The sequence below is a fragment of the Diaphorina citri genome, unplaced genomic scaffold (assembly GCF_000475195.1).
Source record: "Diaphorina citri unplaced genomic scaffold, Diaci psyllid genome assembly version 1.1 scaffold27, whole genome shotgun sequence".
Classification (NCBI taxonomy): Eukaryota; Metazoa; Arthropoda; class Insecta; order Hemiptera; family Psyllidae; genus Diaphorina; species Diaphorina citri.
Genome location: NW_007377465.1, coordinates 48737 through 119545, shown reverse-complemented (window position 1 = coordinate 119545; position 70809 = coordinate 48737). Strand labels below are relative to the sequence as shown.

The following is a 70809-nucleotide window of genomic DNA, read 5'->3' as shown; positions in this document are numbered from 1 at the left end:
GTATGTATATCTATGTAAAAATTATTTACCTTTTCTTTGGTCAGTAATAGAGGCCAAATTTATCAGAAACCATTGGAGTATAATAGTAAGCACTACATACACATACATATTATGTACTTGACACCCAATCTATGAAAAGGACTCTGGTCCTCCCTATAAAACCACAACGAATTGCCAGTTATTCGAGCAGGCTCTAGGAATAAATGAATGACAAGGATATTTAGTACATCAAAGGTCCCGCATTTAGTTTGGTAAATGGTCGCATTTACTACACTAGTCCTAAACGAAAGCATAGCGATAAATATCTTTTGGTAGTTTTCATTTAAATTTTAAAAGATGAACATCGAAAATATGTAAGTAATTTAGTAAAATATCGGAATTCACCCATAAATAGGTAGTTAAGTATGTATATCTATGTAAAAATTATTTACCTTTTCTTTGGTCAGTAATAGAGGCCAAACTTATCAGAAACCATTGGAGTATAATAGTAAGCACTACATACACATACATATTATGTACTTGACACCCACTCTATGAAAAGGACTCTGGTCCTCCCTATAAAACCACAACGAATTGCCAGTTATTCGAGCAGGCTCTAGGAATAAATGAATGACAAGGGGGATAAAAAATGGGAATTGGTCCATATCCATATTAGAAGTTAGAAATTTATAAAAAGGGAAATATGGACAAAAAGTCTATTAATATTGATTTAAAAAAGTATAACCGAATTTCAGGTGTTTCATCTGGCCTGTATAAACCCGCGTATGCCCCCCCTACGGAATACAACGTAAACACCCGAAATTCGCCCCTGACTTTGACGCGTTTTCATCTTATGTATTTGTATATTGATTTAAAAAAGTATAACCGAATTTCAGGTGTTTCATTTGGCCTGTTTAAACCCGCGTATGCCCCCCCTACGGAATACAACGTAAACACCCGAAATTCGCCCCTGACTTTGACGCGTTTTCATCTTATGTATTTGAATATTGATTTAAAAAAGTATAACCGAATTTCAGGTGTTTCATTTGGCCTGTTTGAACCCGCGTATGCCCCCCTACGGAATACAACGTAAACACCCGAAATTCGCCCCTGACTTTGACGCGTTTTCATCTTATGTATTTGACACTTGATATTCTGCTTTTCTTCACTCTAGGTGAATAATGCGTCTATGCAAGCGAATGATAAGGACTTGTGAGTCAAAGAGTAAACTGAATGAGTAATAAGGACTCAAGACAGTCCAATACTCCCATATAAGCAACGAAAAATGGGTGGGTTTATTCGTTTGGAGCTCGCAGTTTGAAAAAATAATAACAAAACAGCCCACCAGTTTTTGTTTTTATTCTTAGACCTTAACATTAACACTGAGGCCTATATAAGCTCGCAGTTTGAAAAAATAATAACAAAACAGCCCACCAGTTTTTGTTTTTATTCTTAGACCTTAACATTAACACTGAGCACTGAGGCCTATATGGCGCCTTCTCCTGATGTGAAGGAACTTGTGTTTGAAATGAATTTGATAATGAATTGAATAGTGCAATAGTGTGGTCACAGTAGTCATAGTCAGTGGTCTATTGCTGCTCAGTTATGTGTAGCTCAGAATCATCTGCTCATTGCAATAATACCATAGACACTGGTGTGTTTGTGGTGACGCAAAAGTCCAAAACCACAGTTGGCTTTTATAAGTTTTATAGATACCCAAGCCCCATTTCTAAAAGTGCACTCTTGTTTGGATTTCTACATTGGAATCATCGTTGTCATTACCCATAAATAAAAAAAGAAACTTTTGAAGGGAAGAAAAATAAAAAGCTCTCAAAATAATTAGCTACCTACATACTCGTAGTTAGGTATGTTCATAATTGGCTTAATATTAGTAAAACTACTTGGTTTTAAGTTGTAACTTGTTAGGGTAAGTGTACTATTTATTCGCCCACTTAAAAAACGTACCATTTATTGGCCCACCTGCCCACATTTATTTTTCTAATTTTTGTTTTTATGTGGAATGTTATAATCTCTTCTGTTCGTAACTCTCTCAAATTAGCTGATAACAAAACCAATCTCTCTGATAAGCTTCGGATATAGCATACATATCGTATTCATATCATATTTTTTTGTACTGCAATATTGGTCATTGAAACAAGATATTTTATTCCTCCAATGTTGTTTCCAGATTTACCAATAAGTCCGGAATGGTTAAAGGAAACCAATGATAAAACGAGAAGAACTGGCTTAATATTAGTAAAACTACTTGGTTTTAAGTTGTAACTTGTTATATATATCACTGTTATCAGTCGTATAACATTTGTTATATATAAAATTTCTTTGTTCACCCCAAGAATTATTTCAAAAAATGTCCTTCGATTTCAAAAAATCGCATGAAACCCATTTGAAATTTGGACATAAAAAGTTTGCCAACTGAAATATGTGTTGGAACTAAAAGAAAAAAAATCCAGCATAGGTAAGGTTTAAACTTTAAACCATTCATTAATGCACTATTGACTATTATTGCACTTAAACCCGAGATAGGCAGGCAATTAAAACCGAATGCAATTGTAAGTCTAGCTGAGGTCTGGTCAAAAGCATTCACTTTATTTATTAGCCATAACCATAGACACATAATCCGACTTAAGACCTGGGACAATAAAAAGTTTGAAATTCCTCGGACCATGAGTCACCAGAAATGTGTGAAATAAATGAAGAAATATGTACGGGTGCAACAACCTATATTGTCGTGATTCGGCTACTTGCAATTTTGGTTCTAGGGGCAATTCTGCTCAAGTGAATAAATTAAATTAACTTTGAGTTACTTTTGTACTTTGGACTAATAGTTTTAAAATGGAAAACTTTGAATACTCATGTAATAAGTACATATGTTTGTATCTACGTAAGTAATTAGCCTTTAAGTAAGTTGGTATGTACCTACATTGCTAAAATACTCCTAATATTGCACTAAAAGGGCCCGGAAAAAGCCAGCAGGACGTGATTGTCAAGGTAACTTAGGCTAAAAACAGAGTAAAGCGAAGAACATAGCGCAGGTAAGTGACGATAGAGGGAAGCGGCAACCTTAAACCACATAGAACTGAGAGCAAAAAGCTCTATGCTTTCCGCCCCACTCTATCTTTAGCCTTATTCGGGCACTAACCAAGCGCAAAGTTGCTGAACTTCAGGGATATATATATATGTATTGGGAACTGGTGCATTCAAAGTGCTTATTATTTTTAAACTCCAGAAACCTATGCAGACTTGTGAAGCATACGGCCCCATCTCTGACTAGCTCAAAGCACAAGCCACAAGTCAGAGTGCCATGACCCTACAGTGTTAATTTGCATACTATTGATTGAGATAAAGGCGAACAATACCTGAATCAAATTGGTCTAGGATAAATAAATAGGACGCTCTCCGTATTTATAAATATTTATTTTCTCCTATGTACTTGCAGTACAAGCGCACCAGGAAATTTATCAGTGTCGGACAAACAATTGCCTCAAGGTGCTACCAAAACACTCGTTGAAAAGAGTGCTCTTTGTAAAGATGTCACTGAGCATTTGGATGAGGTACGATGTTAATTTGGAGTCGAGACTATGGATTTCACAAAATTCAACAAGAAAGTGGGTGGGCACTGACAAACAGAGTATTACCCTTTCTTCAAATCACACGACGACACTGGGATCAGGCCAATAAAAAACAATACAATCTAGATAGCATATAGAACGCTTGGCAAAATGGTGCACTATTCACACGGTCTGAATTATTTCTCTTCTTTCTAGCCTCCAGTCTGCCCATTTTTGGACTCAAAACACATCGGCAGTTACCTGCTTGTAGCCCCATTGTGCGCCAACACTGTAAAAAAGATTTAAGAGCTTTTAAAACACAATAATTCAGAAGTTCAACACTCGTATGCTTGTTACTTGTTACCATCTGACATGAATAGGTATGTATGTTGTAACTTACCATAAACACTCTTTGAAGAGTTGAGTTTGGGTACTCTATACTTGTTTGTGTTGGGATTAGTAGATAACTTTACTGTTTATGGATATTACATCTGTGTTCAGTGGTAAGCTATTTGTAGCGATGCCAAAAAGTTCAACCATTACGTCGGACATAGGACTTTCATGACCTGCACTAGTAAACTTGTGGAGATAAAAATGAATGGAAATGAAACTCTCAACTTATGACCTACTCTTATCTAGGTATTTGTATTTTCACTCCGTAGAGATTAAAAATGAAAAACTTTTTTGATGAGGAATATAGAGCTTAACAATAAATAGAAATGCAGAAATGAATCACATTGTTTAACTTGAATAGAACAGTTTATGCTAATGCAATGTTTTTCTCCAGAGAGACAAATGCACTCTGACCATGCTGTCTGAGTTGTGATACAAGGGAGCGCTATGCTCTTCTCCCTCATCTTCCTAGCGAGGATATTATTAGGTTATTCACTTCCAAAATGTGATCTTGTGTATCTGTATGCTCCCTTGTTTTAATTCTACTGCTGCAAAAAATTTCAAGTTGTCCATTTTAGCCTAATAATCCTTGTATTTTCACTCCGTAGAGATTAAAAATGAAAAACTTTTTTGATGAGGAATATAGAGCTTAACAATAAATAGAAATGCAGAAAGAGTACGAGAAAAGCTTTATGAAAGTATGGATCTACAATTCTACATAGATAACTCTGGTAATGGATTCTCATGGGCTTTTGAGGGCAATTATACAAAGTGCATAGTTTTTGTACAGGATATGGGAAAATAATTTTGTATCCGTAATTCTGTACTTTAGTTGTTGCTGTTGTTGTTTGTATTATGTACCCATTTGTTTATACACAGCTTTTGCGTCTACCTAGCTAGGCACTTATGATCGTAATAGAAAATTAAGCACACCTATCAAATTATCAAAACTGAAAACAATCAGCCAACATCTCCGGATAAAGATAGTATCTGAAGCCAAGTCATTACCAGACAAGGCAAGGTACTTATGTGTCACACATAGCCTTGAGCCATAGGGTTCCGGAGGACTGGGACGGTTGTAAGGGGAGGTTGGAGACCGTCTGGGGAAACTCAGCTTGATTCAGAAAGAGAACATAATTAAGCGTTCATTTATCTTAACCTGCATTTTTATTCAAATTCAGGTTGGCATCACACATAGCCATGAGCCATAGGGCGTCACACATAGCCATGAGCCATAGGGCATCACACTTCAGGTTGGGTTTGATATTTTAGAAGGTGCCTACTGCTGCTCGATATTACACATGCATCAGATTACTATATGAAGTACCTACATATCGAATAACAGTGTGTAATCAATGTAGAATTGATATTTCAATACTGCAAGATAACAAGCATCATACATATGTGAGGAAACTGAAAGAAATACCTACACCTTACTTGCATTTACATAAGCCTAATCTACTACCAAGCCTGTATTGTGGAAGTATTCAGCCATTTATAGATTAGGGGAAAACAGAAAACCTACACCTAAACCGCACAGTAGGTATCGGGTAAATCAGGTTTGCTCATGTCTCTCTCAACAGTCTCAGCTTTCCCTTATTGGTTACGATTCCTAAATTAGGAGAATTTTCAGCAATTTGGAAACTTTTTCCAGGACAGTTTAAATATACTCAAATACTGAATTCAACTGCTGAAACAGTATTATTAATACTAATTTGAAAAGTTTAATCATTCTTATCTCATCAGTACAATGATAGAATTTATGTTTGAACTCCATTCATTGTCATGTTCAGAGTTCACTAATTTGAAAAGTTTAATCATTCTTATCTCATCAGTACAATGATAGAATTTATGTTTGAACTCCATTCATTGTCATGTTCAGAGTTAAGTTGCTCGCTTTCGTCCCCGCCCTCATATCATGTCCAAGTCCATGTGCAATTGTGCATCTCCAATCTCACAACTCACATGTCTCATCCAATATGAAACTTATCTGTGGAGACAATGGGAAATAAATTTCACACTCACATGTCCATGTCATCATTTTGTCATATCTTATGTGCTGAATAAGTCATTAAAACTCCACATAGGACGGTTCACACATTGTAATCAGACACCGTACGTCATTGTGTTATGACAACAATGGGAAATAAATTTCACACTCACATGTCCATGTCATCATTTTGTGATATCTTATGTGCTGAATAAGTCATTAAAACTCCACATAGGACGGTTCACACATTGTAATCAGACACCGTACGTCATTGTGTTATGACAGGACACAATATATCTCACAATACACGAGAGGTGTCAAGAGGAAAACCAAGTATCAAATCTCTGTCGATAGGAGCAGGTCCCTTGTAGCCCCAGTAGGTAGCATCTTAAAGGTGTGTCCAAACACAGTCGACTGGTCGTCGATCGACGAAAATCTGTCGAGGCAGTGTGGACGTGTCGTGTCAGTCGACACGGATCGATGGCCGGTTAACTATGTATGGACACACCTTAAGGTTTGGCTTTGGAATTAAGATTTCGCTGTCTACTCTATTACGTCTGAAAGGTTGATACATAATGAAGATACAAATATGAAATTGGTGAAAAACCTGTGACCACTAATGTGGACAAAAGTTAATCGGAAGGAGGACATGGAAGAATGGAATTTTGACATTTCTGAATTTTTCATCAAGTCGATCTCAAGATAGAAAAAAAAACAGGTATGTACCCTAGAATTGAAGGCCAAAGACTATTTTTCACCTTCACAAAGCCAATGTCGCGCCAAATGCTCAAGCGACGGCACTACTTTTATTCTTCCTTCAGCTTGGACCAGTATAAAAAAATGTCGAGCTTATCAGAAATCAAAACAACCATCAAGTCGATCTCAAGATAGAAAAAAAAACAGGTATGTACCCCTAGAATTGAAGCCCAAAGGCTATTTTTCACCTTCACAAAGCCAATGTCGCGCTAAATGCTCAAGCGACGGCACTACTTTTATTCTTCCTTCAGCTTGGACCAGTATAAAAAAATGTCGAGCTTATCAGAAATCAAAACAACAAAAACACAGCAGTTAGTCGACTGGTATTGCTACTGTTATGAACCATACCAGTAGAAATATACACGTGTGAGAATATATTGTTGAAGCTCAGTGGAGGAGGAAAATGGAAACTCTGAGCAAAATTTAAGCAGAGGCGGAGGGTAATAAAAGATGATGATGACGGATGGGAGACTTAAAAACTGACCAAATATCCAAGTGAGGAAGTATACTAAAGAACTTTAAGGACTTGAGCAGTAATAACAACACTAGAACTTAAGCTCATATAATCGATTTGATTTTTCAAACAAAAGACACCCAGCAGCAATCTAGACTTTAGCACTTAAAAACTGACCAAATATCCAAGTGAGGAAGTATACTAAAGAACTTTAAGGACTTAAGCAGTAATAACAATACTAGATCTTAAGCTCACATAATCGATTTGATTTTTCAAACAAAAGACACCCAGCAGCAATCTAGACTTTAGCCTTCTGGAAGGTCAAAAAGAGACATTATTTCAATAAATATCCAAGTGAGGAAGTATACTAAAGAACTTTAAGGACTTAAGCAGTAATAACAACACTAGAACTTAAGCTCATATAATCGATTTGATTTTTCAAACAAAAGACACCCAGCAGCAATCTAGACTTTAGCGGAAAATGGAAACTCTGAGCAAAATTTAAGCAGAGGCGAAGGGTAATAAAAGATGATGATGACGGATGGGAGACTTGAAAACTGACCAAATATCCAAGTGAGGAAGCATACTAAAGAACTTTAAGGACTTAAGCAGTAATAACAACACTAGATCTTAAGCTCATATAATCGATTTGATTTTTCAAACAAAAGACAACCAGCAGAAATCTAGACTTTAGCCTTCTGGAAGGTCAAAAAGAGACATTATTTCAACCAATGCCAACCAAGATATAAACTCCACTTGTTTCTAATCCGAGATAGGCAGGCAATTAAAACCGAATGCAATTGTAAGTCTAGCTGAGGTCTGGTCAAAAGCATTCACTTTATTTATTAGCCATAACCATAGACACATAATCCGACTTAAGACCTGGGACAATAAAAAGTTTGAAATTCCTCGGACCATGAGTCACCAGAAATGTGTGAAATAATGAAGAAATATGTGCGGGTGCAACAACCTATATTGTCGTGATTCGGCTACTTGCAATCTTGGTTCTAGGGGCAATTCTGCTCAAGCGAATAAATTAAATTAACTTGGAGTTACTTTTGTACTTTGGACTAATAGTTTTAAAATGGAAAACTTTGAATACTCATGTAATAAGAACATATGTTTGTATCTACGTAACCTTTGGCGAAAGGCAAAGACCTGAGAACCGCCAACTTTTCTTTAGCTTATGAATGAATTTTATTTATACTGGTCAAACCTAAAAGAACGCCTATCCCTAAAAACAAGAGGCTCGCTGTTGAATATGTTTTATTTATACTGGTCAAACCTAAAACAACGCCTATCCCTAAAAACAAGAGGCTCGCTGTTGAATACTCTATGAACAAATATTCCCAGAAAAGAGGAAGTGTTCTTTCACGTGGAAGTGGAATGCTAATCAGGCAGAAATAAAAGACGGTATGGAATGAAATAATAATAAAACAATGTCTACGTTTTTTTCTTACAAATATTCCCAGAAAAGAGGAAGTGTTCTTTTACGTGGAAGTGAAATGCTAATCAGGCAGAAATAAAAGACGGTATGGAATGAAATAATATGAAGAAATATGTACGGGTGCAACAACCTATATTGTCGTGATTCGGCTACTTGCAATTTTGGTTCTAGGGGCAATTCTGCTCAAGTGAATAAATTAAATTAACTTTGAGTTACTTTTGTACTTTGGACTAATAGTTTTAAAATGGAAAACTTTGAATACTCATGTAATAAGTACATATGTTTGTATCTACGTAAGTAATTAGCCTTTAAGTAAGTTGGTATGTACCTACATTGCTAAAATACTCCTAATATTGCACTAAAAGGGCCCGGAAAAAGCCAGCAGGACGTGATTGTCAAGGTAACTTAGGCTAAAAACAGAGTAAAGCGAAGAACATAGCGCAGGTAAGTGACGATAGAGGGAAGCGGCAACCTTAAACCACATTTCTACTAAAAGGGCTCGGAAAAAGCCAGCAGGACGTGATTGCCAAGGTAACTTAGGCTAAAAACAGAGTAAAGCGAAGAACATAGCGCAGGTAAGTGACGATAGAGGGAAGCGGCGACCTTAAACCACATAGAACTGAGAGCAAAAAGCTCTATGCTTTCCGCCCCACTCTATATTTAGCCTTATTCGGGCACTAACCAAGCGCAAAGTTGCTTAACTTCAGGGATATATATATGTATTGGGAACTGGTGCATTCAAAGTGCTTATTATTTTTAAACTCCAGAAACCTATGCAGACTTGTGAAGCATACGGCTAAACCACATAGAACTGAGAGCAAAAAGCTCTATGCTTTCCGCCCCACTCTATCTTTAGCCTTATTCGGGCACTAACCAAGCGCAAAGTTGCTTAACTTCAGGGATATATATATATATGTATTGGGAACTGGTGCATTCAAAGTGCTTATTATTTTTAAACTCCAGAAACCTATGCAGACTTGTGAAGCATACGCTGCATACGGCCCCATCTCTGACTAGCTCAAAACACAAGCCACAAGTCAGAGTGCCATGACCCTACAGTGTTAATTTGCATACTATTGATTGAGATAAAGGCGAACAATACCTGAATCAAATTCCCGAGTACCAAACCAAAACCATCCGAATCCGTCACTGATTGTCATGAATATGGAATGTTATAATCTCTTCTGTTCGTAACTCTCTCAAATTAGCTGATAACAAAACCAATCTCTCTGATAAGCTTCGGATATAGCATACATATCGTATTCATATCATATTTTTTTGTACTGCAATATTGGTCATTGAAACAAGATATTTTATTCCTCCAATGTTGTTTCCAGATTTACCAATAAGTCCGGAATGGTTAAAGGAAACCAATGATAAAACGAGAAGAACTGGCTTAATATTAGTAAAACTACTTGGTTGTAAGTTGTAACTTATTAAGTATATCACTGTTATCAGTCGTATAACATTTGTTATATATAAAATTTCTTTGTTCACCCCAAGAATTATTTCAAAAAATGTCCTTCGATTTCAAAAAATCGCATGAAACCCATTTGAAATTTGGACATAAAACGTTTGCCAACTGAAATATGTGTTGGAACTAAAAGAAAAAAAATCCAGCATAGGTAAGGTTTAAACTTTAAACCATTCATTAATGCACTGGTAATCTCACACCTCAATACCTCATACAGACTAGAACGAGACAGTGGCCAAGGGTAGGATGGGGAGCGGGGACATAATATTAAGTATCTCACACCTCAATACCTCATACAGACTAGAACGAGACAGTGGCCAAGGGTAGGATGGGGAGCGGGGACATAATATTAAGTGGAGTAGACAAACCATGTGGACCAGAACACCACTGGGAAAAGTAAATAAAGGAATGTAAATGATTCACTTATTTGTGCCCAAATCTCTAAATACTGCAATTCGTAGACATGTGATAAAAAGGAAGAGAGACTTCAAACAATCTGAAGATTGAATCGTCGCGTCGCGCGAACAAGTGCTTGTTCTTCTAGGGATTTATTTCAAATTTCAGAGGTAAATATCTCTTTAAACAATCTGAAGATTGAATCGTCGCGTCGCGCGAACAAGTGCTTGTTCTTCTAGGGATTTATTTCAAATTTCAGAGGTAAATATCTCACGCTACCAAGAAAAGATATGTCTTTGAAAGTGCTGAATGGAAAACGTGTAGAACGATTTCCAATACATACTACCAAATTCCCGAGTAAAATTCACTTATTTGTGCCCAAATCTCTAAATACTGCAATTCGTAGACATGTGATAAAAAGGAAGAGAGACGTCAAACAATCTGAAGATTGAACCGTCGCGTCGCGCCAACAAGTGCTTGTTATTCTTCTAGGGATTTATTTCAAATTTCAGAGGTAAATATCTAACGCTACCAAGAAAAGATATGTCTTTGAAAGTGCTGAATGGAAAACGTGTAGAACGATTTCCAATACATACTACCAAATTCCCGAGTACCAAACCAAAACCATCCGAATCCGTCACTGATTGTCATGAATATGGAATGTTATAATCTCTTCTGTTCGTAACTCTCTCAAATTAGCTGATAACAAAACCAATCTCTCTGATAAGCTTCGGATATAGCATACATATCGTATTCATATCATATTTTTTTGTACTGCAATATTGGTCATTGAAACAAGATATTTTATTCCTCCAATGTTGTTTCCAGATTTACCAATAAGTCCGGAATGGTTAAAGGAAACCAATGATAAAACGAGAAGAACTGGCTTAATATTAGTAAAACTACTTGGTTTTAAGTTGTAACTTGTTATATCACTGTTATCAGTCGTATAACATTTGTTATATATAAAATTTCTTTGTTCACCCCAAGAATTATTTCAAAAAATGTCCTTCGATGTTTCTAATCCGCCGGATCAAGTTAATCCGTCACTAGTCAAGCATTGCCAGACAAGAGACGCCTTGAGTAATCAATTCAATTAGCCATGTAGCAAACACTCTATCAGCCAATCATATTCATAAATCCTCAATACAAATCCATCCACTTGGAACTAGGAAATCATACATGTAGAAACATAGAAACCAACATGGTCTTGAAAGATGATAAGGATTATCTGCGTAGAACCAAAGCAAACTGAGGCGACATCGAATATATATTTTCTCGACTATGACTAATTTCTTGAATTATTCTTCGAATGAACTGAGTGCATCGTTTGTCCAAATCAGGCTATCAGAAAGCAAGATAACGAAATAAAGAGAATCGAATTGACTTGAGACTGCATTAAACCGATTGAACAATGAACTGATTGAAGAGTTATTTTAGGGTATCGAATGATTCCATTGAAAGCATTCAGTGTGGTTATTGATTTTTTTTCTTTTTACATTTTCCTAAGTTTAACCCTGATAGCGGTCAAACCATACATTTCGTGAAACTGGTCCCAAGAACACTTTTGATCTACATAATTTATCGAACTTCTCAGCAGAGTTTGAACGGCCTGAGGCGAAGTTCTGAGCACCGCAAACTCCTTTTATTTGAGCTCTTTCCAAAGTTAAGTCCTCAACGCGGACATTTTGGTAGTGCCCGAACCCTAGGGACACTTTTGGTCTACACTATTTTTCGAGCCTTGAGCGACCTTTGGCGAGCTACTTACATAATTTACCGAACTTCTCAGCAGAGTTTGAACGGCCTGAGGCGAAGTTCTGAGCACCGCAAACTTCTTTTGTTTGAGCTCTTTCCAAAGTTAAATCCTCAACGCGGACATTTTGGTAGTGCCCGAACCCTAGGGACACTTTTGGTCTACACTATTTTTCGAGCCTTGAGCGACCTTTGGCGACTTGTACAGGATATAGGAAAATAATTTTGTATCCGTGATTCTGTACTTTAGTTGTTGCTGTTGTTGTTTGTATTATGTACCCATTTGTTTATTACACAGCTTTTGCGTCTACCTAGCTAGGCACTTATGATCGTAATAGAAAATTAAGCACACCTATCAAAACTGAAAACAATCAGCCAACATCTCCGGATAAAGATAGTATCTGAAGCGATGTACCCATTTGTTTATTACACTTATGATCGTAATAGAAAATTAAGCACACCTATCAAAACTGAAAACAATCAGCCAACATCTCCGGATAAAGATAGTATCTGAAGCCAAGTCATTACCAGACAAGGCAAGGTACTTATGGGCCCCAAACAACCGACTCAGAAAATAATCCCAAATCTAAACGAGTGACAAAAGATATCAATTTAGGTAAAATAAACATCTCTACCATTTACAGAACGGAGAGCGTTTTGTATATTTTATTTTTATTAGGTAACCGACTCAGAAAATAATCCCAAATCTAAAGAGTGACAAAAGATATCAATTTAGGTAAAATAAACATCTCTACCATTTACAGAACGGAGAGCGTTTTGTATATTTTATTTTTATTAGGGGATTTAGTAAATTAAAATAAACTCTATTCCAAATGACACTATAGATTTGTACATATAGTGTTATAAAAAGTTCCCAGTTTTACAATATTTTTTTAAACAAGATCCCCGAAGCTTATGTGAGATGAAGTATTTTTTAGTTGGTAAATTTGGATGACGGAAATCCAGATCAATGGAAGCGCTCCACTGCAACTAATCTCGGCATGAATCCACTAATCCCTGAACATTGTACTTCATTAGTGGATCAATATGACCAAGATATGACCAGGATGTACCTGGTTTTCCAGGGTCTTCTGGGGGTTTCTGATGCTTCCTTACTAGCCTTATCTTACAACAGCTAGGATCAATATTAAGACTTCTTCCACACCCAGTATCCCCCATCTGCATTAATTCAATCCAAAAGACGAGGCACTTTATGAACATTAGTGGATCAATATTAAGACTTCTTCCACACCCAGTATCCCCCATCTGCATTAATTCAATCCAAAAGACGAGGCACTTTATGAAATGAAATTTATAACTTATAAAAACATTTTCAAAAAAGCATCAAATCCCAAAATAGCTGTTTTTTATATAAACAAAACTCAGCTTGATTCAGAAAGAGAACATAATTAAGCGTTCATTTATCTTAACCTGCATTTTTATTCAAATTCAGGTTGGGAATGCTAATCAGGCAGAAATAAAAGACGGTATGGAATGAAATAATAATAAAACAATGTCTACGTTTTTTTTCTTACAAAAACTTCATTTCCGCTTCTTTGCCTACTAAAAAAAATAATAATAAAAACCTATACTGAGGTACCTCTAGTACCACCCAATTGACAAATAAAATACCCATCATATCAATAATACGCACTGGTTCCGTCTATTTCAATTACCTATCTGCTCATTTTGTTTACACACAGATGCCCGGCGTTCATCAACCTCACAATTTTATTATTCTTTACACGTTAAGACTCAAGTACCCATTAGCAAATTACTATTAGATGATAAGAACCTGTGTTCAGAAGATATACCTAAATTTACAACAAAACTGAAAAAAAAAAAAAAAAAAAAAAAAAAAAAAAAAAAAAAAAACCCCTTACCAAAAAAAAAAAAAAAACGTCGCTTACCAATAAATTCGTCCCAGTTTAGGGACGAAGATTCCTCGGACTCACTATCCTCCTGCATCCTGACACTGTTCAATGCTTACATGCAAATTTCAATCAACGAATGCACTGCATAAAATAAACACACACCCACAAAAACAATAATCCTGATTAATACGAGCGTTTAAAATTTACTGCGAAACAAAATCTGAAAAAGTTAAAAAAACATTTTTAAAAAATTACATCGGAAAATATCTACATTTACGAAATAATTTCGGAAAACGAACGAATGTCACGAGCTGCAGTTACTAACGAAAAAACACACATGAATCAAATTTTCTCAAGAAACACAAATTATTCAACAATGTTAGCTTTTACTCGAACTATCAACACTGATAAGGATATAAACTGATAAATTCAATCTAGGGCGACTTCTTTAGCCCGTGGTTCTATCTCTCGCGCGGAGAAAACTATATGGGCGCGAGCGCTCGACAAAACACCCATTACCTCTGCCAAGAAAACCTATGATGTTGCAGGTAAATTACTTTGCTTTGTTAGCTCTACCTCTGTCAGTGGTTATTCACTTCCGAAATGTGATCTTGTGTATCTGTATGCTCCCTTGTTTTAATTCTACTGCTGCAAAAAATTTCAAGTTGTCCATTTTAGCCTAATAATCCTAGACAGTCCTTTTAATTTAAGTAAAGTACCTACTTTTGTAACAAATTTTCACTTGGACAGCTTGATATCAATGAACTCCTTGTCTACAATAGACAGTTATTAAGAAGTAAGGAAGAAATACCATTTAGAATTCGACCACAAGATAAAGGGTTAGGTTGTAGAGAATCCTTTTGGCTTTAATCTCACTTGGTGGTTACTTTCCAAAAAAGAGAGTAAAGGGGTCTTATTTTATTAGGGATCTAAGTTTTTCCAAGTAGGTATGTACCTAAAGATGTAGGTTATCATGTTCATGTAATATGATATATGATGTAATTCTCCTTACCTCTCATAAGCATAGGCCTTTATCTAACTCAGTCTAAAAGTCAACAATAACTTGGTTGGAGATAAATTAGTCAACAATAAGATACCAAGATATGACCAGGATGTACCTGGTTTTCCAGGGTCTTCTGGGGGTTTCTGATGCTTCCTTACTAGCCTTATCTTACAACAGCTGGTACCAAGATATGACCAGGATGTACCTGGTTTTCCAGGGTCTTCTGGGGGTTTCTGATGCTTCCTTACTAGCCTTATCTTACAACCCAAGATATGACCAGGATGTACCTGGTTTTCCAGGGTCTTCTGGGGGTTTCTGATGCTTCCTTACTAGCCTTATCTTACAACAGCTAGATAATGATTATGAAAACACACCTGTCAACAAACTTCGACTACAGAAATGCATAATTATAGAGATGAGCAGAGAGCAATAAATCAATTACATATCAAGTCTAGAAATGAACAATATGCAGCTATGTAATTAAATATCTACCTGTTGATTCATCTTACCTTTCTAATTGTAGGTGTTGATTTCTCCTGGGATATGGAAGACGCCCACAATCATTCTGCAATCTGCATTGGTAGGGAGGAAGCTATGTCATGGGTACTGTATGGAAAAACATGGTCTACTGTTCAATTCCTGAAAAGAATGGTGAAGATTCCAAGGTGCAAGTGAAACAGGGTGTCCCGCGAACGACTGTACAACGCTTGAGGGTTGATGCAGGACCTAAAGGGCTACCAGAAACAATAACTTGTGATGTAATTTTCAGACATGAATGAGCTTTGGTGGTTCTTATCACCACCTGACTTAAGTTAATCTAACTGGGATGTAATTTTCAGACATGAATGAGCTTTGGTGGTTCTTATCACCACCTGACTTAAGCTGTTAATCTAACTGCTAGTCTTTCAAACATTCTCAGTTTCCTTAAAAGTACCTGCATTAGGACTAGGAAAATAGGGTAGAAAATAGTAGTCATGGGTACTGTATGGAAAAACATGGTCTACTGTTCAATTCCTGAAAAGGATGGTGAAGATTCCAAGGTGCAAGTGAAATAAATGTGGTGTAACTCTAGTATAAAAAAAGTCACAATAACTTGTGATGTAATTTTCAGACATGAATGAGCTTTGGTGGTTCTTATCACCACCTGACTTAAGTTAATCTAACTGCTAGTCTTTCAAACATTATCAGTTTCCTTAAAAGTAGCTGCATTACGACTAGGAAAATAGGGTAGAAAATAGTGAAAATTTACATGCATGTGATTTTTTCAGTAGATTTCGGAGGTCCATTGAGTTAAAGTCATGTCACAATAACTTGTGATGTAATTTTCAGACATGAATGAGCTTTGGTGGTTCTTATCACCACCTGACTGTTAATCTAACTGCTAGTCTTTCAAACATTCTCAGTTTCCTTAAAAGTACCTGCATTAGGACTAGGAAAATAGGGTAGAAAATAGTGAAAATTTACATGCATGTGATTTTTTCAGTAGATTTCGGAGGTCCATTGAGTTAAAGTCATTGTTCCTCTTTGGCACACACCTATCTACCAAGTCTATGAACAGACAGGATACTTGGGGAGATAGGGTGGTGAACCAAATGAATAGCTCTATAGAGAAGCAACTGATGATGAGAAACATACTCTCGTGACGAGGGGGGTTCCTATCCTTCCGACTGTACAAGTGATATGTGATAGTAGCCACATCTCACACACATTGTCAAAAATGTCTTCCCACTCCCAATCTTCACATAGACTTACCTACCTCTCTATCACAGGTTCATCGTTCAACAATCTTCGCTTCTGGCCTTCTGCTTTCGTTCTGTTCTGCAAATCTGCTTAATCTGCACTACAATGCTACAATCTACAATGAACCTGGCTAACTTTCAAGTTCACTTTTCAAGTTTTCACTTTCGCTTTCGAAGTTTTTGCTTTTTGCGTATTTTGAATTTGACAGTTGCCAGTTGCGGTTGCGGGACTTGATGCTTGATGGTGATGATCAAAAGGATTGCGGGTAGCCCGTAGCCTCACCCCCACGTTCTTCGGCACTGGATTTCGTATCAATAAATTGCCAACCCAACAAAATGAACTTGGAAAAATCATTTGGGGGAAAAATGAAAAATACTCAACTCAAAAGCTTCAAAATAAAAAAAAAATATTCATGGCGAACATTCATGATAAATTTTCTATTTTTGAAGAGGAATTCCCAATGAATTAATAAAATTTCAACTGAAAGTGGGCTACCCTAGTTTTTTTTTCTTGCTTTCTTTTTTCAACAGTTGGTACCTTTTAAATATGGATGTTTAAGTTATAGGTTATGTTTACACACTCAAATTTTTTATCAAAATTATCAGGAAAAATGGAAGACGAACTGGAAGATAAGATTTTTTATCAAACGTTTGTAGCACACATGAAAATCCTGTCGAAATTTACTCTCGGAGTCCCGATTAATACCGGACAAATCAATTACTTATGGCGAATAATTCGGTAAGTCAACCAAAATATCATAATATCCTTCACAAGTTCATGAACTGTATCTCAAAGCTATTTTTAGAACTCCGTTCTGTTAATATTCTACCCAAATTTGAGCTCAAAATATTTGATTATTCTTGCCTACATCTAAATTTATGACACATCTCCCCATAACTATTCATTGGAAAAGTCCCCAAGTCTTCCCGTATGTAAAATTTGATTATTATTGCCTACATCTAAATTTATGACACATCTCCCCATAACTATTCATTGGAAAAGTCCCCAAGTCTTCCCGTATGTAAAAAAGCTTTACTACGGATGTGGCAACAGTATCACTTTTGATGGTTCATTCTTGGATGATGTTCTTTATGCATCTGCAGGAGCCCAAAATTCATGTCAACATTAAATTAGAGACCTGCTAGTACCTGGTCATAAAGTCTTAATATAAGCTTTACTACGGATGTGGCAACAGTATCACTTTTGATGGTTCATTCTTGGATGTTCTTTATGCATCTGCAGGAGCCCAAAATTCATGTCAACATTAAATTAGAGACCTGCTAGTACCTGGTCATAAAGTCTTAATATATTTGGCTAAAATGGAACACTTGTATAAGTACGTTTTCCCTACATTGACCATAGTTTTCATTAGGTGCATTGACACTAAAGTTGACCTGTTGACCGTACCTAATATATGCCCTCTAGAATTTAATGAATTCAGGATATGATTGAAAATAATGTTTTCCCTACATTGACCATAGTTTTCATAAGGTGCATTGACACTAAAGTTGACCTGTTGACCGTACCTAATATATGCCCTCTAGAATTTAATGAATTCAGGATATGATTGAAAATAATTTTGTGTGTTTCAGGTATTACATTTTAAAACCAGAATTCATTGTTCTGGGTATCCTACTTGTATTTCTGTTTATCTATTTGGAAGCAGTAGAATAACTAATATATGCCCTCTAGAATTTAATGAATTCAGGATATGATTGAAAATAATTTTGTGTTTCAGGTATTACATTTTAAAACCAGAATTCATTGTTCTGGGTATCCTACTTGTATTTCTGTTTATCTATTTGGAAGCAGTAGATATATGGAGCCGTTCAATGCTAGGTAAAATTCAACTATCAATATTCAGACAAAGCTCAAGTGCAGATAAATGGCAGCAAGTTTTACCTCTTGATGATGTAACAAGATTTAGTTGGGAGTCCCAAAAAGGAAATGTGGCAGCATATGCTTTACAAGGAAGACGCAGCAAAATGGAAGATAGATTTGTATAACAAGATTTAGTTGGGAGTCCCAAAAAGGAAATGTGGCAGCATATGCTTTACAAGGAAGACGCAGCAAAATGGAAGATAGATTTGTCATCAATGAAAATATTGATGATACTGGAGTATCACTTATTGCTGTTTTTGATGGCCATGGAGGAGAGGTTTGTATTTTCTTCATTCTTGTTTATAAATCCCCTTTAGAATTACATAAATCAACACATACAGAACCAGTTGGGCTATTGGTGATACAACAATGCCACAATGGCAGGAGAGAAGAAATAAGCAACAAAATTTCTGGTTGTGTATGTATTAAGTGACTGAACCCTAAATAGAGCTGAAAAAAACTTGATAAATTAGTTCTGCATATGTGACCTATGCATATTCCTGAAACTGATTTTGATTCATTTTTTCCAGTTTGCTGCAAACTTTGCCAGAGATAACCTGATGACCAGCCTCAATGATAAAGTTATAGAGCTGAAAAAAATAATTGCCCTAGTTCTGCATATGTGACCTATGCATATTCCTGAAACTGATTTTTATTTATTTTTTCCAGTTTGCTGCAAACTTTGCCAGAGATAACCTGATGACCAGCCTCAATGATAAAGTTATAGAGCTGAAAAAAATAATTGCCCAAGGCCTGCACAAGTTGTATCCAATGTACACACCCAACAAACCCCCACCTTCTCCCCGTCCTAGTCAGAAATCTCCAAAGCCCTCATTGAGAAAAAATGCAACCACTGATGAGTGTTCTGGAACCAAGAATTCAAGTAGTTCTCAGATAACAGATCCTGAACTACTCAGCAGGATTAACTCCCTGTCCAGACCCATCACTAGAGAGGTTCACAATACTAGCAACACAAGCTCTGTCGTAGAAACAGTAGAGATCTCCTCATACATAGAAGTCAATGGAAAAATCAACTATATCAAACTAGTTACTGATGAAGTGTTGCTAGTAGACCAGCGTATTGTGGAGAACGCCAAGAAAACCTATGATGTTGCAGGTAAATTACTCTGCTTTGTTAGCTCTACCTCTGTCAGTGTCAATTAAACAGAAAAAAAGAGAATACAGATATAAAATGATCTTACAGTGAGATTAATGGAAGAGATATTTTGTAACCCTCTTCTGTAACATATTACCTATATCAAAGTTGTAAGAATGTATAGAGGAAAATCTAAATCTTCATTCCTGCCAAGGACAAAACTAGATCTCTGTCAGTGTCAATTAAACAGAAAAAAAAGAGAATACAGATATAAAATGATCTTACAGTGAGATTAATGGAAGAGATATTTTGTAACCATCTTCTGTAACATATTACCTATATCAAAGTTGTAAGAATGTATAGAGGAAAATCTAAATCTTCATTCCTGCCAAGGACAAAACTAGATTTCTGTCAGTGTCAATTAAACAGAAAAAAAATAGAATACAGATATAAAATGATCTTACAGGGAGATTAATGGAAGAGATATTTTGTAACCCTCTTCTGTAACATATTACCTATATCAAAGTTGTAAGAATGTATGGAGGAAAATCTAAATCTTCATTCCTGCCAAGGACAAAACTAGATAATTACTTGGGTGTCTGTCAGTAAAAGCTACACCTGGGGAAATCAAAATTATATTGAATAGCTCTTTTATGTTGCCATAAAAGATTGTTTGTATGCTAAGACATGAATTTCCATTTTCCAGGTACCACTGCTCTCATTGCCATTCTAGAGGGTACTCGTCTGATAGTGGCTAATGTGGGGGATTCCCGTGGGGTCATGTGTGATAGTAAAGGCAATGCTATCCCCCTCTCCTTTGATCATAAACCCCAGCAGGTAAGAGATAATATAGTATCCTTATAGGTCAGCACAAAAAATAGGTGATGTATTTGAAAAGGTTCAGGAATGAACAAGTAGTCATTTTCCACCAGCTAGTTTATTAGTTTTTTTTTACGTCCTAGTCAAGGCATGGAATTTTATCTCAATCATGTCATTTTGATGGCTAAGTGATTTTTTTTTTTTTTTTTTTTAAAGATGCGTGGGGGGGAGGGGGTCAAAGAAGCCGGGGGGTTCAAAATTTTGATGGCTAAGTGATTTTTTTTTTTTTTGTACAGATGCGTGAGAGGAAGAGGATCAAAGAAGCAGGTGGTTTCATAGCATTCAATGGTGTGTGGCGTGTAGCGGGGATCTTAGCCACATCTCGAGCTCTGGGCGATTACCCTCTGAAAGACAAGAAGCTAGTCATCGCGGATCCAGATATCTTAACATTTGACCTGAGTGATCATAAACCTCAGTTCCTCATCTTAGCGTCCGATGGCTTGTGGGATATATTTTCCAATGAGGAGGCTGTTAACTTCATCAAACAAAGACTGGGAGAAGAATTGTTTGGAGCGAAAAGCTTAACGTTACAAGCGTACTACAAAGGATCTCTCGATAATATTACCGTCATTGTGATCAATTTAATGAATTATGATTGGGCGAAAGCTGCCCAAGAAGACCGAAAGAAAAAGTAAAGTATACCAAAATCCTTAATCATGGGGGTATCAAGGTGAATCATATTTTTTGTGTTTGTAGTCACTATTATTTTACCTGGTGAAAAACGTACGGATGTGCGTACCGTAGTGTGTTATTATTTTATCTGTGTTTCCTAGTAAAAGCTAGTCAATGATGTCGAGGTAACTAATTATCCCTATATAAAATTATTTGATTTACAATGTTCCTAAAACCAATGGAATGTTTGTCCTCTTTCTTATCCCCTTCAAATTATTTTTGTTATGAACTTTTGTTACTACCTGCCTTGATAGTGAAGTTATGCAGTACCTAGTTAGGGTATTGTGTGGAAAACATAAGGGCTTGAAGCCACCAATTTCATCTTTAATTATACGTGACAAATTTACCACAATAATGGAACTCCTATTTGGAGGTAGAGAATGCCTTAGGCACTAACCTCACCTGGTCCTTACCTTCTACTCAAAACTATTTTATTTCGGGCGATTGATATATTTTTTGTGTTTGTAGTCACTATTATTTTACCTGGTGAAAAACGTACGGATGTGCGTACCGTAGCGTGTTATTATTTTATCTGTGTTTCCTAGTAAAAGCTAGTCAATGATGTCGAGGTAACTAATTATCCCTATATAAAATTATTTGATTTACAATCTTCCTAAAACCAATGGAATGTTTGTCCTCTTCCTTATCCCCTTCAAATTATTTTTGTGATGAACTTTTGTTACTACCTGCCTTGATAGTGAAGTTATGCAGTACCTAGTTAGGGTATTGTGTGGAAAACATAAGGGCTTGAAGCCAGTTCCTAAAACCAATGGAATGTTTGTCCTCTTTCTTATCCCCTTCAAATTATTTTTGTTATGAACTTTTGTTACTACCTGCCTTGATAGTGAAGTTATGCAGTACCTAGTTAGGGTATTGTGTGGAAAACATAAGGGCTTGAAGCCACCAATTTCATCTTTAATGATACGTGACAAATTTACCACAATAATGGAACTCCTATTTGGAGGTAGAGAATGCCTTAGGCATTAACCTCACCTGGTCCTTACCTTCTACTCAAAACTATTTTATTTCGGGCGATTGAACAAAAATCGTTTTTGTACGGAATTCTAAATTTTACTCTGGGATCCCCTTTAGATATAATTATTTTTGGTTCTCTTCTGTTTGGTTCACAAGAAAAGCAATACTTGAAAGTATTCTCTTAATGTAAAAATTGTATATTTCTAAGTTAAATTTAATAGATGACATGTGTACATTTCAGGTATGTACCTAAAATTTGCTACATATTTTTTTGTATAATTCAAAATCTATTTTTTCACTGAAAATTTTCACTTTACCATTTTTGTCCCGATTCCTTACGACACTTTTTCTCTCGTTACTTTTAATTTTTATTTTAATGTAATGTGTTGCATTTGTATAATTCAAAATCTATTTTTTCACTTTACCATTTTTGTCCCGATTCCTTACGACACTTTTTCTCTCGTTACTTTTAATTTTTATTTTAATGTAATGTGTTGCATTTTAATTTGCAGTAACTATTTTACTGATGTGATTTAATACCAAAGAGAAAATGCAATAAACTCCAAGCTATCTCTCAGTCAAAGCCTACAAATTTCGTTGTAAAAAAAAAAAGTGTAAATGGACAATATTTTTGTTTTAGTGTTGAGCATATTGCTTGAGTAAAAGTTGATTTATTTATTTTATTTTATTTTTTTTTTTTCGTTTTTAGTTTGTCCCGCTAAAATTGTTTCCGTTCTGTGTATTTCATTCCTGATTTATTTGTAGAAAAAAAATACAACTACCTACCGGAAAGAGATGAATGTTTGGTAAAATTTCCAGCTTTCATAGTTCCTTAAAAAGGCACCTTTAAGATGTGTATTTCAAATGGTGATCTCAGTCAAAGCCTACAAATTTCGTTGTAAAAAAAGTGTAAATGGACACTATTTTTGTTTTAGTGTTGAGCATATTGCTTGAGTAAAAGTTGATTACATTACTTTATTTATTTATTATTATTATTTTTTTTTTTTTTCGTTTTTAGTCTGTCCCGCTAAAATTATTTCCGTTCTGTGTATTTCATTCCTGATTTATTTGTAGAAAAAAGATACAACTACCGGAAAGAGATGAATGTTTGGTAAAATTTCCAGCTTTCATAGTTCCTTAAAAAGGCACCTTTAAGATGTGTATTTCAAATGGTGTTTTATAGCTCTAAAAGGGAAAAAATCGAAACTAAGCACAGATCGGAAATGGGAATGTTTGTGTTGTAAAGTGGTAAGTTACCATTGTTATGTTAGAATGCTCAGGAATTTTCTAAAAAATAAGTCTAAATTTTGTCATAATACATAGTAGGACAGACAATAGGTATCTAAATTTTGTTCCATGAAAAATCAAGCTATCGAAACTAAGCACAGATCGGAAATGGGAATGTTTGTGTTGTAAAGTGGTAAGTTACCATTGTTATGTTAGAATGCTCAGGAATTTTCTAAAAAATAAGTCTAAATTTTGTCATAATACATAGTAGGACAGACAATAGGTATCTAAATTTTGTTCCATGAAAAATCAAGCTAAATTGGGCGACATAACCAGTAGGCATACGAGATGTAATCAAAATCAACAGCATGTAATAATTGTACTAGTACTAAGCAGGAAGGTAACAACTAAAATATGGCATTTGTTGAAAAACAAAACTTGCAAATAATAAGGTTTCCTATGTACACAAATGCTGGCCTGTCTTGAAAAGTTAGATCTAGTGTAATAGAAAGTAAAAATAAGTACGAATAAGTAACTGTAACAAAATCAGAATGGCAAGAAACATATAACAGTTTAACTAAGTTGGTTTGAAATAAAAAGTTCGTCTTGATATATTGAGATTCAAAATGTTGGTCTGTCTTGAAACCAATAAGTGTCCGTGTATAATACGGGACTAAACGTATGAGATTATAATGATAAGATTGATAAGCCATGAATATTGGAAGACAAACATTTTTACAAATATACCAAAGTATGTTTTGTGTCTTATTATTGAGCCTTTTTTCCTGCATGAATTGTTATTGACATTACATAGGAAATTTTTGTAGTGTTTTATCCACAAGTCGTTTTATATACCTACAAACTGTTATTTTTCTATAAAACCAACAAGATTGCCTTCTTGTATATTTGTAAAAATGTTTGTCTTCCAATATTCATGGCTTATCAATCTTATCATTATATTCTCATACGTTTAGTCCCGTACTATACACGGACACTTATTGGTTTCAAGACAGACCAACATTTTGAATCTCAATATATCAAGACGAACTTTTTATTTCAAACCAACTTAGTAATGTCAATAACAATTCATGCAGGAAAAAAGGCTCAATAATAAGACACAAAACATACTTTGTAATTAATATGGACACTTATTGGTTTCAAGACAGACCAACATTTTGAATCTCAGTATATCAAGACGAACTTTTTATTTCAAACCAACTTAGTTACACTGTTATATGTTTCTTGCCATTCTGATTTTGTTACAGTTACTTATTATAATTAATAAAGATACTGTCGACAAATAAAAACAAAACCCTGTAGTCCATACACAATTACACATACTCGTACATCACACATAATCTTTCAATTTTACGTATAACGCTTGAGTTACACTTGATCCTATTCCCGAAAGTCGCGCAAATAGTCTCTATGCATGTGGTTACATAAGGCTGAACCTGTCGACAAATAAAAACAAAACCCTGTAGTCCATACACAATTACACATACTCGTACATCACACATAATCTTTCGATTTTACGTATAACGCTTGAGTTACACTTGATCCTATTCCCGAAAGTCGCGCAAATAGTCTCTATGCATGTGGTTACATAAGGCTGAAAATCGTACCTAGTCATTGTAACCGAAGCGTAAAAACTAAAAATATGACACACGTATCATATTAATATAATATATATTGTTCCGAAAATTCCATTAGAATCAATCATATTTTACACTAGTCGATTTTGTGTATCTTCTACCTACACAAACGTTACCATTTGATTGAGTCTTTACCTTGCCAGTTGATTTTCCACAACAAAGCCTGAAGAAAATCCGACAAATCTCCAATCTCCTTCAAGAAAGTTGTGTCGTAATGTTCATTGTCCACTCTGCGCTTGTTGCATTTGCGCTTGCATCTTAGCAATCATCTCCTGCATACGTTGCAACTCGGCTTCTTTCTCTTGAAGGATGCGATCCTTCTCCAGATTGTTGGCCATTATAGTATCCTTATAGGTCAGCACAAAAAATAGGTGATGTATTTGAAAAGGTTCAGGAATGAACAAGTCATTTTCCACCAGCTAGTTTATTAGTTTTTTTTTTAACGTCCTAGTCAAGGCATGGAATTTTATCTCAATCATGTCATTTTGATGGCTAAGTGATTTTTTTTTTTTTTTTTTACAGACCTTCTCCAGGTTGTTGGCCGTGGGTTTGCTGTCTTCGGTAAGGGACACGGTGCGCTTTGGTACAGGCACTCCCTTGACTAATCTTTCTGAACGATAGTTCTCGTAGTGAATCTTGAAAAAATGAATGGAACTTGATAATAGAGTGATTGAAAAAATGAAAATACGCAAAAAGATTCTGCCCTAGAAACTAGAAGGCCCTCATTTTCTATGCCAATGAACGTCGTGCTAGTATCTGGACTGATAGTTTGTAACATTCCGTTCTGCTGGTTATATATCAGGGTGCATTCAGATTTCTTAAATTCAAAAAAAAAGGCGAGGTGACAAAGTCCAATAGCAACTAACCTCTTGCCTAATTTCCTGTAGGTATTGCACATGCGTAAATTGTGTAGATTAGAATAGAATATACCTTGTTTATCTTGCTGGGTCTTATATAATTTGACATACATATTATGGGGAGTACATAGGTATTACAGATAAAAAAACGCCCTTTTTTAATTTGAGCAATGGTCTTTTAATAAATTTGTAATTTATTTTTTTAAAATATTGTACCAAATACATAAGACCTTGTTTAGACTGCGGGAGTAAAGGGACTTTTCAGTCTCATTCTGTCAGTATAAGCAGGGTATATTCTAATCTATTGAAATAAAACTTACCTCTTGAGTTACTTCCTGTAGGTCTTGCATATGGGTGACGAGCATGGTACGTAGTTTGGTAAAGTCGCAATGTTCTGGGTTTTCCACCTCTACCACACCCCAAGGGTATTGTCGACCTCGCACCTTGTTACCTCCGACTTCTAGAACCGTGTTGGCACCGCACACCGCAAACGGGACAGCTTCCTTCAGCTGACGTACCTGGAGAGGAAGTAAATCGTGTACTTGTTATCCCCTGGGGCCACAAAGTGAGTTTAAACTCCGTTTAAGTTAACTCTCGGATTAAGCAATCAATCTCTTTTTTTCTTCTTCTTCTTTTTCAAAAAAGCAACTTACTTTATTTTTCAATAAGAGAACATGAACAATGATAGGTTGATTGGTTGCTTAAAAACAACATCCCGTTATAACTGAATACATTCCATTTCTCATGAATTAGTTACACAATGAAAGAAGCAAATGTAAAAATATAAACTTAACTTAAGGGGGGTAAAATATATGAGTATATAAATTAAAATAAAATACCGGGAGATTATTGGCATGATGGAGGAATGTTCAAAAAGAAAACTAAATTTCGTTGACCAAAAGAAAAATTAAATTATATGAAACTTAACTTAAGGGGGGTAAAATATATGAGTATATAAATTAAAATAAAATACCGGGAGATTATTGGCATGATGGAGGAATGTTCAAAAAGAAAACTAAATTTCGTTGACCAAAAGAAAAATTAAATTATATGAAGTAAAAAAGTACAGTAAAAATAATGAACTAGAGATTACTAAAATTACTGTTGCCCTCAAAAGAGATTGTTGCCCGCTATTGTGGAGAGCCTTTACTTCGTCAAGTTGTCCAAACGTGATATAAATTGGGCAACATAACCAGTAGGCATACGAGATGTAATCAAAATCAACAGCATGTAGTACTAAGCAGGAAGGTAACAACTAAAATATGGCATTTGTTGAAAAACAAAACTTACAAATAATAAGGTTTCCTATGTACACAAATGCTGGTCTGTCTTGAAAAGTTAGATCTAGTGTAATAGAAAGTAAAAGTAAGTACGAATAAGTAACTGTAACAAAATCAGAATGGCAAGAAACATATAACAGTGTAACTAAGTTGGTTTGAAATAAAAAGTTCGTCTTGATATATTGAGATTCAACGGTTAGGTCTTTTTGGGAATTTGGGGGATAAGACCTTTAGAAACAAGGAAAATATGTATTAAAAAAACTATCGAAAACTATCGATAGTTATCGATAGTTTTTTTGAAAACTATCGATAACTATCGATGGCGCCGACTAAATAACTAATCCATGTCATCGATCTAATAAATTGTAGGTATATCTCTAAGAGATCTTTCATGTCAACAAATAGGTTAATTAATAAATATTCTGAAGTACCTCAGTATCTAATTTTTTGATTTGACTCGAGCTCGAACCAGCAACATCCAGATCCGAAGTCCTCTGTTAGGTTGTTATCCGTAACAGGGCTACCTACATTAGCCAGTCCTAGCTGACAGTATACATAACCAAAGTATTTCAGTAATAGTAATAATAAATAATTTGGTGCTTTTTGGATTTTTCGGATTTTTGCTTTTGTTTACAAATTTCGTGAATAAGGTGAGTACACACGACTTTCCTTTAGACACGAAAGAAGATCATAAATTAAAGGCCATTTCGAAATCGCACAACTTGCAAAAGGCTGAATTAGTAGATAAATAAATTATTATTTTTATCTTATAAATTAAATTTTTAAACTCAGAAAGACTTTTTTATGGGAGATTTTTTGGAATTTATCAAATAATTTGAAAGCCAAATTCTGATGTCTGTGTGCCGTGTGTACTTAGCTTAAAAATTCGTTCACACGATCGTTCACTACCGAAATTATTTCCCTGGAGCGCGAAATTTCAAATTTCAAGTTTCAAGATTTTCAAGTTCGAAATGAAATCCTGTGGAAAAAGTTGGGAAAAAGTGAAAATTTTAGCAATAAAAGTCAATAATCAAGGAATTTACGATTTACCTCTCTTCTATTGGAACATTTGGAACAGTTAAATAAGTCGCATAAATCAACTAGTAATTTTCAAGTTCGAAATGAAATCCTGTGGAAAAAGTTGGGAAAAAGTGAAAATTTTAGCAATAAAAGTCAATAATCAAGGATTGTCCATCATACCATACTCTGTATTCCTGTGTCTAAATAACTAAAATCCATGTCATCGATCTAATAAATTGTAGGTATATCTCTAAGAGATCTTTCATGTCAACAAATAGGTTAATTAATGAATATTCTGAAGTACCTCAGTACCTAATTTTTTGACTTGACTCGAGCTCGAACCAGCAACATCCAGATCCGAAGTCCTCTGTTAGGTTATATGTACATATGTACGAGTATGTACTATGTATTTATCCGTAACAGGGCTACCTACATTAGCCAGTCCTAGCTGACAGTATACATAACCAAAGTATTCGTATGTACGAGTATGTACTATGTATTTATCCGTAACAGGGCTACCTACATTAGCCAGTCCTAGCTGACAGTATACATAACCAAAGTATTGTACGAGTATGTACTATGTATTTATCCGTAACAGGGCTACCTACATTAGCCAGTCCTAGCTGACAGTATACATAACCAAAGTATCACAAGTTACGCACGGGCAATACCTACCTACAGGAAATTACGTAAGAGGTAAGTTGTACACAAGTTAGGTGCTATTGGACTTTGTCACCTCGCCTTTTTTCTGGAATTTAACAAAGCTGAACTCGCACCCTGACATAGCCAGCAGAACGGAATGTTGCAAACAATCATTCCAGATATTAATCGTGCACTAAAATGAGGGCCTTCTAGCATAGAAAATGAGGGCCTTCTAGCTTTGGGGTCAAGTGGATTGGAACACATCACATGCCTTCAGGCACACTCCATGTTATGGATCTAGGTTTTCCATGCCCTTGGGATCAGTTTAATTTGAAGGCCAGAATTATTTTGCGTAATTGTTGGCCGTGGGTTTGCTGTCTTCGGTAAGGGACACGGTGCGCTTCGGTACAGGCACTCCCTTGACTAATCTTTCTGAACGATAGTTCTCGTAGTGAATCTTGAAAAAATGAATGGAATTTGATAATAGAGTGATTGAAAATAAAAATACGCAAAATAATTCTGGCCTTCAAATTAAACTGATCCCAAGGGCATGGAAAACCTAGATCCATAACATGGAGTGTGCCTGAAGGCATTGTGATGTGTTCCAATCCACTTGACCCCAAAGCTAGAAGGCCCTCATTTTCTATGCTAGAAGGCCCTCATTTTAGTGCACGATTAATATCTGGAATGATTGTTTGCAACATTCCGTTCTGCTGGCTATATCAGGGTGCACTCAGCTTTGTTAAATTCCAGAAAAAAGGCGAGGTGACAAAGTCCAAAGCACCTAACTTGTGTACAACTTACCTCTTACGTAATTTCCTGTAGGTAGGTATTGCCCGTACGTAACTTGTGTAGAATAGAATAGAATAGAATATACCTTGTTTATCCTGCTGGGATAGGATTGAAAAGTCCTTTTCCCCCGCAGTCTAACCAAGGTCTTATATAATTTGACATATTACGGGGAGTACATATTACAGATAAGTAAAAACAACTTGATTACATTTAAAAATAAAACTTACCTCTTGTGTGACTTCCTGTAGGTCTTGCATATGGGTGACGAGCATGGTGCGTAGTTTGGTAAAGTCGCAATGCTCTGGGTTTTCCACCTCTACCACACCCCAAGGGTATTGTCGACCTCGCACCTTGTTACCTCCGACTTCTAGAACCGTGTTGGCACCGCACACCGCAAACGGGACAGCTTCCTTCAGCTGACGTACCTGGAGAGGAAGTAAATCGTGTACTTGTTATCCCCTGGGGCCACAAAGTGAGTTTAAACTCTGTTTAAGTTAACTCTCGGATTAAGCAATCAATCTCTTTTTTTCTTCTTCTTCTTCTTCTTCTTCTTTTTCAAAAAAGCAACTTACTTTATTTTTCAATAAGAGAACATGAACAATGATAGGTTGATTGGTTGCTTAAAAAAAAAAAAAATAGTAAGAAAGATGCAGGGAAATGTTAGAAACATAAAGAGACACAGGAAGAGGAGAGAGACAAAAGAGGGAGAGATAGTAAGAAAGATGCAGGGAAATGTTAGAAACATAAAGAGACACAGGAAGAGGAGAGAGACAAAAGAGGGAGAGAATCCTACCTGTTCCTTATAGTCTTCGTCTTCATCACTATCACAGTCAGGCAGGGGATAGATGGTTATACCGTTCTGCTTGATCTCATCCATTACCTGGAAATATAAATGAATTAATATTAATACACATACACAATGTAATTAATATGTAACCATAGTTTGACCTTTTGTCACGGGCCGGGTTCCCAAAAAGTTCGCGCTTTTCACTGCACCTTTACAAAGTTCAGTTTAAGTATGTAGCTCAAAAATTGTCCGCAGGACGAATTGCGAGAAATGTACGGTTCGGCCGCTTTGCAGGCCATAATTTTAAAAAGAGTTTGCACTTCTCAGGATTTTTGATTTCGGCCAAAGCCACACAGGATGTGGTGTTTGCTAGTTCAACACTACACAAGTCTCACTGTCAAAAAGCCTCACAATCATCCTAATTTACCAAAGTATGTTTTTTGTTAGCCTTACTTTCTTCTTGAGTCGTTGTATTTCCTTTCTGGTCAAACAGTCAGCCTTAGCTATAACTGGTACAATGTTCACTTTGTTGTGAAGTTGCTTCATAAATTCAATGTCCAAAGGTTTCAGTCTGTAACATACAGAAAATAATTATGTTAGGATTGGACTGCCAAAAATTTTGCAGTCTTCTGTCCTTCTCAGGCAGATTTGACCCACCTGTAATGGAAACTAATTTAAAATATACTTCGTCCCAGACAGGGGTAATTTTTGTGAGAAGAGGTTATTTATTAATAATTGTGTATCACTCGATTTCAACAAAAAAATACAGAGAAGTTCCTGATAGACTAATGGACACTCTTTACCCCCCCCCCCCCCCCCATACACATACTTACACAATGTAATTAATATGTAACCATAGTTTGACCTTTTGTCACGGGCCGGGTTCCCAAAAAGTTCGCGCTTTTCACTGCACCTTTAGTCCCAGGTCGCTCAAATTTTGCAAAGAGATTCGATAAATAATTTATGTTTGTAGATCAAAAGTGTCCGCAGGCCGAGTTTCGAGAAATACACGGTTCGGCCGCTATTGAAAGCCCTAATTTTAAAAAGTAGTTTAAAAAAATGCACTTCTCAAGATTTTTTATTTTGGCCAAAGTCGCTCAGGATGTAGTGTTTGCTAATTCAACACTGTAAGCCTCATTGTCAAAAAGTAATCATCCTAATCTACCAATGTATGTTTTTTGTTAGCCTTACTTTCTTCTTGAGTCGTTGTATTTCCTTTCTGGTCAAACAGTCAGCCTTAGCTATAACTGGTACAATGTTCACTTTGTTGTGAAGTTGCTTCATAAATTCAATGTCCAAAGGTTTCAGTCTGAAACATACAGAAAATAATTATGTTAGAATTGGACTACCACAAATTTTTAAGTCTTCTGTTTAGAACAGCAGGTTTGATCCATCTGTTAAAGAAATTAATGTAAAATATACTTTGTCCTAAACAGTTGTGTGAAGAGGTTATTTATCAAGAATTGTGTATCATTCAATTTCAACTAAATTTTACAAAGAGGTTCTTGATAGACTAATGGACACTCTTTACCTCTCTCCCTACCCCCACCCTATATATTTTATTTATAGTCAAAGATGTAAAATATACTTTGTCCTAAACAGTTGTGTGAAGAGGTTATTTATCAAGAATTGTGTATCATTCAATTTCAACAAAATTTTACAAAGAGGTTCTTGATAGACTAATGGACACTCTTTACCTCTCTCCCTACCCCCACCCTATATATTTTATTTATAGTCAAAAAGTGTTATGAATTTAGTTGAACTTACCCATGTCCAAATGGTGAAATGAAGTAGAAACAACAATGAATTCGATTGTCCACAATATTCCGTCTGTTGAGTCCACTTTCATCTCTCAGAAACCTTTCAAACTGGTCATCAATATACTGAATGATCTCATCAAAACTGGAGAAAAAAAGAACAAAAGATAATATTAAAAGACAGAATTAGAGGGAACTCTTTTTTTTTTCTTTTCTTTTCTTTTCTTTCAGAGATTTGATAGAGAGAACTATAATAATGGAAGTCAAATCATCCCAAAATCAAAGAAGGAAGACATCTTTCAAACTGGTCATCAATGTACTGAATGATCTCATCAAAACTGGAGAAAAAAAAAGAACAAAAGATAATATTAAAACATTAAAAGACAGAATTAGAGGGAACTCTTTTTTCCCATTTTTTAGTCCGTCCTTCCTTTATTATTACAATAGTAATAAAAAGGTATAAGGGACGGACTATTGTATTCGCCTCGGTGTCGTCTAGAGATTTGATAGAGAAAACTATAATAATGGAAGTCAAATCATCCCAAAATCAAAGGGAGAAGGAAGACAGGATAGGAGAAAGGAATGTCTTCCAATAACAAACCTTATCTGTTTAGGATAAAGTTTGTCCCAGGTGGGAATTGAACCTGCAACCTAGCACTTACAAGGCAGGTGTGCTACTATCCAAGCTAACTAGGCTGGCTAGGAAGCTAGGAAGTGATATCTAATGGTAATAAGTGTAGGTAATTGAACCTGCAATCTAGCACTTACAAGGCAGGTGTGCTACTATCCAAGCTAACTAGGCTGGCTAGGAAGCTAGGAAGTGATATATAATGGTAATAAGTGTAAAAAAAAAAATAAAAAAAAAAAAATAAGCTCAATTACCTATTAGTATTGTTGATGGCATCCCCAAAGCCTGGAGTGTCCACTACAGTCAATCTCAGCTTCACACCTGTAATAAGTGTAAAAAATAAGCTCAATTACCTATTAGTATTGTTGATGGCATCCCCAAAGCCTGGAGTGTCCACTACAGTCAATCTCAGCTTCACACCTTTCTCTTCAATTTCCACAGTTGAAGCATCTAACTTAACAGTTTGTTTTGTTTTACCTGAAATATATCACAATGAAAATAGTGGTACATACTAGGGTATAGACTTAGGGAGTAAAAATGGCTTGGGAAATTAAATACTTAAAGGAAGGGATTAAAATCAAGTGATTGAATTTTCAATTTGTACAATGGATTTATTTTTTTTATTTTTCCCCCAAGTGTTTCAACAATGGACTTTCTAAAACCTTGAAAAAGGATACCAATATAATGGGATTTACCTATGGCAACTTAAAGGAAGGGATTAAAATCAAGTGATTGAATTTTCAATTTGTACAATGGATTTATTTTTTTATTTTTCCCCCAAGTGTTTCAACAATGGACTTTCTAAAACCTTGAAAAAGGATACCAATATAATGGGATTTACCTATGGCAAGTATAGACTTAGGGAGTAAAAATGGCTTGAGAAATTAAATACTTAAAGGAAGGGATTAAAATCAATTGATTGAATTTTCAATTTGTACAATGGATTTATTTTTTTATTTTTCCCCCAAGTGTTTCAACAATGGACTTCCTAAATGCTTGAAAAAGGATATAAATACAATGGGATTTACCTATGGCATCTGGAACCACTCTCTCAGGATAAAGGTCTGTCATAAACAGACTGTTGACTAGTGTAGACTTCCCCAGGCCTGATTCTCCCACTACCATCAGAGTGAACTCAAAACCTTTCTTCACAGATTTCCTGTGCACTTGATTTGGGAGATTTGCAAACCCAACGTAACTAGAGGAATCATTTTTTGAAAACTGAAAAGAAAATAGGAAAACACAATATCTTTAATATTACCTATCTAAGTAAATAAAGACTGATTATCCCACCCAAATAGGTAATCAAGTTGCAGTTACCTCAGAACAATAATAAAATTAATGTTCTGTACCTATGGCATCTGGAACCACTCTTTCAGGATAAAGGTCCGTCATAAACAGACTGTTGACTAGTGTAGACTTCCCCAGGCCAGATTCTCCCACTACCATCAGAGTGAACTCAAAACCTTTCTTCACGGATTTCCTGTGCACTTGATTTGGGAGATTTGCAAACCCAACGTAACTAGAGGAATCATTTTTTGAAAACTGAAAAGAAAATAGGAAAAACAATATCTTTAATATTATCTAAGTAAATAAAGACTGATTATCCCATCCAAATAGGTAATCAAGTTGCAGTTACCTCAGAACAATAATAAAATTAATGTTCTGTGGCAGTTACCAACTCTCTTCTGCATGACTACCTAGTTTTTCTTCTTCTTCTTCTTCTTCTTCTTCTTCTTCTTCTTCTTCTTCTTCTTCTTCTATTGTTAAACCAATGTACATATGAATGTACTCTCATCTCTTGTATAATCTATGTACTAACATACCCAAACCTCAATTTACATATTCTCTTGTTTATTCTTCTTTGATTGTCATATATTCACAATTTCACTGATTTTGAGATTGCTTTTTTTTAGCTCTTTCTTCTTCTTCTTCTTCTTCTTCTTCTTCTATTGTTAAACCAATGTACATATGAATGTACTCTCATCTCTTATATAATCTATGTACCAACATACCCAAGCCTCAATTTACATATTCTCTTGTTTATTCTTCTTTGATTGTCATATATTCACAATTTCACTGATTTTGAGATTGCTTTTTTTTTAGCTCTCACATTCAACACAACATTCTCATTATCACAGTGCATATTTGTCAGAGCTATTTCCCCACACACCCATGTAAATGTTATACAATGGAGATGGGGTGTCTTATGCAGAGATTACAGTTCAATGTGAGATAACAGACATCCTTTGATAAATACCTACTAGCCTTCTTCCACTCCCTAGCAGACAGTAAAACAATGGATCCTGTAGAGTCTATAGACATTTTTTAAATGAAATATTTTAGTTGATACTTACGGCTTTCAGTAGATCTGACATTTCTGGAGGATATAGATGAGTTCAAAAGTCAATAAACTAACTGTAAAGGTAAAGGCAATTAAAACCTAATTAGATGAAATTAAATACCATAAAATACTACTCAAATGCCAGTTTGGTAGAGGAGGAGAACTATCGATAGCACTATCGATAACTATCGATAGTTTTGACTATCGAACGCTATCGATAGTTGAGACTTGACTGGTCAATAAATTAACTGTAAAGGCAATTAAAACCTAATTAGATGAAATTAAATACCATAAAATACTACTCAAATGCCAGTTTGGTGCTTTTTGGAATTTGGATTTTTCGGATTTTTGCTTTTGTTTACATTTCGTGAATAAGGTGAGTACACACGACTTTCCTTTAGACACGAAAGAAAGATCATAAATTAAAGGCCATTTCGAAATCGCACAACTTGCAAAAGGCTGAATTAGTAGATAAATAAATTATTATTTTTATCTTATAAATTAAATTTTTAAACTCATAAAGACTTTTTTATGGGAGATTTTTTGGAATTTATCAAATAATAAATTCTGATGTCTGTATGCCGTGTGTACTTAGCTCAAAAATTCGTTCACACGATCGTTCACTACCGAAATTATTTCCCTGGAGCGCGAAATTTCAAATTTCAAGATTTTCAAGTTCGAAAATCGAAATGAAATCCTAGCCACCTATTCAGATACATTGTTTTCATTCTCAGCAACAACTCAATTCAGGTCAAGATAAATTCTCATTTCTATTCTTCCTCTGTTAATGTGTCCTGTGGAATAAGACAAGGTTCCTCTCTTAGTTGTGCTCTCTTCAACATTGCCTTAACTGATATTGCCACTTTCCTTCCTGTTAACATCAAATTCAACTTATACATGGATGATCTCATTATTTACAGCAGTCATAAAGACCCCCATACCCTTCAGATTTCCATCCAAGATGCTTTACATTCTTTGTCCACTTGGTCCAATTACTCAGGTTTTACCTTTTCTGCTGATAAATCTGTCAGTATGATGTTCCATCGTCTTAGACATTCCCATCATCCCCCGGTCTATCTCAATAATATTGAAATAAAATATAAAGAGTCACATAAATGGTTAGGTTTAATTGTTGACTCCAAACTGAACTGGATACCTCAGATCAACTATCTTAATAACAAACTTAAATTGTCCTCAAACATTCTTAAAATGCTCAATAATCCTTCATGGGGCCTTAATAGATCAATTCTTCTGAAAATATACAATTCTTATTGTAGACCCATCACCGACTATGGTTCAATAGTTTATCAGTCAGCCAAACCTAGTGCTAAAGGCAAGCTCAACTCTACTCACAATAACTTCATTAGGTTATGTACTGGGGCTTTCAGATCCTCCCCACTTGATAGCCTTTTCTGTGAAAGTTCAATCCCTAATTTACAATTCCGCTCTAACATTCTTATGACAAATTATATCTCCAAATTAGCTGCCAACCCGAATCATATGCTTCATCACTCCTTAATTCAATCTTTTAACAACCCCTCCCCTGACTTCCTCAACAAGCCAAAACCTCTATTTGTTAGATTCAAAGACAGTAATTTGATTTCCTTTGATGTCCAAAACGTCATCAAACTTGTTTCTCATAAGGAACAATGGCTTGTACAACCTATTTCATTTGATAGGCTTATTAATGTGAAGAAAGATAATTGTTCCTCCTTGGAAATTCAATCAGCCTTCAATCAATACATTTCTAAGTTTTCTGACTTTTGTCATTGTTTTGTTGATGGTTCCAAATCTATGATAAATACTGGCTGCGCCTTCTCTGTTGGAGACGAATATTTTTCCTTCTCGCTTAACCCTATCTGTTCTGTATTTACTGCTGAACTCTTAGCCATTTTCAAATGCTTACAACGAATTTCCTTAATTACTGTTGGTTTCCCTAACAAGAAGTTCATAGTATTCTCTGATTCTCTTAGCGCTTTGAAATCCCTCGAAAATCCCAACCCTTCTTCTCCTTTAACCTTACAGATTTTAAATACATTGGACTCGTTATCTTCTTCTAACCAACAAAAACTTGTCAACTGTAGTGGCACCAGAGAAAAAGTTTATCAGTCACTCTTTTGAAGAAGGAGCTGAAGTTGAAGGATTCTTGGTAAAAAATGTAACACCCATTCCAGAATTTCAAATGACAGCTATTAAGTTGCAACATGTGAAAACATTAGCTGAATATTTTCATCTGAGTAGAGATGATTCTAACAATGTGTTTGCTGTAGCATTCAGAACACCTCCACCTGACTCAACAGGCATTACACACATACTTGAACATTTATCTCTATGTGGAAGTGTCAAATATCCTTGTAGAGACCCTTTCATGAAAATGTTAACACGCTCAATGGCTACTTTCATGAATGCCATGACAGGACCTGACTATACATTCTACCCATTTTCTAGTCAAAATCATTGTGACTACTTTAATTTGATGTCAATATACTTGGATGCTGTATTTAATCCTCAACTGAAACAACTAGATTTCATGCAAGAAGGCTGGAGGTTAGAGCATGAAGATATTAAGGATCAAAACTCACCTATTATTTTCAAGGGTGTTGTATTCAATGAAATGAAAGGGGCTTTTTCAGATAACAGTTATATCTTTGGTGAAGCATTGATGAATAATATCTTGCCCACATATTGCTACAAGCATGTCTCAGGGGGAGATCCCATTAAAATATTGAACTTGAAATATGAAAACCTAGTCAACTACCACAAAAAACATTACCACCCAACTAACAGTAAATTCTTCTCATATGGTAATTTTAACCTAGAAGACCATTTGTCTTTCATTAATACTAATTATTTGTCCAAGATAAATCCTTATCAACACCATCGCTCCAGCACTGCTGTTTTACCTGAGCCAGCTTGGGATAAACCTCGTCAGTTACATATCCATGGAAGGCATGATCCTCTGGCTTCAGAAAATCAGTCTCACATTGCTATCGCTTACAAATGTGCTGTTATGGATAACTTCAAGGACGTGTTTGTTCTAAATATTCTTGGAGATCTGCTGCTGAAAGGTCCAAATGCCCCATTCTATAAAAACTTGGTTGAAAGTGGGCTTGGACTAAGTTTTAGTCCAGTGACTGGTTATGAAGCAAGCATCCATGATACTTTATTTACAGTAGGGTTACAAGGTGTGGATAGCAACAAATTTGATGAAATCATAGGAGCTGTGAACAAAACGATTGATGAAGTGATAGCTGAAGGATTTGATAAAGAACGAGTAGCGAGTGTATTACATAGTCTTGAGTTAGTTTACAGTAGGGTTACAAGGTGTAGATAGCAACAAATTTGATGAAATCAAAGGAGCTGTGAACAAAACGATTGATGAAGTGATAGCTGAAGGATTTGATAAAGAACGAGTAGCGAGTGTATTACATAGTCTTGAGTTATCACTCAAACACCAATCTTCTAACTTTGGATTGAACTTATTGTTCTGGCTTGTGCCATTCATGAATCACGACTGTGATGTTATACACCTCCTACACATTAATGACCGTCTGAACTGGTTCAAAAAACACATCCAAGAAAATCCTACATACTTGCAGGAGAAGGTTGATGAATATTTAAGAAATAACCCTCATAAATTAATCATCACAATGTCACCAGAGAAAACTTTTGATGAGAAACTAGACAAAGTTGAAAAAGATATTTTGAAAGACAGAATTTCACAAATGAATGATCAAGATCTAAACAAGGTTTATGTCAATGGAACTGAACTCAGAAAAGAGCAAGAGAAAGAACAAAATATTGATGTACTTCCCACCTTGAAAATTTCGGATGTGGATGACCATGTAGAACGAGTTGTTACCACTGACAAACATATATTACAAGTTCCAATTCAACTCTCAACACAACCAACCAATGGCGTAACATATTTCAGAAGTGTTGTTGACACTAGTAAACTATCACCGGAATTAAAGCCATTGGTACCTCTATTCAACTATGTGATTAATCAAATGAGAACCAAGAACTATGACTTCAGAGAGATGGATCAACTCATTCACATGTCAACTGGTGGAATTTCTTTCAACTCTCATTTGGGAGAATCTTGCTCCACGCCCAACGGATTTGAAGAAGCAATTCTAGTATCCAGTCACTGCTTGGAACATAACAATGATAAGATGTTTGATGTGTTGTCTGAATTATTCAATAATGTTCAGCTTACTGATCTCAACCGTTTTACCACTCTGGTCAACACGTTATCTTCTGAATTGATTAACGGAATCTCTGGTAATGGTCACAGGTATGCCATGTCCATTGCATCCTCTCTAGTAGATCCTGTCTCTGAGCAGAAAGAAATCTACAGCGGGCTAAGTTTTGTTTCCAAAATCAAAGAGATTGCTCAGTCACCTAAGCTTGAAAATATCTTGCAGGACATTCAATCTATTGGCGCACACGTTCTTAGGAAGGACAGCATGCGATGTGCTTTGAATATGTCAGCCCAATCCAACGCTCCGGAACGTTTAGAAAGTTTCCTTCAATCTATTCCCGGAGATTTTACATCACAACCTGGTCAGACAGTTCATAGCTTCAATGTGTCTGGTATTCAGAAAGTTAGTCACGTGTTACCATTCCCTGTGAACTTCACTGCAAAGTCACTACGAGGTGTTCCTTTCCTGCACAAAGATTATGTCGCCCTCAAAGTTCTTAGCAAATTCCTGACTACCAAATATCTGCTGAGGGAAGTGAGAGAGAAGAATGGTGCGTACGGTGCAGGCGCTGTCGTGTCGCCATCTGGTGTTATTCAGTTCTACTCTTATCGAGATCCCTATGCTTTGGAAACTCTGGCTACATTTGATCAGTCTACGCAGTTCTTGGCGGATACTAAACTCTCAGTACAGGATTTGGATGAGGCAAAGCTCGGTGTGTTCAAGGAAGTAGACGCTCCTATTCCTCCTGGTAGCAAGGGCATGTCCAAGTTCCTGTATGGGAAAACTGATGAGATGATAGAGCAATATAGACTGAGTGTGAAGCAAGTCACTGAGGATGACATCAGGAGAGTGGCAGACACCTATCTCAGCAGAGATGCTACTGAGAAGCTATCCAGCTATGTTGTTATAGGACCCAAGTCCAACAACTTGGGGGATGAATGGAAAATTGTTGAACATGATAATTAATTGTAACGAAGAAATCTCTCCCTTTTATACCTTAATTTTCATAGTTCGAAATTAGGAGGCTACGCTAGATTACCTATACTTGTGCACTTACCGTTGTATTACTATTTGCATTTAAGTTAACTTGGGGGATGAATGGAAAATTGTTGAACATGATAATTAATTGTAACGAAGAAATCTCTCCCTTTTATACCTACTTAATTTTCATAGTTCGAAATTAGGAGGCTACGCTAGATTACCTATACTTGTGCACTTACCGTTGTATTACTATTTGCATTTAAGTTTTATTATCATATAGATGCATTATTTGACCTATATCCTGTAGGTATGTATTATTTTATTAAACTAATAAAAGTAATTTTAGCATTGGTGCATTGTTCTACACAGCCACGTCAGAAGATGGATACTTAGATAGTATCTAGTATCTAGGTAATATATTTAGTTCCTTCACACTCTGTTTAAACAAAATATATTTTCACTCGAATCTCATGTTACATGTAAAATACATAATTTATTATGACTACATTTTGTATAGTACTCTTACCTATTCTTCTCGTCTACGAATATTTCCTAACGCTTTATTTTCACAGATACAACTTCTGTAGGTACTATTAGAAAATTTAGTAGATACCTTTTTAAATTTCTGCAAAATAATGGTCAACAGGTACCTAATGACAATAAAAATACCTATGGGTAAAAATCCCATTAAAAAAAATAAATAAAAAAAAATCCATTCATTCTTTTAGTTGGGTAAATTTCTGCACAATTGCAGACTGCAGTCTTTCACAGTATGGTTAGGTAAACGTATGCTCTTGTGGTACATCTGGTACGTATCTAAGGTAGAAACACGCTATCATCGCGTCACGTGAAGTCAGAAAGATCTAGTTCAAAGTTTCCCCAGAAAATTGTAGGTAATCTAGTTCAGGACAGCCACAGTGCTGCCACAGTACCATCACGTTACGTCACGTCACCCCACAATATGATAAGAGACCTTGGTTTAAGTACAGGGGTAAAGGGACTTTTCACTACTTTTCAGTCCTATCCCAGCAGGATAAACAAGGCTGTATTTCTCTTTCACAGGACAGTATGTGCGTTCTGCTACTACGGGGTGGTGCTGATGACGACCGAGTTATTCGAAGCCTCTGACACGCGATGTTCCGAGTCCCCAATAGCGGCCGCCAGTGGGATGTTCAAACCCGTGGACACCTGTACAGCTGACTGTCGGCAACTTAAAAAAATCCATTCATTCTTTTAGTTGGGTAAATTTCTGCACAATTGCAGACTGCAGTCTTTCACAGTATGGTTAGGTAAACGTATAAAATCAAGATAGTCGGTCGTTTCAAGCTATTAATAAAGCCAGATCACAGATATAGGAATTCCGATACTCCTGCAGCGTATAGATATACTCTTTGCTTTGCCTATAGGTAGAAGGTACAGCCGCGTGGCAATGACCTACAATATCATCCTACGTGAACCCGTTCCTGTCCATCACTGTGGAAAAAGTGAAAATTTTAGCAAAAGTCAATAATCAAGGAATTTACGATTTACCTCTCTTCTATTGGAACATTTGGAACAGTTAAATAAGTCGCATAAATCGACTAGTAAGTATGACAATCAAAGAATATTCTTATTTCAGTTTTATTATTCATAATGATGATGAAATTCAAAACGGGTGATGGGTGATATATATGTTATTCGAACCCAGGACCTTCTGCATGGTAAGCAAGGGCTTTACCACTGGGCTAACCGTGCCCTCAAACGCCTTTACAAACCATCGTAGCATACTCATACCGTAGTATGCCTCTCATGAGGTGGTCGAGGTCGAGAAGAGACACAATACTCCCCATTTATCCCCTTTAGATGCTGGGTCAACACGAGAACACCAGAATGTAACCCGTTGAAAAATTTGCAATCGAAATATGAGTGCATTTTTTTTTTTTTTTTTTTTTTTTTTGGGCAATGGCACAGTGCCTCACTGTGGCTGCCTTCAGCTCGCTCATGAATGTAAACAGTTAGTAGAAATAGTTCCGCTCAGTCGTCACAAACGAAACAATCTCAGGCAGAATGTTCAGTTCTGAGTGCAAGAGAAATCCATTCACAAGAAATCGAATCTCGCAAAGGAAACTCACGTAGGAATATTTGCAGGTGAGTCGAATTATTTGCACCGTTCAATTGAATTACTCGCTCGATAAAAATTAAATCTATAGATATGTACCTGCCTAGATTTAATTTTTATCGAGCGAATTATTAAATTAAATCTACTGCTCCGGTATTTCCTATAAATTAAATTAAAATTCGGGTTTTCCATTTCTATCTGTATATCTACAGATAGAAATACGTGAACAGATATTTCTTCTCATTATGGAAATTTTACCTCAATAGAGGAAGGTAGTTATGTTGGCGTTTAGAAATTCTGTATACCTACAGATAGAAATACGTGAACAGATATTTCTTCTCATTATGGAAATTTTACCTCAATAGAGGAAGGTAGTTATGTTGGCGTTTAGAATTCATTAGGTGCAAAAAGAGAAAGGTTTAAGTCCTGTACCTACAGTTAGATGTGTGTATGTTTTTATACGTCCTCTACAATGTCATATTCCATTTAATTTCTTATTTCGATTTTTCGATAAATATTAATTGCTCTATGGCCTACTACTTTCTAGCTTTCTACACGTACCCACCTATGTTGCATCTGTACCTACATTCCATACCTAGTTAGGTTAATTAATACCTACCTAATTAAGTACGTAATCCTGGCAACATAAACTTTGAAGTAAGAACGTTTTAGGGCCTTACGTATGGTTTTATCTCTTATGATAATCTTCCTACTTCAGAAATCTTCAGGATGTGAGGTTGAGTCGTTTTTCTTGTATGTGGGAATCTGAGAATGGCTGAATGGCATGATGTCACTTGTTTATTTAACACACCTTGAGTCGGTAGTCCGTACGAATATGGATTTGTATGTCGGTTTATACTGGGTATCCAGAAATTTAATTCGTAGATAGTAATTTACGTATATTTTTCTTTAGAGAGAAGAGAATTTTCCAAAGTCCAAACAACGGTAATGATGCGTTTTAAGACACAATCTTGCCAGTCTAGATAGCTTGGAAAATTATAGCCTGCCTTGTAAGCGCTAAGGTCGCGGGTTCAATTTCCGCCCAGGGCGTACATTATCCTAAACCGATAACGTTCGTTCTGGGAATGCCCGCCTTTCTTCTATCCTGTCCGCCTTCTCTCTTCGATTTCGGGACGGTAAAACCACCGTTGTTACAGTTCCCTCCATCAAACCTCTTGAATAATAATAATAAATGCTTGAGCTTATTAATTTGAGTCAGCACATAATGTATTCCATTCAAATCAATCATATTTAATTCAATTTCAGTCAAGGTTCTACTCTTTGCAAAACCCGCAGCAGTCACCCGTCAAATATGGTTTTATCTCTTACGATAATCTTTTCTCACTTCAGAAATCTTCAGGATATTAGGTTGAGTCGTTTTTCTTGTATGTGAGAGAGAATCTGAGAATGGCATGATGTCACTTGTTTATTTAGCACACCTTGAGTCGGTAGTCCGTGCCAATATGGTCCGTCGACGGTTTATACTGGGTATCCAGGAATTTAATTCCTAGGTTATAATATACAGAGTGTTTCAAATCCTATCCGTTGCGTCACGGGTGGTGCGAGGCAAGAGCGCAGCTAGTAAATATGAAGATTTGGACGGTCCAGATAAGAGCTCATCCGATGGGGGCAGAAGAGGAAGTGGAGGAGGAGAAAATATGATGGGACAAGAACTGGAAATGAACTCCGTGTCCATAGTTCCGGACGGTAGGTGGCCACAGATTCTTAAAATCAAGCAATTAAATTTAAATAGCTCGTTAAAAGTATGGAATACAATACGTACATAATTTTAATCGAAATATTACAAATGCTAAATATCATCTAGATTCTAGATACCTATCTAAATCTGAAATAGAATAGCCTAGTAGTACCCACTGGAAACATTTGTATCGCAACAGTTGCTCAATTGTTGCGAAGTAAATGTTTCGAAAGTTAAGCATCTTTCAAAATAAAACCTATTACATACTAAAAGCCAAGAAAAACGTTTCAGAAATGAGTCTGGACTCTGGAGAGTAAAAAGGGGCTGAAGTGTTGCAAATACATAGGTACCTCCTTGTTTGCTTAAAAAAAAAAGTATAATCCACTCAAAAAATCTAACATCCTCACTTTCCTTCCCTCATCCAGGATGCGTTGGATTTGATAGCAATCAAACAGCTCAACATAATGGCTCTGATAGACGAGGAATCCAAGTTTCCCAAGGGAACAGACCACACCCTCCTTGCTAAACTACACAAGACACATGGCCTGCATCGTAACTATTTGAAACCTAAGAGCGACATCAATACTTCGTTTGGGCTGAATCACTTTGCCGGTGTTGTGTTCTACGATACACGAGGTAAGTTAACCCGGCTGTTTTGTCATGCAGAAGGTCCCGGGTTCGAATCCCACCATCAGTGGGACTACAGGCGAGAGCGCGTGGATATTTGACGCGCCGTATGTATGCGCAAAAGATGTGGGCGATTGTGAAGATACAAGCGCATGTACGTCGCATGATAGCGCAACGGCACTACCAGAAACTACAGGTAAGTTGAGTACTATAGTACCTGCCTCGGTGGCATAGTGGTCAAGACGCTCGCCTGGTAACCAGGAGGGCGTGGGTTCGATCCCAGCCGAGGTATGGAATTTTATCCTCATTTATTTGAGAATTTGACCACATAATAATAGAGCTCTAAGGGTTAGGTGGTAGAGAACGCCTAAGGCGTTAACCTCGCCTAGTGGTTACCTTCCACTCAAGAGTCTATTATTATAGTATTTGTGTACTTAGGTACTTGTATTTCAGAAAAGATAACATCTGTTTAGGATGTTGTTGTTTTCAAATGTCGGGAACTTGGCCATTAGGTCATTCTCCCACGTGCGTCCCAATACCCCCAATGTAAAAATTCCTCTTTAGGATAAAATTCATCTCGGGGGGGAATTGAACCCGCGACCTAGCGCTTACAAGGTGGACGCGCTACCCTCCAAGCTAACTAGGCTGACAATCTTCTACTTATAATAAATGATAAAATTAAGGTATTGTATTCTAATTCTATATCCATTCGATGTTCATTGTCCCCAGTTCGAGTATCAAAGTCAGATTGAAGCGCTCAAGTTAAAGCGCAAGGAGGAGCGCGAGCTGAAGGAAGCCGGTAACAAGCGCGCTAAAGAGATAGCCGAGCAGCACTACAGGTATGGACTTATAGGTCTCCCTATCCACCTCTGTGGCTGAGTGGTCAAGAGCACTGACTCTCAACAACCTGGAGGTGCTGGGTTTGAATCCCGGCTGGGGCGGAACCAGGCTTCAAATCACCCTGGGAATAAGGAAGTAAGTAAAACTATTTGTAATATTCACAACTATAGAGGTCATTAGAGACCTTCAAGGCCCTCTAAGATCTCATTTTCCAACTTCAGTTATTTTTTCTTGTTATACCACCCCACTGGTTACTAACAAAAGGTCATTTCAAGGCTGAGTGCAATCCAATACCAAGCACATAGAACTCTGACTCTTGAATAGCTGTGTCAGTATGATGACCACAAGGTCTATAGAGTTTACTTACGGGGTAGTAGGACAATGAGACCACTATGGGTGCACAAGATACCAAAAGGGCAATACCTAATTGAGGTATCCTAATAAAATGAAATACAAAGATACCAAGGTTAGTTCAATTGATGTTTAGGGTGTGTAAGTTTATTCCCATGATGTTTAAGGTGTGTAAGATTGTTCCCATCAATTCACCTGTTGTCAGTTTTTTGTTCTCACCTGTTTCCAGTGCCATGGAATGCTACAAAGCCAGATGGTTCAGGCATAAGATCTACAGGGTCTATCATGTTATCCTCTTCTTTTTCCTTCACCTTCTCAGGCTCTGTGTAACCAACAGGAGGTGCAAAGTCCACCTAAAACAATATAAGATAAACCATATTATGTAGTATTAATATTGAGAATAAAATTCACTTACTAGGTACCTATTTCCCAAACAGCAAAGGTTTCGTGACCAACGTCTGGTGCTTATGTCAGGCAAAAGTAATCCTTGCTCCATGATGACATCTCTACCCTACAACAGAACGTTCCGAGCCTACAGGTAAGGAACTTTTTTTTAGGGGTTTGATAGAGGGAACCAGTAATGGAGGTCCTATTGTCCCAAAATGAAAGAGAAAAGGAGGACAGGATAGGAGAAAGTGAGCCAATCTGAGAACCTTACTGTTTAGGACAAAGTTCACCTCAGGCGGGAATTGAACTCGTGACCTGGCACTTACTAGGCAAGTGAGCTACCGCCCAAGATAATTAGTGTGGCTCAGGCCGTCCCAAAATGAAAGAGAAAAGGAGGACAGGATAGGAGGAAGTGAGCCAATCTGAGAACCTTACTGTTTAGGACGAAGTTCACCTCAGGCGGGAATTGAACTCGTGACCTGGCACTTACTAGGCAAGTGAGCTACCGTCCAAGATAATTAGTGTGGCTCAGGCAACATTGAAATTATCGTAGAATGCAATACTTTAGTTTGTCACAAAATATTTTTATTTATTTTAATTAAATGAAAGTGTGTGATTTGTTTGGCCTTATCACCTCTTTGTAATTTGTGCTAAATTATTTCAGACCTGACGTGAAGAAGGATGGTGGAAGAAGAAGGAACACTTCCACAGGACCAAGACCTTTATCCTCTATCAATGACAATTTAGACCCTTTTGATTTATTGGGACTAGAAAAAGGACAAGAGGGACAGGTATTTCTCAATGATATACCTATATTTTTTTCTCTTAAATCAGGTACACATTAGGCACATTTTCTTTCCGGAACTAATTTTATGTAGTTACATAAGTGGCCCGTGTCAGCAAGTGTGATCGCGCTATTACGTCCAAAGAGGAATCTCCCGGGTGGACTTAAATCAGGTACACATTAGGCACATTTTCTTTTCGGAACTAATTTTATGTAGTTACATAATTGGCCCGTGTCAGCAAGTGTGATCGCGCTATTACGTCCAAAGAGGAATCTCCCGGGTGGAATAAAAAAAGAACGATAATAAAATACAGCTCATTTCTATTTGCAGGAAATGTCGTATGGAGCACTTCTGACTTTTAAATCAGGTACACATTAGGCACATTTTCTTTTCGGAACTAATTTTATGTAGTTACATAAGTGGCCCGTGTCAGCAAGTGTGATCGCGCTATTACGTCCAAAGAGGAATCTCCTGGGTGGAATAAAAAAAGAACGATAGTAAAATACAGCTCATTTCTATTTGCAGGAAATGTCGTATGGAGCACTTCTGACTCCATCACGTTACCAAAGTAAAGATCGCAAGGAAAGTGACGTGGGGGATACGCCTCATTCTGCCAAGTCTTATTCTACGCGGTACGTACAATGCAGTGCAGTGCAATAGTCCTAAATAAAATGGACGCGGCACATAAGGGATCAAGAAGAGACCGCCTTAACATAATAATACTCCTTTAAATCAAAACATAGTCAAGTAGGGGCAGGGGTAATCATTGCTCACTTGGATAATTAAGTAATAACTTAATTATTATATTATCTTGGGATTATATATTTTGAGAAAGGAAAAGAGTACAAGATCGTGCGTGACTAGCTCATTTTTTATTATTAATTATTTATTTCTCCTTAAAAAGCCTGATTCTGAAAAGATTTCGATTGTATGTATTAAGGAGCGCGGCAGCACTCCGCCCCGCAAAGTCAAAAGAGTTTGTTTCAAATATTTCACCAGTAAACGAGACTTTATTGTATTTTCTGGCAAAAAGGGACTCTTTAGTCCTGTGCGGGCATTCTAAACGAAGTGAATTTTGATTTTGTTTGTCATGTCATTTATTTCCAGTATGTCACGCACCCCTCACATAATGGACATTACAAAAGGGTAACTTGACTCCTCTAACTTCTCAATGTTGTAGATTTCACCAGTAAACGAGACTTTATTATCGTATTTGCTGGCAAAAAGGGACTCTTTAGTCCTGTGCGGGTATTCTAAACGAAGTGAATTTTGATTTTGTTTGTCATTTATTTCCAGTATGTCACGCACCCCTCACATAATGGACATTACAAAAGGGTAACTTGACTCCTCTAACTTCTCAATGTTGTATTGTTGTCTCTTTATGTGCTATTAAGTGTCTCTCTATTTATCATTTGACCAAAAAAACCAACATAAAACCTACTTCAATTTTTTCCCCCTTTTGGTTCCTATTTGTGTCTTTTTGGGCATGTTATGTGGTACTAGTGGCCCCAGTAGCTCATTGGCCTCATTTCAAGGTTGATCTTCAATCTTTCCTTTACTTGTTCTTTCAAATTATATGGTTTACCCCTCCTGTTGCTACCTTATTGTTTTTATTTTGTGGTTTCCTTTTTCAACCTTTAAAGCACTCCTCCATTGAATGTCACCGTCTTGAATTTCAAACTGCTTATGTTTATGTATCTCTCTTTGTGGTTTCCTTTTTCAACCTTTAAAGCTCTCCTCTGTTGAATGTCACCGTCTTGAATTTCAAACTGCTTATGTTTATGTATCTCTTCATTCTCTTCCAATACTAACCTACTATAGGTATCTAGGTTTATTTAATCTTATATTTATGATTCTCTCTTCTTTAATTCGTAGTGGTCAAAACATTGAATAAATATACTCTCGATGTAAACGAAATGTCAATGATGATTTCCTTTTTGGATGCAAACTTTTTATGTAATGCTGACGAATGATTCGAGAATAAGTTTTAAAATAACTGTTATTAATTTTATTTCTGCTTTCTTCCTGCAGATGTTTTTCCTATGACGCGGGCACGTTACGAGCCGTTTCCAATCTGATACCTGCATCACCTCCAATAGCTGGGTACTCTCGATGAAAACGAAATGTCAATGTTGATTTCCTTTTTGGATGCAAACTTTTTATGTAATGCTGACGAATGATTAGAGAATAAGTTTTAAAATAACTGTTATTAATTTTAGTCCTGCTTTCTTCCTGCAGATGTTTTTCCTATGACGCGGGCACGTTACGAGCCGTTTCCAATCTGATACCTGCATCACCTCCACAAACGAAATGTCAATGTTGATTTCCTTTTTGGATGCAAACTTTTTATGTAATGCTGACGAATGATTCGAGAATAAGCTTTAAAATAACTGTTATTAATTTAGTCCTGCTTTCTTCCTGCAGATGTTTTTCCTATGACGCGGGCACGTTACGAGCCGTTTCCAATCTGATACCTGCATCACCTCCAATTGCAGTTCTGGACAACAAAGCAGGTAAAGCCATCACGAAATACGTACACTCTTTGGAACCGATAGTTGCAAGTTTTTTCAATTTATTTTTAGTGCCTAGTCACTAGTCAATATGATCCGTCATGCACTATCTGACTAAAAAATGTAAAAAAAAATGTAAATGCAGTTTCTTTGTGTTATTATGTCACAACTTTGGTGCTCACCGCAGCATTGTAGGATTTTTCCCAATATCTCAATAATCCTAAAATCCAATATTTACCTACCATGCTGGCACCGGTTGCTATGTGCATTTATACATAATAGCTACTCCATATCTCAATAATCCTAAAATCCAATGTTTACCTACCATGCTGGCACCGGTTGCTATGTGCATTTATACATATGTCATAGCTACTCATTTTCCTCACGAGGCTGAGTGGGCCCCGATTACATATGTCATAGCTACTCATTTTCCTCACGAGGCTGAGTGGGCCCCGCAACAGTCAGTCACGGAATCAATCATTTGCATGATACACAATTTCTTGGCCCCGCCGGGAATCGAACCCGGGTCTCCCGCGTGCAAGGCGAGTGCAGTGACCACTACGCCATGGGAGCTGACGCCATTCCCCCGGGAATCGAACCCGGGTCTCCCGCGTGCAAGGCGAGCGCAGTGACCACTACGCCATGGGAGCTGAAGATTGGATTTCCTCACGAGGCTGAGTGGGCCCCGCAACAGCCAGTCACGGGATCAATCATTTGCATGATACAAATTTCTTGACCCTGCCGGGATTCGAACCCGGGTCTCCCGCGTGCAAGGCGAGCGCAGTGACCACTACGCCATGGGAGCTGACTGAAACGAGTGGGAATCGAACCCGGGTCTCCCGCGTGCAAGGCGAGCGCAGGTGACCCCTACTGACACCTGATGATCACACACACTATCAGGTAGAAGTAGGTAACTCCATCAGTTCTACCTGATAATGAGAGGCTGGCCTGAGTTGGATAAATTCCCAGCAAGAAAAGATGAGGGGGTATCGAGCATGTTTTTCCGCGTCACATAAAAAAGGTACTGTCTAATTTTCAGGGGTGGATTGGGAATTGGGTGACCCATATTCAGGACCTTACTCACCTAACCTTCTGGACGATCCTGAGTTGATAGCAGGAAAACACCGGACCCTACTAACTTTCACGTCATACATGGTAAGTTTTTAATTTTACCAAGTCGTCCTGATCCCTTTTTTTCTTTTTTATCGAACTTTATTACGATTTTTTTTTTTTTCTTGCGAGTTCGAGAAGTGTACAACGATACTGGGTCAAAGGAACTTATTTAAGGAGCGCGGTAGCACTCCACCCCGCCAAGTCAAGAAAGTTTGACCGCGCTATTGGTATTATGTGACAAACTGACAAATATTAATTAATAAAAACTACTATTTCATAACCAATCTTAGTGCTTTAGCGGTTAGCGAGTTTAAATTCGGAATTGTAGGATTATTAATTAATAAAAACTACTATTTCATAACCAATCTTAGTGCTTTAGCGGTTAGCGAGTTTAAATTCGGAATTGTAGGATGGTGGTTCTAAAGTCATAAAATTGAGGTGTAATATTTGGGGACAATTGCTTCAAGTATTCATTGATCCATGCTTAATACAATTGAAATTCCTATTATTTCCTGGAGGATCCGAGGGGTTCACATGTATTCATGGGAGGAAACTTAATGTTCATTAGGTATCTCTTTTGTTCACGTTCTGGTTTTGCCTTTTCTCAGCGTTGTCTAACTTGATTTTCAGACCTCAGTGATAGACTACGTGCGACCTTTGGACTTGAAAAAAGAGCTGAATGATAAATTCAAGGAGAAGTTTCCACACATTAAACTCACGCTCAGTAAATTAAGAAGGTAAGAGATTACCGGATTTTGCTATCATTTTGCATGATCCTTAAGTCGACGAAATATTCAAATAAGTACCTACACTCCTTTCACTTCTATTTTTGAATAGAATAGAATATACCATATTTATCCTGCTGAGATAGGCTGGAATAGGACAATACAAACTACAACCAAATAAAAATAATTGAAGGGAATATACCATATTTATCCTGCTGAGATAGGCTGGAATAGGACAATACAAACTACAACCAAATAAAAATAATTGAAGGAAAAAAGCACCTCATTTTAATACTGACTATATTTTCCCCCCGTACAGTTTAAAACGTGAAATGCGGAAAATTGCCAAGGTGGACAATAGTAACCTGGAGTTGTTAACTGTGGCCCAAGCTTACCCACCTCATTTTAATACTGACTATATTTCCCCCCCGTACAGTTTAAAACGTGAAATGCGGAAAATTGCCAAGGTGGACAATAGTAACCTGGAGTTGTTAACTGTGGCCCAAGCTTACGTTTATTTTGAAAAACTCATCCTCCTGGCTTTGATCAACAAGGAAAATAGAAAGTTGTGCGCGGGGGCCTGTTTACTGCTGAGTGCTAAACTGAATGATGTCAAGGGGGATGCATTGAAAACACTCATTGAGGTAAGAGTAAGCAAAGTTTTCGTTGATAAAATATCCAGAATTTACAAAATATTTAGTAGTATTGGTACCTATTTACTCTTGAGGAAAATCATAAAACCTTGCTAAGATGTACGATAGAGGGAACTATATCAACAGAGGCTGTAAGCCCCGAAACTGAATAGCGACGGAGAGCAGGGTAGGAGAGAGCCAGGTTTAGTAGTATTGGTACCTATTTACTCTTGAGGAAAATCATAAAACCTTGCTAAGAATTAAGATGTACGATAGAGGGAACTATATCAACAGAGGCTGTAAGCCCCGAAACTGAATAGCGACGGAGAGCAGGGTAGGAGAGAGCCAGCCGTTTTAGGATTGAACCTTATCTGTTTGGGATAGAGTGCGCCCCTGGCGGGAATGAAACCCGCAACTTAGCACTTACAACTTACAAGACAGGCATGCTACCCTCCAAGCAAACTAGGCTGGCAAGCTCAAGCATTAATGTACATCTGTAATCAGCATTGATTAAATTTTTAGAAAATTCCTTGGGGGTAGGGTCTCCAAGCTAACTGGAATGGCGGATCTGTTTATTTTCAGAAAACGGAAAACATATTTCGTCTGAATCGCAAGGATTTGTTCGCGGCGGAATTTGCAGTCCTAGTATAATTAGCATTGATTAAATTTTTAGAAAATTCCTTGGGGGTAGGGTCTCCAAGCTAACTGAGATGGCGGATCTGTTTATTTTCAGAAAACGGAAAACATTTTTCGTCTGAATCGCAAGGATTTGTTCGCGGCGGAATTTGCAGTCCTAGTGGCTCTCGAGTTCGGACTTCATCTACCCACGTGGGATATTCTGCCTCACTTTCAACGCCTCACCTATGAGTCTTGACTTATACTCGATCATTTGCTGCTCTTTTGCTGCTGATATTCCGACAGTCTATGTACCTTGTACCTACATAGAGGTACTTGAGTAATTTACTTGTAAGAATGTAAGGACAATTTTATTGTAATTAGTACCTAATTATAATAATGATACAACTTACAAGACAGGCATGCTACCCTCCAAGCAAACTAGGCTGGCAAGCTCAAGCATTAATTTACATCTGTAATCAGCATTGATTAAATTTTTAGAAAATTCCTTGGGGGTAGGGTCTCCAAGCTAACTGGGATGGCGGATCTGTTTATTTTCAGAAAACGGAAAACATATTTCGTCTGAATCGCAAGGATTTGTTCGCGGCGGAATTTGCAGTCCTAGTGGCTCTCGAGTTCGGACTTCATCTACCCACGTGGGATATTCTGCCTCACTTTCAACGCCTCACCTATGAGTCTTGACTTATACTCGATCATTTGCTGCTCTTTTGCTGCTGATATTCCGACAGTCTATGTACCTACATAGAGGTACTTGAGTAATTTACTTGTAAGAATGTAAGGACAATTTTATTGTAATTAGTACCTAATTATCTGATATTCCAACAGTCTATGTACCTACATAGAGGTACTTGAGTAATTTACTTGTAAGAATGTAAGGGCAATTTTATTGTAATTAGTACCTAATTATAATAATGATATTCCCCATAGTTGCTCTTCTAGGCTTTAAGGATTTCATTTTTTTAATTTTTGGGACTGTTCGAAAGATATTTTCAATTTATTTTCGAATTTCATTACATTACTATATTTATTATTCATTGATTGGTATTACGTATGTTTATTGTAGACCAATTTTTAATTATGCCATGTGACAATTTTATAGAAATTGATAATATTTTAATCTCACTATCATAGTACTTACTACTTGATTTTCATGCTGAACAATATCTATTTATGTCTTGTACTTAATATTAGTTGGTACCTTCTCTGTATACGTGTACAATGTTTTTATTAGTTTTTAGGAATTTGACTGCAAGTAAGTTACAAGGAGGTACTTAAATTTTTAAAACATTTTAAAAACTTGGTGGTTTTTATGTTGTTTTATTGGCTTTCATTTATTTGATTAGGTACCCTTCTACAACCGCTATTGAGGTATTTTTCTGATTCTCCTACCCACCTAATATAGTGTATTTTTATGTCTACCTAATGTTTAGTATATTCTTTTGTGTCAAACTAGTCGTATATTTGTTTAAAAATGATGCAATTTATGGATATTTGGATAAAGTAAATGATAAGTACCTACCTCTACTAGTTTTTTTCTTGATTCACAGATGGGATGGGAATCAAACCCACAACCCAGCACTTAGGTTCAGGACAGACATGCTACTTTCCAAGCTAACTAGGCGGACTTTTTTTCACTTCTACCAAAGTTCTCATTTACTTGATCTAAGTAATATTTCAATATTCTGTGGTAAAATATAGTGCAATGTTACGTTTAATTATTTCTGTGTCATAAATTTTTAACCTCTTTATCATAATGGATTTTTTTCTTCTTTTTATGTACTTTCTATTCTAGCCATTTTTGTGTATGAATAAACGTAGTTATTGCCTAGTATGATTTGTCTGGCAGTATTTATTTTCATGAAAGGCATACAGGTATAAAAATATTTTGAAAAAAAAAAAAAACTTTTTAAATAATAATAAAAATCAAAATGGCTCTAACCTCTGTTTGGTAAGATCCAACCTTGGTCAGTAAGGTCTCATTCACATGGGTCAACACTCAACTTCCATGTCACTAAATTTGTGTGAATTTCATGTGCTAAGTTGCTAAGTAGTCAGTGATATGCAGAATACTTGCAGACTTTTTTTGTCCAGTAAATAAAATATTTGAATACAAAACATTATACTTGTATACTGGCACTTGCTTCAATCATTCTTTATCAGAATTGGAATTAATGAATTGCAAAAATGTTGCTTGTACATTGTCAATATCAACTGAGGTGGTAGGGTTTAATTTTACTAAATTAATGTACTGTCTTTTCAACCTTGTCAACTGTGGTAGAGTCAATTTGCTTATATCACAGTTTAGTTTTGTCAGTGTGGATTCTTGCTTATTGAGAATCTCTTGAATCACTGTCTGAGTTATCTTGTCCAACTCAAACAAGTAAGTATTGGAACTAAGAGGGATATACAGGGTGGATTTATTGGACTTGGGTGGTTTCTTATTCAGAACAGCATTAAATATTTCTTCTAATGGAGTAGAGTCATTCGTTTGTATTGTGATAAGGGGGGAGTCCCATCTGTTCTTGTGATCAGGAGCTTCATAACGCATTACTAGAGCATTGAGTGTATCCTCATCATATTTCTCACCCTCATCCTCTTGATCTCGATTAAATTGCTTCATCCTGGTCTCATCAATGATTACCTCTACAGTACATTGAGTAGACTTGACTTGTTTTGATACACAGTACAATTCATACCTGGAAGAAATAATATGTTGGGTAAAAAGAAAAGGTACTGTGTTCCATAGTTTTTTCAAGCTCAGAATTTTCAAGTATGGGTAAGTAGATCAATTTATAGGTACATATTTTAAAATGATAATACCTATATATGTACATAAGTAGTTGTACCCAGCTTTCAAGCACACCAAGTAGGTACCTAATTTGGTCTGAGTAGGTTTGCAATAGTTCCACCCTTACATTCATACCTGTATCCTTTGATGTAGTTCATAGAATCCAAAATAACTATGTTATCTTTGTTTAACAATCTAGTTACTTCAGACTTGAGTTTTCCACGGATTTCTTTTTCTTTCTGAGCACTTGCATACAGTTCTGCTTTGCTAAATCCTGCCTTTCTCAGAATTTTCAAGTATGGGTAGATCAATTTATAGGTACATATTTTAAAATGATAATACCTACATATGTACATAAGTAGTTGTACCCAGCTTTCAAGCACACCAAGTAGGTACCTAATTTGGTCTGAGTAGGTTTGCAATAGTTCCACCCTTACATCCATACCTGTATCCTTTGATGTAGTTCATAGAATCCAAAATAACTATGTTATCTTTGTTTAACAGTCTAGTTACTTCAGACTTGAGTTTTCCACGGATTTCTTTTTCTTTCTGAGCACTTGCATACAGTTCTGCTTTGCTAAATCCTGCCTTTTTGATGACATCATTATCATTGAGATGGATTATTTTGTTTGGTATATTTTGGTCTTCAAAATACCTCTTTATTTCCAAGCTTCTTTTTGTTTTTCCAGAACATGGATATCCAGTGATGACTATTAGTGGCATTGTCTTGACTTGAACATCTGTAATGGGAAGAATATCATATAGGTATTTCAACTTATTGGACTTGTCATATCCTTCCTATCTTTAGACCTTTAGAAAGTTTGGTACTTGTGCAGAAGTCATGTCAGTGGAAGATTGCTACCAAGGGAAAACAGGCACAAATGAGCATTAGGTATTTAAACTTATTGGACTTGTCATATCCTTCCCATCTTTAGACCTTTAGAAAGTTTGGTACTTGTGCAGAAGTCATGTCAGTGGAAGATTGCTACCAAGGGAAAACAGGCACAAATGAGCAGTGATTAGTGTTATTATAGGGTTAGGTTAAACGCAAAAAGGAGTTTTCTTTTCCACTGTCTGCATGATTACCGAAAGTTTTGATCAATCATATGCTGCTGATTTTTCCAAGTCCCACTCAGGCTGGATCAGGGAATACAAAAAGGAGCTTTCTTTTCCACTGTCTGCATGATTACCGAAAGTTTTGATCAATCATATGCTGCTGATTTTTCCAAGTCCGACTCAGGCTGGATCAGGGGAAAACCCCCACTAACTGTATCAACTAAACAGTGATATTGAATATCTATTAAAAAAGTACCTAGGTAAGTAGATCCCTAAAAAAGTACCTAGGTAAGTAGAAAAAACCCCCACTAATATAGACTGTATCAACTAAACAGTGATATTGAATATCTATTAAAAAAGTACCTAGGTAAGTAGATCCCTAAAAAAGTACCTAGGTAAGTAGAATAGGTAGGAATTATATTTTAACATAGAGATCTAGTTAATCAGAATCCTGCTATGGGATAAAGGGTTGTGCTTAACACGTGTAGGTAGTTACATATACATACCTATATTTTTCAGCTTTCACACAAAGTTCTGTTTCTGTGATAAAAAAAAATACAAGATAAAAACTAGTTAAGTATAAGTAAATAAGTAAAACCGAACTTTTGATTTTTAATTATTCAAAAATTTAAAAATAAAATCAGAAAAAGTTTTCAACTTTTGAAGTGAAAATGAAAATGAAATATTAAAACTTGGCCGGGCCCACCGGTAACATTTTCTTTGGTAGTACACACCAATTTTGCTTTTGGGACAGCAAGACCTTAGCAGTTACAATTACCTCTCTCAAACTAGAAAAAAATCATGATGTTAAAAACGTTTGTAATACCTATTGATATCTTTCTCACTCTATTTTCAGTTTGGGTTCAGATTAAGTAATAACAGTGTGGTGGTTGGACCCCTGGCAGTATTCAATAAATGTGTTTTTAGCTGGAACATACTTGATGACAGTGATATCAACATGGAGTCATTGTCCTTGTTTTTGCATCTTGAACCAAAGCTTGGTAAGAAGACAATAGGATTTTTTTCTTGTGTTTAAGTAATAAATGAGCAAATTTCTTTTGTATTTTATGTACCTACCTATGCTGAACTATTTGACTGCGATGCCAGTAGCCTGTTCCCTGAAAGTATGGCTTGTGTTTAAGTAATAAACCCGAGCACATACCTGTTTGAGTGTCCAAAAAATAATGAGCAAATTTCTTTTGTATTTTATGTCTTGTGTTTAAGTAATAAACCCGAGCACATACCTGTTTGAGTGTCCAAAAAATAATGAGCAAATTTCTTTTGTATTTTATGTACCTACCTATGCTGAACTATTTGACTGCGATGCCAGTAGCCTGTTCCCTGAAAGTATGGAACAATAAAAGTTACAAGTGTAAAAGTGATAATGATAATTTACATGAGGCAGGATACTTTTGTTTACAAGATGATAACACTACACTTGTGATTTTTATCAATCCAAACTTTCATGGAACAGAAGAAGGCAGGATACTTTTGTTTACAAGATGATAACACTACACTTGTGATTTTTATCAATCCAAACTTTCATGGAACAGAAGCCCATTCCACAAAAGTAAAGCCTAATGAAATAATTATCAAGAAATTCAATAAGGTACATTCTCACCTTTTTTTCAGCATGTAACAGGGAACGTGGCTTTTTTGTTTCAGATGTTTTAATCATAGGTCTGGGTGACTTCAAGTTTAACCACACCAAGCTGATACCCGTAATCAATGAAGTGAGAAAACATTGCAATGTAGAAGTGTTACCCACTGAACGTGCCATTGCTACATTCAACTTTATGGTGAGCGAGGGTAGAGTAGCGGGAGCAGCCCTTGTACCTCCCGTCCGGATATCTTTCACAGAAGAAGACATTCAGGCAACCAAACATCAGAATAGAGATGTTTATAAGCTTGATATCAAGATAGATGTCTAAATTAGAGACTGTGATCATGGTGAGTATTGTTGTAATTTATATTGTATAGATTTATTATTATCTATTTATGAAAAGTATTATACCAGTAACTTATTATACTCTTCACATTTATAGTATAAGTTACTGGTGTTCTTTTCAAGATGAATCTTCACAAAGTCACGTCAGAATCTATCAGTATATTATTTATGATTAAATTTAGTTTAGTTTACAATAATCAATAATTACTTAACACGAATATAATATAAATAGATCTATTTATATTATATTCATATTATGTATATTTACTTAGTGTTCCAAGGTAGCTTATGGCTTTGTCAAACACCAATCTGCATGGCAGATAATGCAGACATGAACTCTAGTCATTAGAAGAACTAAATTATTTGTCCAAGTTTTGTCTGAGCCCTTAACTTGAGGGACCTAGCTCATGAGATTACCCATACATTTTATCAGATGTACACGTATCATGATATTAATGTTGCAATATGTAACTTACCACTCCTGTAAGTGGTCCGATTAACCTTAATAATAAATCACCATGGCTTGACTTGGAATCGAATGATCAACCTGCAGATGTGATGTCCGCCGCGCTAACCCCTACACCACTGACGTTGATAAACCTCCACTAAACGAAAGATGATTTTTAGCTTTAAAAAAAGAGGTTTGATTGAGAGAACTGTAACTGCTAAGGTCTTATCGTCCCGAAATCTAAGAGAGAAGGAAGACAGGATAGGAGAAAGCCAGCCGTTCCGAGAACGAACATTATCCGTTCAGGATAAAATTAGTTTATCAGGACGGGAAGTTTTAGCTTTTATCCAATACCTTTGAGCAGCCTACTCGTAGTACCTACACGTTTCGTTCTCATAATTTCTATTCTAGATTGGTAAACTTCCCAATAAACCGTTTTAAAAGCAGAAAACCCTCATATTGTGTTTTTCTTTTTATCATACCAGTAAGCAAGCTCACGGTTTTCATTCAGTTTCTAATCTTATTGACAATTATTTATGATTTGTCATATTTTCCCAAGGTGATATAGTACTCAGTAATACAAGTAATACCTAGAACACAAAACTAATAGGTAATAAAATGAAATTTGAGAAATGAATATATTTCGTAACAAATACATAATGTTCATATTTACACATGGATAGTATGGATACAAAGAATTTCAAATAATAGAAAATATAACTCCTATAATATTTATTTTATTTGATATTAAATATGAAGATACAGAACATTAAAGAAGAAAGTAGAGGTACCTATCGAACTAGTTTTTGTATAAAATTAATTATTCTTACTGCCTCATTCAGGCTAAGCAGCAAGTCACAAAGCTGAGTCGTAAAAAAACTTGGCCATGTAGTTAAGCATAATTATGATTCAAAACTTAGCCATGTAGTTAAGCATAATTATGATTCAAAACTTAGCCATGTAGTTAAGCATATGATTCAAAACTTAGCCATGTAGTTAAGCATATGATTCATTAGGATGCACTACTTTATGAGGAGACACAACTTTGTCATAAGTTAATAACACTGATGGCCACAAGGGACCATACACTCCGTCTTCCATAACACCTCTTACAGGAGATGAGATTATCTTGCTTTTTGATTTACATTTTCTGCCTTGACTATTGACTGAATTGAACAATTTATTACAAGATCTCTGTTGAAATGGATAACTGTTCAATACATCATTTTGATGAACAGTCCTATGATAATCGTAACTTCTGTCTATGAACTCTATTTTATTATAATCAATGTTACTCAATAGTTGATTGCAGTTTTGATTATAAACATTGCTTGTTAACACAAATTGAGTATCGCAGGCACACACTTGCCTGTTGTTTTCATATTGGCTGTACTTGATACATGGCTGAGTCTGAGTTTCTACTTGAATGAAATTATCATTTATTTTTATCTCGGGAGCATTATTGTTAATTTCATAGAACATATCACTGTCCTCTTGATGTGTCCTCAATTTTAGATTTTTCAAACCATTTTCTATCGCTGTCGTTTGCTTCTGTTCCTCTTCTTTGAGAAATTCGTAAAGTGTTATTCTATTTGTATTATTATTTTCCTGTTCTTGGTCGTTTCTTCTATTCTTTTCACTTAGTAATTCATTCCTTGTAAGTTTTTTAATCAAGTTTTCTTTAATTAGATTAGTTTTGTCATTGAATGACTTGCTCAGAAAATTCGTAAAGTGTTATTCTATTTGTATTATTATTTTCCTGTTCTTGGTCGTTTCTTCTACTCTTTTCACTTAGTAATTCATTCCTTGTAAGTTTTTTAATCAAGTTTTCTTTAATTAGATTAGTTTTGTCATTGAATGACTTGCTCAGTATGATTGATAAAAATTTGAAATTTATTTGAAAAATGAAATTTATTTTTTACTTTTTTATCTAAGGATTACACATTTACACAGTTGTCTGGAAAGCTTATTATCTAGATTCCAGAGAAACTAATAAGTTAATACCTTAATAAGTTCAGTAAAAGAATAAGCGGTTCAAGATCTTCTGGTAACTTACATCTTTTTCATTGATCTGTGATTAGTGCCAAGACAGAAAGCATGTATAATCTTGGGATCATTTGATTTACTTAGCTTCATTTCTTCTGATTTCAGTATATCTTCGTCTTGTAAGAATTCCTCCAATGTCATTTCTTTGTTTTCTTCAGATGCAGATTTCGTCCCGAAATCTAAGAGAGAAGGAAGACAGGATAGGAGAAAGCCAGCCGTTCCGAGAACGAACATTATCCGTTCCCAACCAATTCCAGAGTTGCACATACCACCCTGTATGTAGTGTCAAAGTTATACGCCACACATATAATAATTATCATTTCAGCAACTTTGGGTCCCGGATAATTTTACGTTGAGGTTTCTGGTTTTTACAGTTAATATTTCCTGCCGACCTTTCCGTCCACGGGGCCCACTATTTAGTGGGTAACTATTTTCGCCGAACAAGATGTTTCCCACACTCGCATAACTCACAGTCCCACACCCACAGTAAATTTGTGCTATATCGTTTATCGTCAGCCTCTTAATTAGCCTTGGCTGGGGTGATTGCTTAGGTCTGACATTTGGTTTTAACCGGACGGGAAGTTTTAGCTTTTATCCAATACCTTTGAGCAGCCTACTCGTAGTACCTACACGTTTCGTTCTCATAATTTCTATTCAAGATTGTTAAACTTCCCAATAAACCGTTTTAAAAGCAGAAAACCCTCACATTGTGTTTTTCTTTTTATCATACCAGTAAGCAAGCTCACGGTTTTCATTCAGTTTCTAATCTTATTGACAATTATTTATGATTTGTCGTTGGTTTTAGCTACAAAGGTGGTGCTATATTTTTCTCTTCAGAGCTCGGTCTGTCAGACAGGTCTCGGTCTGGCGAGAAAAAGATTCCGCTTTCAGACCATCACGTCAGAGAGACCTATAGTCTGTTTTTTCCGCCACACACGTTCGGACTGTCTGACAGACTGTCTGGTCTGTAAGTGGCTCGACTAAAGGTAAAGAGTGAGGAAACTCAATGTTCCGTCCTTACACATCTCTGGATTGAACCCACGCCCTCCTGATTACCAGGCGAGCGTCTTGACCACTAGAACACCGAGGGACAAGGAGTAGTTGAAGGGACTGGGCAGGGACAAATCTGAAAGTTAATACGGGACTTACTATTTCACATTTGGAGCTTTTGTATTTAATTTTTGCCAGCGTAAACTTATTCAAAAGTTTCGTCACTTGTAGGTTCTATTTACGTTAGGCATGGTCCAAGTTTATGGTTATGCCAGATAGCGCATTGTGGATGTGGGAGAAATTGTGGAGGGGCAGTAGAGGATTTGCAGAAATATTGAAGGGACGTTTATAATACATAGTGTGAAAACGCGAGTGTGACTGTGAGATAACTCCTTAGACAATGGACACAATGGGCTAATTAAAATCCTACCCTCCCTATTTCATGTATTAGGTTTAACCCTGCTTGATTCTTCGGTCTTTTATTTTTATTTTTTTACCTAATTAAATGGATTTCTGAGAGCTAGGGCTTCGACCATTTTGAATTTAGCCAATCGGTTTCGTTATAACTGCTCCATGTTCATTTGATTTTCTTAGCTTCATTTCTTCTGATTTCAGTATATCTTCGTCTTGTAAGAATTCCTCCAATGTCATTTCTTTGTTTTCTTCAGATGCAGATTTATGTTGACTCAAAATGTGGCTTCTTTCTTTTAAGAAATCGTCAAACGAAATCTTCTCATCCTTGTCTACCAATTTATTGCTCTTACTATTATGACTACTATTTAATTGTGGCACTGTGCTTTTCATATTGAAAGCTACTTTGTGAATAATAGGTTTAGGTGAAACATTGTTTATTTTTTGAATCTTGGAAAAACAATTTTCAGTACGGTCCCCAGCTGTTTGTCTTTCTTTGAAAAATTCTTCAAAAGATTCATCATTGACTGCATCCGATTCATTTTTGTTGGAATCATCTTTGTTTTCGTAAAATATAAATGGTTTATTGCTTTCGTCAGTAGTAGAAATTTCAGTTATAAATGGATTCCAGGTTTAGGTGAAACATTGTTTATTTTTTGAATCTTGGAAAAAGAATTTTCAGTACGGTCCCCAGCTGTTTGTCTTTGTTTGAAAAATTCTTCAAAAGATTCATCATTGACTGCATCCGTTATATTTTTGTTGGAATCATCTTTGTTTTCGTAAAATATAAATGGTTTATTGCTTTCGTCAGTAGTAGAAATTTCAGTTATAAATGGATTCGTTGAGCTGAATGTTACCTTCTTATTGTCACTTTTACAGCCTTCTTCTAGAAATTCTTGAAGAGTTATTTCCTTTTGATTGTCATTGGCATTTATATTATTATTTACAGGTTCGGATTGCTCAGAATTTTGTGGAATGACCCTGACATTCTCTGTATGTTCTTTATTTGCATCATTTTGATTACTAACATTCTTGTCCGTATTTTCTTGTAAAAATTCTTTCAATGTCATTAAATTTTCATTTTCATGTTTTTGAATCCCTTCTTGAAGGAATTGTTTCAGTGTAATGGTTTGTTCTGTTTGCTCGTATTGCTGAATATTGTTGTTCAAGTAAGTTGTCAATGTGCCAATATCTTCTATAGCGCCTTTATTTGTTGCCTTTCTTTCTTGTTGCCTCAGAAATTGTTGTAGGAGTAAGAGATAATCGTAGTTCTTTGCTTTATTTTGACGTTGAATTTTTTGTATTTTGTCATACGCGTCAGCTAACACGATTTCATGGGTTTCAGGTTTATAGTAAGCTCGTCTAGCAGATGTTCTGATATAATTATAATGGCTATTGTAATGTTGTTGTCGTTGGGAATACTTGTAGGGTCTCTGATCCTGGAACCTTGCTAGTTGTTCTTCATAGGTTAGATCTCTGGGTTGCTGCTCTTGGGGTATGTACATCATGGTTTGACATGTTTTAGATAGGCGACATGATTTCAGTTTGGAATATCTTCCACCGTTACTGTGTGAGTTGTTTGGGTTTGATGAGATAGTTGGCTTTATCCATTTTTCTAAATTTGTTGAAAACCAGTCAATATCACGACCGTTTTGCCACCATAACATGGACATACTTTTTATTAATAAATTTATGAAATCAGTTTGAAATATTGTTCATTAGGTTGATAATATTATAGGTACCTACTTAATTTCTTATAGTTAGCACTCCCAATTATTCCGGATATTATTTTTATATTTTCTTTTGTATAAGTCTCAATTCTGTTTTACACTATTGTGTAAAAGGTAAAAACAGATCCTTTTTATAACAATAAGTAAAGGTTAAATTTAGTGTAAAACTTTGGTGGTAGTAAAGTCACTAAGTTTTTTCGAAGTTTTTTTCAATCTCACATAAATCACTTGGACCAACTTTGCAATTGTTTGTTATTTATTTATTGATTGAAAACTAAAAAACAGCCGTAGGTATAATGTTAATTTAGTGTAAAACTTTGGTGGTAGTAAAGTCACTAAGTTTTTTCGAAGTTTTTTGCAATCTCACATAAATCACTTGGACCAACTTTGCAATTGTTTGTTATTTATTTATTGATTGAAAACTAAAAAACAGCCGTAGGTATAATACGAGTGAGGTGATTTTACACACAAAATATTTTCGATAACACCTCTATAAGTTAAATGAAGTTGGTAAAAAAAAGTATGGGGAAATAGATCGAATCGCACGAGTAAAGAGATTTACTTTTATAAGACGTTTATAAAGAATGTTTTAGTTTTTATACCTCCACGAAAAAAAGAGGAAAACTTATATGGGGTTTTCTAAATCGAATTATGTCATGTAGGTAATACATATTATGTGACCAAGGGTGTGACAAAATACACAACTAGAAAGTTTAGCTGTGTAAACCGAAAGTGTGTGTGAGAGAGATTGAGAGAGATCACTTTTTTTTGCTGATACATTACTTTCATACTATAGGAGGAAACTAAAAATTGTATCCTTAATCATTTATCGCCATCTTCGTCACTCATCGCTTTCAGGTATATTCCCTTTTAGCCGGAGTCTTCCCGTAACTGGGTAGGGAGCATGCATTTCCCAATTCGAATTCTACTTGTCGATTTTCCTTGACCTCGCTGGTTTTGGTATAACTCTGACGTTTCAACTGACTATTAGTTGGTCAGAGACATCCGAGGCTTGAAAAATAAACCTTCAGTGAGTTGACCCAATATACACCACTCTCCTGCTTCATTCGGAATTTAGGCTATAGCTATGTACTTTCGTTTCACCCTGTATGTTACGCGAAATTGGATTATGTAAGTGACAATGATTTTTTTCCTATCTGAAATTATTATGCAGTAGAAACTGCCTGGTTATTTTCAAATGCGCAATGTGCTTGTGATGCAATTGTGAACCTATTTTTATCTGTCTTCTAGCTTTCCGTATGATATCTACTATTGCATAGTTCATTCAATGTTTATACGTTGGACACTGTAATTTGAAAATTCGTTGATGTCGAATATTGTTGTACAATTACCAGCCCTGCTTATTGCTCAATGTTTATACGTTGGACACTGTAATTTGAAAATTCGTTGATGTCGAATATTGTTGTACAATTAAGGTCTTATCGTCCCGAAATCTAAGAGAGAAGGAAGACAGGATAGGAGAAAGCCAGCCGTTCCTCAGTTTTTTGTTCTCACCTGTTTCCAGTGCCATGGAATGCTACAAAGCCAGATGGTTCAGGCATAAGATCTACAGGGTCTATCATGTTATCCGTATCACACCAGAAACCTAAGGTAAGACTCAACCTAGCTTCACAACAACTTCTCTCATCTGCAAATGATACTCATAACTAGTTCTGTTGTTCTAGATTGCCAAGACAGAAACTATTAATTTGCTCAGTGCTGAGTGCTGTAATGGAGAAGTTGCAAATGGGTAAAAATTATAAATAAATGGTCAATTCCTATGTAAAAATTTGGGAAAAATTCAAATCCGAGGTCAACACTCCGAAAAAATAACTGTAAAAGGTCGGAAATTCAATTTTTATTTTCCATTCTAATGAAAGAGTTCAATGATGTGTGACGTCAGACTTTACGCAGTTGTTTTTTTCGTCTGCTAGGTAGCACCAGTATGCAAGCACGCTTGTGGAGGAGCAGAAAGAAATGTGCAGAAACGTATATGCTCAAACACATTAATGTGTTGCCTGCGAGGGAGCTTTGCTTGGGACATTTGTTGTGACATCATCGTGTACGGAAGCGTATGCCTATGCTCAAACACATTAATGTGTTGCCTGCGAGGGAGCTTTGCTTGGGACATTTGTTGTGACATCATCGTGTACGGAAGCGTATGCCATGACGTCAAAGTTTACGATTTACCAGTATTTTTTAAATCAATTTATTTCGGGATCTACCTAGAAGTTGTAGGAGAAAAAGAAAAATTCCGTTGGTCCTCATTTTTCCTGCTCTATGACTTTGAAACATCACCTAAGTAAGCGCAACTGATCTATTGAGTGAAACTCACAAGTGGGAACAGTGTCTGACTTAACCAACATGAAGTTGAGACAAGTTTGTAGGCCTCAGCTCTGTATTTCTCAAAATCATCTTTGCAACTTTGAAATGCATTTTTTTTTTACCTAATAGACCAAAGACCTAGAAGGGTTGATGAACAGAACAAGAGTAACCAACTCACTCACCCATTTCCTTGACTTTTTTTTCCAGAACTCAAGCTCCATTACAAGTTGGAGCATATGACAGTGATGGTAAGACAACAGTGTCAGTTATTAACAAGGAATTTGTACAAGGTATTCTAATAGATACAGTCAATCAGGTATGTATATTTAATGCTACAAAACCAAGGTTTCATTACTGAACCCTTCCTTTGTATATGAGTAGCCCAGTTCCAAAAGTGGACAGAGACTTGATAAACTTTTTTAGGGAAAACACAAAAAACTCATATCTTTTGAAAGAAGCAGCCAATTTTTATGGTTTTGATCTTGAAAAAAAAAAAGCTAAAATCTAAGGGAATCTGGTAGTACATATGGCATTTCTGGCAAATTTGACATTAATTAGTTATTTAAGGTCAAAATTCTGAGATGTCCAGTTTTGGCACAGAAAACCCAATTTGGAACTGTAAGGTACCTACTGATTTGTCCAGTTTTGGCACCGAAAATGCTATTCAGAGATAGGCTTTTCCTGTGTTATTAAAAAAAAAAGAGACCATCAGTTTTATTTATGATTTTTCATCAGAGAAAAGAAAAGAAAACATGTACACTTTGTAGGGAACAAAATATCAGATGTGGAGGAACTAACATACTTTTTCTTTCACCTCATCTAATGGCTAAATTCTTCTTCATTTTCACCCTCATGGGGTACCTCAACAAATCAACATCAGAGGCCAGGCAGAGGTGTTTGTAATAATTAAGCTCTTCCCTTGCCTCCCAATCCTCACCAAAGTGTAATTCCAACTTATTAGGTATTGAACCAACTTATGATTTACATTAGTTGTAAGGAAACGCCTTTTACATAATAGAAATACAAGAGAACACACTTTGATAGAGGGAACTGTAACTCCAAAGGGTACCATCGTCCTGAAATTGAAGAACAAACATTATCCGAACCGGGTGGGAATTGAACCCGTGGCCCAGCACTTACAAGGCAGACGCGCACTACCAGTCAAGCCAATCAGACTGGCTGAATTTCTTTTTAACATTTTCTTTGGTAGTACACACCGATTTTATCAAAATTACGTTTCTTACCGATTAAATTTACAAAATTTGTCACTGAGAACAAAATTAGGTTGGTAGAATTTGAGTCTACCAACCTGAAAAAAAAAAAAAGAAAAATGTCTCGTTTTGAAACTATTTAAGCTTACTTACAGTAGAGCAGGTTAGAAATGTCCATTTTTGAAACCGTACATATTTGTTCATTTTTGGAACCGAAATTGGCAAAAACACGTGGATTTTCGTCCATGGTTGCTACTGTAGCTGATCTTTAACGCCGTTTTTAACGGATTTCCGTTTGTTTTAGAGGTCTGACAATGTTTTCAAACGATTTGCCTTGAAAAGACGAATCCAGATATACCAAAAACTCAATTTCCGAAATTTAAGCCTTTGTCCACTTTTGGAATTGGCCTACTCATATAATTTTCCCTTTTCTCAGAAATTTACAAATAATAATAATAATAATATTCTTGAGACCAACACACTCTTTGAGAGCTAAACTTACTGCGGTAAAGAGTAAAATTAATTTACAATGTGTATACCTATTTATTTACGTACATACATATCTAAAATCTTGGAGATCATTTGGAAATATCATGACTTTTCCCCTCACGAAGGTATATTTTATATTCCACTAATCTAGCAAAAATAATAATACAGATAAAAAACGAAAAAGAAAGAAAGGAAAACAAATTGATTAGACTTTTTATTGATCTGAGCGCACGGTAGTGCGCCAGGTTCCAACACTTGAAGATTTTGTGTTTTGTGGGTTCGAATTTTCAATAATTCTTAGTAGAATGTGAGTATGGGGAAATAGATCGAATCGCACGGGTAAAGAGATTTACTTTTATAAGACGTTTATAAAGAATGTTTTAGTTTTTATTAGTGATGGGTAAATACCCGGGTACTTATTTTTTAAGTAATTACCCTGGGTATTTACCCGGGTAAATACCCAATTTTTATAAATACCTAGTGATGGGTAAATACCCGGGTACTTATTTTTTAAGTAATTACCCTGGGTATTTACCCGGGTAAATACCCAATTTTTATAAATACCCGGGTATTTTCAAGAAGCACCTCAGTCGATTTGTGCCCAGGAAATTAAAAAAAAAATAAAGTGACGATGTTTTTTGTTTATTTTTCTTCTTTTTTTAAAATACCCGGGTATTTACCCACCCTGGGGGTGGATAAATTTCACAGATGAAACTCTCGAGTCGTGACGTCTTCTACGTGACTTGATCTTATTAGCTTTGAGCCTGTCCCAGATTAGTGACATCAACTTTGTTTGTGATTTTCTGGGGCTTCGAATTATATTTTGACGAGTAAAATATTACGTCTTCGTTTTGAACGTTACCTCACTTGCCACCTATCTCAAGGATTTTGTTCGGAAATCCAAGTTGTAATTGAATACTAAAATGTACATCTGCATAAATAACGCAGCGTTGATTTCTTTCCCCGTTTTCGGTGAAAAAAGTACCGTATTCAATGACACACATCCCTGATTTAGTATCTATCCAAAAACACTGTAGGTATTTAAAGGATAATGAATAGCTACATATATTTTGAAATAAAAGACTGAAAAAAAAAGAGAACTTTTTCTTCGATTTAATTTTTTATTTTATATATAATTTTTTTCAATAACTTAAATATTATTAATAAAATATTTATATCAAAAAAATGTTTGATTTTGTTTAGATAGGCGCTTACAAGGTAAATTAACTGGATTAGGTCCTGAATGAATTGAATTGGGTCCTGAATGAATTTCAGTCCGTGTTAATCCCATTTTGGGATCTACATTTGAGAAATATAATAGATGGCAAAAAGCAAAATTTCAAGCTACCTACACCGACCAAGGATATGTTTGTATGACAGCCTAGTTTTATTCTTGTGTATGCAATGTGCAAGGCAACGCATAGGGCGGTTTCGTCATTCCAACTGTCTTGGCTTTAAATTTTAAACATACCTAGATAAGGTAAAATAACTGCATTATAATATGTATGCAACAGTATGACTCTGGTGACAGGATTTATAGGGGATATGAATGTGAAGTAAACATAAAATAGGTAGGTACCCGAAGAAAAACAAATCTATTTTGCAGACTTTGTTATCCCTCAAATAACCACTTGAAATATGTTAATGCTTGAAATTACTGTGGACAAAGTTTTTTTTTTAATTATTGTTATTGTTTCTCATGCACCTCTTTTCAGTAAGAGAAGGGAAAAACACATTTACTTATAAACTAATATAGGTAACATATTATTATATCAACATTTTGGTATTTAAAATATAAATGTCAATTGCTTTTATTTTTCATTAGAAATAATTTATGATAAACAGGTAGGTACCTACTTATATTAACCGATAACACTAGTAGGTAATTAAAGACAAGATAATTAATTAAACACATTCAATTAATCAAGTACAATCCTATTTAATGCGTGAAATATAAATGTGGTTTTAAGTCTAGGTAGAACAAAAAGTCCCATGATTTTATTTATTCCTGAGGGAATATGTGCCATGAATGTGATGTGTGAGCAGGACGAAACATATTTAGATCCAACTGAAAACCAAACTTCAATAATTTATTATATTTGTAAATTCTACATTGCCAATTATTAAATTGCCACTTTATTATACTCTTAAATCTAAATCGGTGATTTGTCATGGTTTGTTCAATATTAACGTTTGCTTGAATACGGATAACCAGGTTTATCTGCTTACTACGATTCTCACTGACATTCCATAACTAAAAAATGACAGTGGTGTTGACTGTAGACCGACATCTCGACAGTACAAAGAATAATGGACATGTAATCAAAAATAGTTCTAAGGAGAAAACAAAAAATGGGTATTGAAAAGGTATCTATAAAAGTGAATAAACAATAGAAGTGGTAAATATGAAATAGATCATGACAAGATAAAATAAAGGTCAAAAAGGAAAAAAAGTAGAC

General features: G+C 35.9%; 8 protein-coding genes across 10 annotated transcripts in view; 4 read left to right on the top strand and 4 right to left on the bottom strand.

Moving 5' to 3' along the window:
- LOC103510482 overlaps positions 1-17001 on the bottom strand; it is a 122572-nt gene extending 105571 nt beyond the window's left edge. The window contains exons 1-3 of the mRNA XM_026824615.1: positions 16844-17001; positions 15597-15726; positions 14121-14304 (exon numbers count right to left, since the gene is read on the bottom strand). Of these exons, the coding sequence (XP_026680416.1) occupies positions 14121-14178 (58 nt within the window). The 5' untranslated portion in view covers positions 14179-14304; positions 15597-15726; positions 16844-17001. The remainder of the gene's footprint in view (positions 1-14120; positions 14305-15596; positions 15727-16843) is intronic.
- Positions 17002-17398: 397 nt separating this feature from the next.
- On the top strand, positions 17399-21803 carry LOC103510474 (protein phosphatase 1L). The gene is made up of 6 exons (XM_026824592.1): positions 17399-17565; positions 18566-18739; positions 18829-18985; positions 19378-19825; positions 20511-20641; positions 20920-21803. The coding sequence occupies exons 1-6, from the start codon at positions 17438-17440 to the stop codon at positions 21316-21318; spliced, it is 1437 nt and encodes a 478-aa protein (XP_026680393.1). The 5' UTR covers positions 17399-17437; the 3' UTR covers positions 21319-21803.
- Positions 21804-25249: 3446 nt separating this feature from the next.
- On the bottom strand, positions 25250-35468 carry LOC103510464 (septin-1). Its single transcript, XM_017444700.2, has 9 exons — positions 35333-35468; positions 34328-34520; positions 33329-33452; positions 32358-32492; positions 31782-31899; positions 30597-30683; positions 30031-30228; positions 29377-29468; positions 25250-25548 (listed from the first exon to the last, which is right to left on the bottom strand). Exons 1-9 carry the CDS (start codon positions 35351-35353, stop codon positions 25431-25433), a joined length of 1086 nt encoding a protein of 361 aa, XP_017300189.1. The 5' UTR covers positions 35354-35468; the 3' UTR covers positions 25250-25430.
- Positions 35469-36216: 748 nt separating this feature from the next.
- Positions 36217-41034, top strand: LOC103510650 (presequence protease, mitochondrial). The gene is made up of 4 exons (XM_026824516.1): positions 36217-36910; positions 37374-38609; positions 38749-40601; positions 40765-41034. Exons 1-3 carry the CDS (start codon positions 36217-36219, stop codon positions 40488-40490), a joined length of 3672 nt encoding a protein of 1223 aa, XP_026680317.1. The 3' UTR covers positions 40491-40601; positions 40765-41034.
- A 5513-nt stretch (positions 41035-46547) lies between these two features.
- On the top strand, positions 46548-53634 carry LOC103510634 (CDK5 and ABL1 enzyme substrate 1). Its single transcript, XM_026824597.1, has 9 exons — positions 46548-46658; positions 47172-47298; positions 47818-47924; positions 48400-48438; positions 49717-49805; positions 50842-50957; positions 51546-51652; positions 52077-52284; positions 53449-53634. The coding sequence occupies exons 1-9, from the start codon at positions 46588-46590 to the stop codon at positions 53587-53589; spliced, it is 1005 nt and encodes a 334-aa protein (XP_026680398.1). The 5' UTR covers positions 46548-46587; the 3' UTR covers positions 53590-53634.
- On the bottom strand, positions 53609-57398 carry LOC103510450 (protein KTI12 homolog). Of its 3 annotated transcripts, XR_003391888.1 has the most exons (5): positions 57259-57398; positions 56285-56436; positions 55832-55974; positions 53808-55604; positions 53609-53710 (listed from the first exon to the last, which is right to left on the bottom strand). XR_003391888.1 is itself a non-coding variant. In XM_008475115.3 (3 exons), the coding sequence occupies exons 2-3, from the start codon at positions 56417-56419 to the stop codon at positions 55055-55057; spliced, it is 828 nt and encodes a 275-aa protein (XP_008473337.1). In that variant the 5' UTR covers positions 56420-56436; positions 57259-57398; the 3' UTR covers positions 53919-55054. The 3 variants fall into 3 exon arrangements, 2 of the variants coding, with proteins under 2 accessions (XP_008473337.1, XP_026680410.1); XM_008475115.3 differs by lacking the exons at positions 53609-53710; positions 55832-55974 and having other exon boundaries at positions 53919-55604; positions 56142-56436; XM_026824609.1 differs by lacking the exons at positions 53609-53710; positions 57259-57398 and having other exon boundaries at positions 53919-55604; positions 56285-56455.
- A 133-nt stretch (positions 57399-57531) lies between these two features.
- On the top strand, positions 57532-59605 carry LOC103510625 (NADH dehydrogenase [ubiquinone] 1 alpha subcomplex assembly factor 3). Its single transcript, XM_017444626.2, has 2 exons — positions 57532-57753; positions 58418-59605. Exons 1-2 carry the CDS (start codon positions 57711-57713, stop codon positions 58681-58683), a joined length of 309 nt encoding a protein of 102 aa, XP_017300115.2. The 5' UTR covers positions 57532-57710; the 3' UTR covers positions 58684-59605.
- Positions 59606-59820: 215 nt separating this feature from the next.
- LOC103510615 (uncharacterized protein MG366-like) lies at positions 59821-61335 on the bottom strand. Its single transcript, XM_026824508.1, has 3 exons — positions 61205-61335; positions 60109-60862; positions 59821-60072 (listed from the first exon to the last, which is right to left on the bottom strand). The coding sequence occupies exons 1-2, from the start codon at positions 61333-61335 to the stop codon at positions 60145-60147; spliced, it is 849 nt and encodes a 282-aa protein (XP_026680309.1). The 3' UTR covers positions 59821-60072; positions 60109-60144.
- Positions 61336-70809: the final 9474 nt, after the last annotated feature.

Bases quoted from the DNA above. Each gene is read 5' to 3' on its own strand.
- LOC103510474 (XM_026824592.1), top strand. From the start codon at position 17,438: ATGGAAGACGAACTGGAAGATAAGATTTTTTATCAAACGTTTGTAGCA. The intron at 18,740-18,828 runs TGTAACAAGATT...AAGATAGATTTG, and splicing joins CAAGTTTTACCTCTTGATGA to TATAACAAGATTTAGTTGGG. The intron at 18,986-19,377 runs GTTTGTATTTTC...TATTTTTTCCAG, and splicing joins TTGATGGCCATGGAGGAGAG to TTTGCTGCAAACTTTGCCAG.
- LOC103510464 (XM_017444700.2), bottom strand. From the start codon at position 35,353: ATGTCAGATCTACTGAAAGCC. The intron at 31,900-32,357 runs GTAAGTTCAACT...TGTATGTTTCAG, and splicing joins ATTTCACCATTTGGACATGG to ACTGAAACCTTTGGACATTG. The intron at 30,684-31,781 runs GTAAGGCTAACA...TTATATTTCCAG, and splicing joins TACAACGACTCAAGAAGAAA to GTAATGGATGAGATCAAGCA.
- LOC103510650 (XM_026824516.1), top strand. From the start codon at position 36,217: ATGGATGATCTCATTATTTACAGCAGTCATAAAGACCCCCATACCCTT. The intron at 36,911-37,373 runs GTAATTTGATTT...CTCGTTATCTTC, and splicing joins ATTTGTTAGATTCAAAGACA to TTCTAACCAACAAAAACTTG. The intron at 38,610-38,748 runs ATAGTCTTGAGT...CGAGTGTATTAC, and splicing joins ACGAGTAGCGAGTGTATTAC to ATAGTCTTGAGTTATCACTC.
- LOC103510634 (XM_026824597.1), top strand. From the start codon at position 46,588: ATGTCAGGCAAAAGTAATCCTTGCTCCATGATGACATCTCTACCCTAC. The intron at 47,925-48,399 runs GTACGTACAATG...ATTTATTTCCAG, and splicing joins GCCAAGTCTTATTCTACGCG to TATGTCACGCACCCCTCACA. The intron at 50,958-51,545 runs GTAAGTTTTTAA...CTTGATTTTCAG, and splicing joins TAACTTTCACGTCATACATG to ACCTCAGTGATAGACTACGT.
- LOC103510450 (XM_008475115.3), bottom strand. From the start codon at position 56,419: ATGCCACTAATAGTCATCACTGGATATCCATGTTCTGGAAAAACAAAA. The intron at 55,605-56,141 runs GTATGGATGTAA...TATTTCTTCCAG, and splicing joins AACTACATCAAAGGATACAG to GTATGAATTGTACTGTGTAT.
- LOC103510625 (XM_017444626.2), top strand. From the start codon at position 57,711: ATGGAGTCATTGTCCTTGTTTTTGCATCTTGAACCAAAGCTTG. The intron at 57,754-58,417 runs GTAAGAAGACAA...TTTTTGTTTCAG, and splicing joins GCATCTTGAACCAAAGCTTG to ATGTTTTAATCATAGGTCTG.
- LOC103510615 (XM_026824508.1), bottom strand. From the start codon at position 61,335: ATGACATTGGAGGAATTCTTACAAGACGAAGATATACTGAAATCAGAA. The intron at 60,863-61,204 runs GTAAGTTACCAG...GAATTTTCTGAG, and splicing joins CACAGATCAATGAAAAAGAT to CAAGTCATTCAATGACAAAA.